Consider the following 67,662-nt stretch of genomic DNA (forward strand, 5'->3'; position numbering starts at 1 on the left):
TGGAGTCCGGCCAGCCTGGCCAGGGGGAGGGGACATGGGAGGTTGGTGGCTGGCCTGCCTGCTGGTTGAACTCCTGGTCGAGGGGGAAATTTGCATATTACCCTTTTATTATATAGAATATACACTGAGCGGCCAGATTGTTATGAGTTCAGAGATCATAATAATCTGGCCACTCAGTGTAGTTCCTTGGTCTCTCTGCTCCACCCATGCACAGTAGTCCAGGCCTTTTTGTAAAGATGTTATTGACTACTGACCCACCGAAACAGGCCCGGGATCACCAATAGTGGGCGAGGTTGGGGGGGCGGGTATGGGGAGGGGGCACCTGGCCTCCTCCCAAGCCACCCACCAGACCACGCTTCGTAGGAGCTCGCTTCCTGCTTCCCTGGAAGGCAGCTGTTCTCTCCGCACACCCCAAGACTGAAAGGATGGTTGGGGGACTAGCGCTGAGCTAGTTCCCTTTGCACCCTGAACCAGGCTACAGAGACCCAAAAGCCAAGAGTCAGAGGTGGGAGGGCACAGAGCCGAAAGGAAGGCTTGCAGTTAGTGGGAATGAGAACAGACCCGTCTTGGCGCCAGACCTCTCCCGCTCCGGAGACAACACGCCCTGCATCTGATTGGTGCGTCCCGCCGTCTGGGCCCGCCCCTCCCGCCAGCCTGGCTCCACCCCCACCCCATTCCCACCCGGTCGCCATCCTCATCCCCATCCCCACCCCTATCCCCATCCCATCCCCCCCCACCTCACCCCCATCCCCGTCCCCATCCCCGTCCCCATCCCATCCCCATCCCATCCCCCCCATCCCCATCTCATCCCCGTCCCCGTCCCCATCCCCGTCCCCATCCCCGTCCCCGTCCCCGTCCCTGTCCCCGTCCCCATCCCCGACCCCGTCCCCGTCCCGCCGGCGCCTCCCCCGCGCCGCGTGGCTTTCCTAAGACCTCGCATAGCCAACCGTCCCTCCTCGCTCTAGCAGCTTTGTTACGTTTTTTAAACCCGGGAGCCTGGGCTGGCCCGGGCTCCACCCCAGAGCCCTAAATAAGGAAGTTGAGGGCCTGGGGTCAAAGAGAAAGGGTGACTGGACCGGGGAATGACCGGGACGGTTGGGCTGCAGGGAAGGGGGCGGGAATATCTGCTCCAATCCCGGGCTCCGGGCCGAGGAAGGATGGAGCCAAAGGTTTTCCCTCTGAAAAGCAAGGGGCGTATCAAACACTCCCCAAGACCCCTTCCAACTCTGAGTGACAGCAGGGCTCCAGGGCGGGGCTGTGTGGTCCTTCGGGGCCCGCGATCCTAGAACTTGGCTGGAGCTGGGATGAAGGGCAGGAGGATGGACTCCGGCTTGGTTCCACCCAGCACCGGATGAACAAGACGGGGAGGCCTCCAGCGGCTGTCTTCCAGGCTAGCACGTCTCAGGGCCCCCATTTCCCGAAATTTCTGTCTCCCTCTTTTTTCAACCACCCCTCCCCCAGCACTTCTCCCTGGCCCCTTCTCTAGGCCATTTTAGTACTTGCCAGCGGGGACTTTGTTAAATCTCCAAGATCCCATCTAGGAAGCAGGACTGAAGGAAAAGAGACCAGCTGTTTGCACAAGGCAAGGACAGAGCACAGGAGAGCCGGGGAGGCCAGCAAAGCCAGTGTCGTCTTTATTGGGGCGTCCGGGTAGAGGGACAGCCAGAAGGAGCAGGCCTGAGGACCGCGGAGCAGGCAGGAACAGGGTTTCCTGGCGCCGCAGGCTGGCCTCTGGGCGAGGACAGAGGCGGTGGGTGGCGCGGGTGCTCACAAGGACTTCAGGAAGTCCCTGTATTTGGCCAGGAAAGGGGCGGACAGAGTGTTCAGCTCCTTCCGGAGCTCCTCCAGGGCCTGGTCCTGCTCGTGCTGCTCTCCGGTCATCTGCTGCCGGTAGTAGTTGACGTAGAAGTTCACCCAGTCGTTCACGATGGTCACCATGGCTTCCTCTGAGACCGGAGGGTCAGTGAAGACCTGGGGGTGGGGTGGGGTGGGGAGAGGGGTCAGCAATGTGAGTCAGAAACAACCCACAAACTCTGACATCCTCTCTTCTCGGATTTGCGTGCCCTGTCTCTGGTGGTTTCCATCAACTCCGCCTCGACCCTCCCAGCTCCAAATCATTCTCCCTTTCCTGCCCTCCCCAACTCCTCGACACACCAGACCTGTCCTTTGAGACAACACTTGGGCTCACTTACCTGCTGATTCAGCAGAGCATTGAATTCCTTCATTCCTGTGGAAATGATATCTTTGTTGGCCGGAAGAAGCGCCATCTGCCTGTTGAGGGAAGGAAATTGTAAGCATGCTTTTCCCTCCTCCCTGGGCATTGCCCCCAAGTCCCTCACTTCTCTTAGAGATCCCCCAAGGTGCCTCCCCTCCGGAACCTTGCAAATCCTGCCCTGCTCTGAAGCCACGTTCTCCCAGGCTGGCTCCCGTGAGGCCCAGGCGTGCTGGTGTGTGCCACCCACACGTTCAGGCTACGTGTGTCCCTCTGCGCCACGCCAGGTGCGGGCCAGCAGCCCGGTGCCCGCCTAAACCGGGAACGCCCTGCATCCAGACCCTGAGGGAGGGTGATAGGTTGGCCGGGAGGGGAAGGAGGGCGAGGCTCCCCTGAGGTTGAGAAGATAGCAAGGCCTCAGACACAGATAAGGGGGACCCAGGGCGCCCAGCCGGGCCTGGGCCTTGCCCTCCGCCCAATCCCAGTGTCCAGGCTCCCGATGCTAACAACATCACATCATTGGCCTGCACCCTGGGTCAGGGTGGGCCTTTCCAGTCATCGCAGCAACGTGATGGCGTTTACTCCTGATGACACGTGAGCAGCAGCTTCCGTTGTATTTCTCCCTGATGCCAGGCACTGTTCCAAGCACGTGTTAAAGGTCTGTCCTCAGGTAGGCAGGTGCCAGTAAGGTCACAATCGGCAGGGGAGCCCCAGGTAAGAGGGGACTGACTCCACCCGGCTGTGCTCTGTAAGAGGGAGACACAGCCGTCCTGTTCTCTGACATGTCACTCAGTACTCAAAGTAGAAATACTCTTTTCGTCTTTTTTAATGTTTTCCATGTTTACTAGCCGTCTTCAAACTTCAAACCACCACCTTCTACTTGTGATTAAGTAGAATGTACCAGAATGTACCAGAATGTACCCTGAAAAGGGGGATTATTTTTGCTCCCTCCCTCTACGCAGTGGCCAGTATTAAAGATGCGGTGTTTCCCGTGACATCTTTCTGCATTCCAACCCGGCATGCATACTTCCTAGGTACCTATTCTCTCATGGACATTTGTCCATTTTCTTTTTTGTTTATAGCATTTTTTTTAAATATTTTTTTTATTGATTTCAGAGAGGAAGGGAGAAGGAGAGAGAGAAATAGAAACATCAATGATGAGAGGAAATCATTGATCGCCTGCCTCCTGCATAACCCCCAGTGGGGATTGAGCCCGAAACCCAGGCATGTGTCCTTGGCCGGAATCAAACCTGGGACCCTTGAGTCGGCAGGCTGACGCTCTACCCACTGAGCCAAGCCAGCTAGGATTAACATTCAGCAAAATTGACCTCTTTTTGGTGTGCAATTTATGAATTTGAATACATAGATTTATGTGACTCCTGCCACAATCAGTACACAGAACATTTCCCTCACCCCCAAACACTCCTTCATGCTGCCTGCCCCTCTGTCGCCACCTCCAGTCCCACCACTACAGCCTGCCAAGCATGGATCTGTTCCCCACCGGGCAGCTAGCTCTGTGTTTTTGAGGATACCGTATAACAGAATTGCGTAGTCTGTAATTTTTAAGACTGGCTTCCTTCTCTCAGAATAATGCCTTTAAGTTGTTGTAAGTAGCAGAGAGTTGTTCCTTTCCACTGCGGAGTGTGTGTCGCCTGGACACACGCAGTTCCTGTCCGCCCACTGACAGCTAGACAGTGTGCAGCTTGGGGCAAGCATGAGTGCCGCTGTGGCTGTGCACCGGTGTTTTTTTTGTTTGTTTGTTTTCTTTTTGTTGTTGTTGTTGTTTTTAAATATATCATTTTTTAAATATATTTTATTGATTTTTCAGAGAGAAAGGGAGAGGGATAGAAAGCTAGAAACATCGATGAGAGAGATACATCGACCAGCTGCCTCCTGCACAGCTCCAACAGGGGATGTGCCCGCAACTAATGTACATGCCCTTGACCGAAATCAAACCTGGGACCTTTCAGTCCACAGACAGTTGCTCTATCCACTGAGCCAAACCGGTTTTGGCTGCACACTGGTTTTTGTGCCAATATGTTTTCATTTATCTAGGGTACAAACCATTGTTTCCACTAGGAGAAACAGCTGCAATACAATCTGACCAAGCTTTTTAGAGGAATAATTTGACAACGCTTGTTCAAATTAAAATATGCATACCTTTCAACTCCATGATTCTGCTTTGGCCTCTATTTTAAAGAAATGTTCATATTCAATTTACAAAAAAGGCCTGTACGAGGAATTTACCAGTAAAGGAATTTGCCATTTGTGATCATCAAGAGACAGATTCAAACTGAAGGTCCTTAACTATGAGGAATCTAAAGAAATTATGGCACATTCATACTAAGGCACGACATACAGCTATTACATGAGGTAGATAAGCATGTACTGATATGAAAAGCTCTCTAAGGCAATGTTAACTGAGCTATAAATAGAGCAGGCTGTCCCAGGCTGAAAGTATGGGAGTGGGAGTGGGATTAAATGTAAATCTCTTTCTCTTTTCCTCCTTCCCTTCCTCTCTCCCCTTCTCTCTCATTCTCTCTCTGCCCCTCCCCCAACCCGCGTGTGTGTGTGTGTGTGTGTGTGTGTGTGTGTGTGTGTGTGTGTAGAATGGTAAACAATATTTACTTCTGGGGAATGATGGGTATTTGTTGGGAAATGTGAAGAGGGATAAATGTCAGGGTGAACTTGACCTTAACCCTTTATATTGTTGTTTGAATTATTTTACAGCATGAATGTATCCTATAATTATTTGTAATTTTTAAGAAGAAAAAAAAATAGTGTGGTTCTAAAATCATTAGCCTCAGATTTAAATCATGCCTCAGTGCCTAAAAGAGTAGCAGCTGCTCATGAAATCTTGGTTCAATGAATAAATGAATGAATGCTTTGCCATTTTCAGTTCTGTAACTTTGAAGTCACTTCATATATGTAAGCCTCAGTTTTGTCTGTAAAGGAGGAATAAAATAAATTACAAAGGCTATTGGGAAAATAAATGTATTCATTCCACAAATAGTATTGGGCACCTGCCTTTGTGCAGGGCACTGGGACAAGGCACTGGGACTATACCACTGCCCAAGACAGTGCCCTTCCCCCTATCAACACACGCCTGCCCCCTGGAGCTTACGTCCTAGTGGGGGAGGGAGGGGATGAGAGGCAAAGTCTGAGAGGAGGGCAGGGCCCATCCACAGAGCTTCATGGGCCACAACAAAAAGTTTGTTTTATTTCCAAGTATGAAGAAAAGCCACTGAAAATAGTGGCTCTGACGGGAAGGGGAAGCAGTTATGGGGAAAATTCCTCTAAATTAATTTATCATCATCATGGCTAATGAGGGCTGTCCCAAGTCTGGGGAGAGTCTTTTTTCATTAGCTAGACATGCCCAAGTCATCTTGGCCCCGATCAATAACATGAGGAACGGAGAGCATTTCTGTGATGCGCAGCTACAAGCTGAGAAGGAAACTTTTCAAGTTCATCAGCTGGTTCTGGCTGACAGATGTCCTTTCCTGCAGCTTTGTTCACGGGAGGAATGAAAGAGTCCTCAAAACATGATGTACATGCTGAAACCGGTTTGGTTCAGTGGTAGAGCGTCGGTCTGCGGACTGAAAGGTCCCGGGTTCAATTCCGGTCAAGAGCATGTACCTTGGTTGCGGGCACATCCCCGGTGTGCAAGAGGCAGCTGGTCGATGTTTCTCTCTCATCGATGTTTCTAGCTCTCTCTCTCCCTTCCTCTCTGTAAAAAAATCAATAAAATATATATTTTTTAAAAATTGCACTTAAAAAAAAGATGATGTACAGATTCTAGGACTTGAAGCTGGAATAGTTTGAATTCTTCTAGATTTCATTTATAGGACCACAGCGTTGGCGTTTACCTCTGATCAGTGGTTCTCACCTTCCTAATGCCACAACCCTTTAGCGCAGCTCCTCATGTTGTGGTGCCTCCAACCATAAAATTATTTCCGTTGCTACTTCATAACTGTAATTTTGCTACTATTAATGAATCATAATGTAAATATCTGTTTTCCGATGGTCTTAGGCGACCCACAGGTTGAGAACCGCTGCTAGAGACTGAGATCATTGGAAAACACAGATATTTACATTATGATTCATAACAGTAGCAACATTACAGTTATGAAGTAGCAAGGAAAATAATTGTATGGTTGGGGGTCACCACAACATGAGGAACTGCATTAAAGGGTCGCGGCATTAGAAAGGTTGAGAACCACTCACTGCTCTAGATGATGGCAAATGGAAGATTCTTATTTTTCCCTTTTTTACTTTTTTTTTTCCCCTTCTCAAAATGTCATACTCAACATGTATCGTTTTAACCAAAACTTCTACGTCTAAAATTTTTTGAAGAGTTTTAATGATATTAGAAAATCCACATAAAAACTATATATAAGATTTTAATCTTACGTTATATAACAAGTATATCTGGGAAATTTTTGAAAGAACTATAATAAAGTGCTAATAGTGTATGTGTATGGAAAATGGGTGATTTTCATGTTCATTTTTATCCTTTTCTACCTAAAGTTTTTTCTGTAGTGAATACCTATTACTCTTATAATCAGGAGAAAAAAAAAAGTTTGAAAACAGTGACTGTTTAGTCTCATGCTGAGAATACAAACACCATGCTCTCTTTAAAGAAGATAACTCTGTGGCCTGATAAAGTGTTGCTTATTTAATGTCTAATATTTACAACTTCAAAATAACAAAGGTAATTTTTCTTTGTATAGTTTCATATTCCTTTTTGGGAAATTTCAGAAAACAACTCTTAATTGGAGGATTGTAAATGACTATTTTATCTACTGAAAATAATTCAGCTCTGCCTGTTGGCTAATAATGTGCCAGTTCACTCTGAGAGGTTCTTGGCCTCACTTTTCTAAATGACTATGTGTTGAACTGCTTCATAAATGTCCCTGCTTCTCATATTTGCAAAATAGAAATGAGCAGATTAATCCAATGGAATTAGTTGAACTACATAAAAACAGAAGAAATGGGGGGGGGGGGGAAGCTATTGAGGCTATTATCAATAAGACAAGAAATAGCAAATGTTGGAGAGGATTAGAGAAAAAGGAACCCTAATACACTGCTGGCGGGGATGTCAGCTGGCACAGCCACTGTGGAGAGCAGTGAGGAGGGTCCCCAAACATGTCATAGAACCACCTTATGACACAGCAATCCCTCTTCTGGGTGTCTACCCCAGATGTCGGAAAACACATATTTGTAAAAATACATGCACCCTGTATTCATCCCAGCCAAGACATGGAAACCACCATGGTCTGCCTTTTCGATGGGTGTCTTTTTACAGCACTGCTTTTCCTCCTGCACCTCATCCTCCCACTTCCCAGGGTCTGTAAGAAAACCTCTCACCTGCAGTGAGTAATGTGAGGAATTATTAAACGCCTGTGGCTCCATGCTTCCCACTGCCCTTCCCCCTCTCAACTCCAGGCATACAACAGGTTCGCCTTCGGCCTAACGCAAGTGCTGTCCATTCTCTCTGTGTGTCTGGCACACCTTTGGGGAAGACTCTTTCATCCCATAATACAGATCCCACCTTGCTTTCTCCCACTTGCATGTTCCTTATGTTCCCTCCTTTTTTCTTTGAGACTATGTTTACTTTTATTTTGTTTTATTTTATTTTATTATTTTATTAATCCTCACCTGAGGATATTTTTTCCATTTCTTTTCAGAGGAGAGAGAGAAAGGTTGGTGTGACACAGACACATTGACTGGTTGCCTTCCGAACACCCAAACACACCCGGAAGGGAAAGGCGGGGAAAGAAACCTAAAACCCAGACCCATGCCCTTGACCAGGAATTGAACCTGAGACCCTTTAATGCTCTAACCACTGAGAAACCTACCAGATCGAGTGTGTGCTATTAAAGGGACGTACTTAGGCCAGAAGAAGCAACAGGAAAGAGACTCGCTGGGCTGCTGTCAGCTCATTGGGGAGTCAGAGAAAAGGGGCCTTGGACACAGGTTGAGGGTTGGCCGGGGAGAAGCTGCTGCTGCCCATTGCTCCCCTAGTTGCAAGTCTTGTGGGTCCCTTCGAGTTTAGAAGAAAGAAAATTCACTTGAAAAGAGGTTCCAGAGGATGTGCTTAAGGAGGGCACTCGCCCTATGTTCACCCCTTAATTCCAAATGTATACAGGAAGCTGCAAACTGGGGAGCATTTGTCTCAGTCTGTTGAGAGCTTGCTTCTAGGAGTGTCCTCTGTTTAGCTAAAATGTTTGGGGGTTTTTTTAGGTTTTTTTTTTTTTTTAGGTTTTGTTTTGTTTTGTTTTTAGTATATGTACTGCTGAAGTGAGCACTGATATAAATTCTTATAAAAATTATGTACAGGTTTGGATGTTCCTACGTTTACACTCATTCAATGCTCATCCCAACCCTATGTGGCCTCAGAGTTCCGTACACTCATAGAAGCCAACTTTTAAAGCATTACAGTTGTGTAACCTTCAATGTTTCACTCCAAGGAGCAACTCAGATTTTTAAAAAGGAAACACGAAGTCCCTGGTCTACCTGGCCTCAGAGAAAGTCTGTTTGGTTCTGAGGTAAGATGAGGGGGTGGCAGGGCTGGCCAGGATGAGGTCCCAGGGGGAGGTGATGGTTTGGGAGAATCAGAAGTTTTAATCAGGGAGACCAACTGGGAGGGGTGGGTGTCCAAGGCCAGCGTGAGGGCGGAACAAACTCTCCTCTACCTTCGAGGTTTCCTGGCTGGTCTAATCATCAAATAGACATGAAACAGGTCAGCAAGGGGAAATGACCACATTTAACACACAGTTAGGAATGGAAACCCCGCATTCATGAGAGGTTCAGAGACGCCCCTCCCCAACATGCAGAGAGGTTCAGACATAGAAAGAGGGACCGAGGCATATAAGACATTCTGAGCTAGGGATGAGGGTAGGTTCCTTGGGGCTTCAAAGGGTCATTGCAGGAGGACAAGAAGAGCAGATGTTTACTAAGTAAAAGTTTTCCCTGCCATATAGTTAGGGCACAAAAGGTTATTGCTAATAACCTCTTATTGTGGACAAGGCCCCCAATTCAAGATCTAGGGAGTTAAGGGAGGGGCAGAAGGTTCTCTTGAGCCTGAAGCTAAAATTGCCTTTAGTTCAAAACAATCCATATCCCACAGAAGCTCATCTTTGGGTGACTCCTGTTGAACCCCCACACCAGGCTAAGGAATCAGGGTACTTTTCTGATAACAAGAGGGTGCTTTTGGCACATTTCTTTGTTGGAGTCAGTACATTGCACTGAATAGGAAGGAGAAAGAAGGGAGAAGGGGAAAAGAGGGGGAAAAAGATGAGTTGGGAGAGAAACACTGTCTTTAGACTCTCCCCCAATAAACACACAAGAATTTTTGCCTATTTCTCTTTTTTTCTGACACTATTCTGCAATCCTTTGGTTTTCTCATTTCTCAGATGTCCCTAGGGACCGCCCAGAAGCAATACTCTTCCATCCTTGGGGAAGCTGAAGGGCCGAGAACTTCTAGTGGAGTGCCAGAGCAGCCCAGAAAAAAAAACAAATAAAAGGGAAGTTTAACAGGACCTCCTCAGGGATCATCTGGTCCAGCTTCTCACCATGCACTTTCATTTATAAGTCTCTTTGAAGCACCTACTCTGTGTTAGTTACTGGGGACCCAATAGGCATAAAATGTAGCCGCCTGTCCTCACAACAAAGACGGCACCTGAGGCCTAGGCACTGAGATGCCTGAAGTGACACACACCGTGGGAAACTCTGCGGCCGCCCTGGCTGGTGCTGCTCAGTTGGTTGGGCATTGTCCCTTGCACCAAAAGGTTGAAGGTGCTATTACCAGTCAGGGCACACGCCCTGGTTGTGGTCTCGATCAGTAGGGGGCGTGCAGGAGGCATTTCCCAATCCCACAGGGATGTTGCTCTTTCTCCCTCACCCTCCTCCCTTTCAATAAAAAGATATTTTTAGCCGAAACCGGTTTGGCTCAATGGATAGAGAGTCGGTCTGCGGACTGAAAGGTCCCAGGTTCGAATCCGTCAAGGGCATGTACATTAGTTGTGAGCACATCTTGGTACGGGGTGTGCAGGAGGCAGCTGGTCGATGTTTCTAACTCTCTATCCCTCTCTCTTCCTCTCTGTGAAAAACCAATAGAATATATTTTTAAAAAATAAAAGAAACACCTTAAAAAAAAAAAAGGTATTTTTAAATAATAAAAACTAAAAATTCTGCCTGGCAGGTGTGACTCAGGTTGAGCATGGACCCATGAACCAGGAGGGCACGGGTGGTTCAAGTCGGGGTACATGCCTGGGTTGCGGGCTCGATATGTTTCTCTCTCTTTCTCCCTCTCCCTTCATCTCTCTGAAAAGCAGTAAAGACATTTTTACTTTAAAAAATATTCTGTGGCCACAGCAGGTCTGGAATGCAACGGCCCCGGGAGCTTTCTCTCCTCCTGGTGACTGAAAGTAGCGGGTCACAGGGATGCGGGTCCGCCCTTGGCTCCTCGGTCCGGTGGAAGAAAGGGCCGCAGGTCCCGCAGGAATTGTCACGTGGCCGGCTCCATCCGGAACCCCGCGGAGGCCCACGGCCCCGCGCGAAGGAAGATTGTCCCTCCGCCGCCGCCGTAGCCGAGCCGGGAGCAGGCTCCGCCCACGTGTCTGTCCCGCGTGGCGGGGGCGTGACCGGGATGGCGGGCCAGACAGGCGCTGGGGCCGCGCTGTGCTCCGAGCGGTTCGGGTCCCAGGCGGCCCGGGGCTGCAGCGCCGCCGCCGACGGGAGCCTGCGGTGGGAGGCCTGGGGGCGGCGCTGCTGGGGGGGCGCCGGGGGAGCGCCCGGGCCCGCCGCACCCCCTCTCCCGCGCCTGCTGACCGTGTTCCTGCCGCAGGGCTTCCCCGACAGCGTCAGCCCCGACTACCTGCCCTACCAGCTGTGGGACTCCGTGCAGGTCGGCGGGCGGCGCTGGCGGGCTGGGAGGCAGCGCCCCGCTCCCCCTCTCCTCCGCGGGCTGCGGGCTGAGCCCCAGGTCACACTCCGCGGAGAGCGCCAGACCCCCCTGCCCCCGAGCCCACTCCTCCCCGCTCCCTCTCTCCTCCAGGCCTTTGCTTCCAGCCTCTCGGGCTCCCTGGCGACCCACGCCGTCCTGCTGGGCATAGGGGTCGGGAATGCAAGCGCCTCCGTGTCAGCCGCCACGGCCACCTGGCTGCTGAAAGGTAAGCCGCCCCGGAGCCTGCCCGCCGCTGCCTCAGCAGGAGGAGGCAGGAGATTCTGGGAAGAAGGAAAGGCATTTAGATGTTCTGGGGTACGAGTTGGTGCTATACATAGTAAATGCCAGTAATCATCTGCTAAGTGTGCACAGCCTTTTGGAAAACCACTAAGAAATGAAAGATACAGTTTGGTACCCTGCCGCCCAGAGAGAGGAGGAGAGAAGGAGACACTGCCCGTGCTCCATCCACATCAGGACCCCTGGCCTCTGCACCACCGTTCTCAGGGAGGATTTATTTTTTAATGTTTTTATTGATTTCAGAGAGGAAGGGAAAGGGAGAGAGAGAATCATTGATCTACTGCCTCTGCACACCCCACACTGGGGATGGAGCCTGCAACCCTGGGCATGTGAGCCACGTTGGCCAGGATTTAAATTAGAGCCGAAGTGAGACTCACTCTGCGCCAGCATCAGCCTGGCAGCATCTGAGGAACCTCCCTGGGCCTTTGGGAAAGTCAGGAGGCTCCTGCTCACATCCTTACCTTTAAGACCCAGCCAACTGGCCGGATGGAGTTTTCTCAGAAAGAAGTCCTCTGATTTGTGTGTCAGTGGAGCGGTGCTGACCTGTGGCTTGTCACACAAACAGTGCTTATTATTATATATGCCAGTCTTTAAATATACTGACTCAGCCCTAGCCAGTTTGGCTCAGTGGATAGAGCATCAGCCTGCGGACTGAAGGGTCCCAGGTTTGATTGCAGCCAAGGATGCATGCCCAGGTTTCGGGCTCGATCCCCAATAGGGGGTGTGCAGGAGGCAGCCAGTCACTGATTCCTCTCATTGATGTTTCTATCTCTCTTCCTCTCCCTTCCTCTCTGAAATCAATATATATATATATATATATATATATATATATATATATATATATATATGTATATATAATTTTTTTTAAAGTTGGCCTTAATTTAAAAAAATAAATCCTGCTGAAACCAATTAGGCTCAGTGGATAGAGTGTCGGTCTGCGGACTGAAAGATCCCAGATTCGATTCCAGTCAGAGGCATGTACATTGGTTGTAGGCACATCCCCAGGGGGGGGTGGGGGGGTGGTAAGAGGCAGCTGGTCAATGTTTCTCATCGATGTTTCTAGCTCTCTCTCCTTCTCCCTTCCTCTCTCTAAAAAATCAATAAAATTTTAAAAATAAATAAATCCTATCTAATAAAGAGGGAATATGCTAATTGACCCTCACATTGTCCCAAAGATGGCGGCACTCACAGCCAATAAGGAGAGGCTATGCTAATTAATTGCCACGCCCTCAAAGATGGCAGCATCTACAACCACATATGGCAGTGCTCAGCCCCATCAAAGTGCCTGCCTCCAGAGTCCCCCAGTCCCTTCAGCGCCCCAGCCACCCAGGGCTGGCCCAAGGCTCAGGCAAGCCTTGGATGTTGGCTGCCCAACCATCTAGGGTTGCCTGAGGCTTAGGTAACCAGGGCCAGCTGAGCTTGCGCTGCCGGCAGTGGCAGCAGCAGAGGTGTGATGGGTGCATTGCCTTTCCCTGATCACTGGGTCATCTTCTGCCCCTGAGATGAGAGGGGGCAGGCCGGGCTGAGTGCATGAATTTTCATGCACCAGGCCTCTAGAAAATAAACAAACAAACAAACTGACTCAACTTCCATGGTGGCTCTGAGGTAGGTATTGTCCTTACCTTCATGTTATAGATGAGGAATCTGAGGCACAGGAAAGTAACTTGCCCATGGTCATAGCCAGTAAGTACGAGGGTATGGATTTGAACCCAGGGAGTGTAGTTCAGAGTCCATTCCATACCACCAAGCTGCTAACTTTGATCTTTTCCTTTACGCTCCTGTTGGCTAACTTTCTGGTGCGCAGTAGGCGACTGTATCAGCAGTTGATGTTTTCAAGTCATTTCTGAGCTCCCTAGAATTATCGCCAGTGTGCTGCCTACATATGTCTTTAGATTAATCTTAAAAATAAGACCACTTTAAGGTGTGAAAGAACCATTTTCTTTACAGTCTGTTGTTGGTATTTTTTTTATTTTATTGATTTTTTACAGAGAGGAAGGGAGAGAGATAGAGAGCTAGAAATGTGGATGAGAGAGAAACATCTACCAGCTGCCTCTTGCACACCCCCTACTGGGGATGTGCCCGCAACCCAGGTACATGCCCTTGACCGGAATCGAACCTGGGACCTTTCGGTCCGCAGACCGAGCTCTGCCACTGAGCCAAACTGGTTTCGGCTGTTGTTGGTATTTTTAAAAGCCCTCTTAACTAGAAAGGATTTTACAGACTCCTCTCCATCAAACATGAGAAAATGTTATGTAGAGATTTATATAAGAAAGTCTTTTGGAATGTTTTGATGTCATTTTCAGTTACAAATCTCTTAATGGAACACGCTATTAATTGTCAAACCTAACAATGGTAATGTTATTAGCAGTTAATATTTTGACAGCCGGGCATGTGCACACTTCCATGGTACGTCACTTACTCTGCAGCAGCCGTGTTACCGTAGGTGGATGCTGCTGTTAATACGCTTTCCGGAGGGGAAAGCTGAGACACAGCAAGGTTGAGTGACCTGCCTGAGATATGGCAGGGTCAGGATTTGGACCCAGACGGACTGACTCCTGTGTCCCACTCTTGGCACCACACTCCTTTGCTAGGAATTTAGAGTGGAGCTAAGTGCAATTTGTGCACAGCTGATCCCTTACTGGGCCTCAAATGTTTCTAGATCTTATAGCTCAACTAATTATAAATGGGGCAGAAACGGGCAAATAGAAATTGCTTCCTAGTCTCTTAGACAGTGCTGACTTTTGGATAATAGGGAGGATATGGGTCATTATTGCATCCTAGTGCCAACCTCCAGATCTGATAAGGACCTTGCAGACTGCCGCTGACAGAAGACAGAGTAGGCCTTGCATGGAGGACACACATCTGAGTGGTTATGAGTCTGCAGTCAAGGGAAGAAAAACAAGAGTCTGGCCCAGCGAGCTCTCTCTCAGCCAGTGGAAGTAATGTTGCTATCTCAGAGCCACTAAGTTGATCCAGTACAAAATCTTAAATGGAATAGTGAAAATTTTGTGTTAAATCAAGTGTGCTTGAAGGGAGGAGGGTAAGGTAGTGACAAAGGGAGGATGCCGCTATAGCCAGCCTGCTGGGTACCACTCGCAGGGACACAGGAGACGGGAAAGGGGAAGCAAAGCAGGCTGGATGGGAACTGGGTCGGACACGTGCCTGAGACAGCCGCTGCTCAGCACAGCTAGTGGTGGCGGTAAGGGAAGGCAGGTCCAGGGCAGCCATGAATTTAGGTTCCTTCAGAAAAACTGGGAATTCAGATCTTCTGTAAACTGCCCCCTTTTTGTTCACCTATATTCTTCAAGCTTCAGTTGCTTCATCTGTGAAAGGAAATGATTCTTCTCAAACTCAGGCCTGCTGTGAAGAATGAAAGGCATGTATATTTCAGGAGTATGCCAGGATGCTCAACTGGGTAAAAGATGTCTAGTGAGGCCGAAACCGGTTTGGCTCAGTGGATAGAACGTCTGCCTACGGACTGAAAAGACCCGGGTTCTATTCCGGTCAAGGGCATGTACCTTGGTTGCGGGCACATCCCCAGTAGGGGGTGTACAAGAGGCAGCTGATGGATGATTCTCTCTCATCGATGTTTCTAACTCTCTGTCCCCCTCTCTTCCTCTCTGTAAAAAATCAATGAAATAAAAAAAATAAAATAAAAATCTAGTGAGAAGGCCTCGGTGCCTAAAGAGCGAGGCTGTGGGAGGAGGAGGACATCTGGTTCCATGGAGAATGGGAAGGCTGATATACATCACCACCCTCCACAACCAGCTTCCTGCCTCTCCACATGGATCCACGTCCTTCAGCTCAGATAAGCAGGGAGCCCTGTCTGCTGTGTCTGTCCCTTCTAGCGCCCTGTATGAGGCCTTTCCCGTTGTGGATTCTCAGGTGGTCCTTGGAACGTGATGAGTGCTAATGTCAGAGTAAGGTGTAGTGTAAACGGTAGGCACACTGTCTGTGAAGGGCCAGATGGCAGACTCTGTACACTTTGTATGCTGTATAGTTTCAGTCACAACCTGATTCTGCCATTGTGTCACAAAAACATCCATAATTGATCTGTTGCTAACCCAAAAGTAAAGGGCCTTTCAAAGATAGAGGCAACCAGCGTTTATTAAGATCAGTAAGAATAGCTATTTGGGATTCCTGCCTCCCTCCCTGACCTTGGTGGATCGAGCCTGCTAGGTGGGGAGCAGCTCATGGCTCCCGCTCGGCCTTGGGCTGGCTGCAGTCAGTCTGAGTGTGGTTGAAGTGCTGGCTCCATTAAGATGAGACATTTGCTACTGCTCCAGGTGGTGGCTTGGCGTTGGTCCAGAGTGATGCCTCAGCCAACCTGGGCGGCATGCCTAGCAAGAGATTAAAGGTGCAGTAGGCCATGGGGCCGCTGCTCAAGTTCCAGATTTGTATTCCTTGAGGCCATAGGCAGGAGTTTGAGGAGTATCTGCTGGTTATTAGCCAGCGGTATCCCCACACATCCGCACTGAAGTCAAGAATTACCTCCCTCGACCAATATATACACACATAGCATCTTTCCTGTCATCTTCAAACTAGTATCAATAGGCTGAATAGTTGTTGGCAAGGATCCTTTGCTTTCTTTGCCATGCAAGCTCCTAGTATTGGCAGTGAGACTAAGAAAATAAGGTCTATGCATGTATGATGGTTTTCTTCTTGAGCAGCATGATTGAGAAAGAGTGCATGTCAACTGTGCATTTGCGATAACTTTGAAAGATGTGCCTGTGTGGTCTAAGCTGGAATCTGGTCACCTTCCATCCATGTAACAGCGTGTTCAAATTCTTGACAACGAAATGAAGCCCAGTGTGCTTATGGATTCAGCCCCACATCATCGATCATAGCCCACCCATCAGCACTGAAAACTCTTACATTAAGGGATTTTTGAAGAGCAGTGTGACTGACATTATGAAGACCTGTCCTGAAGACAGTAAGCTGTTACACAGACCAGAAGCTTTCATAGAGAAATGTCAATTGGCTGCCTCCTGCACTATCAGGGATCGAGCCCACAACCTGGGCATATGCCCTGATGGGGACTCAAACTAGCCGTTCAGTGCACAGAATGGTGCCCAACCAACTGAGCCACACCCGGGCAGACCAGATGGTAGGCTCAGTGTATCTCTTAGAAAACCTCAGTGCAAGACAGATTTTTGATGCTGGCACACTTTGGAATTCTGCACATTTATGGAGTGCAAAATACTGTATAGTTATTCTCTCCCTCCCCCCCATCTCCATCCACTCAGTCAATGTTGTTGTTTTTTAATGGCAGCATTACTACTTGTACCTTTTTTCCTTAGTCATATTTGAAATAGCAAATGAGTTAGAATTTGATTTTTTTCCCAAAGGTATCTGTTGTGATTTTTATATGAATTTTCCTTTTTTATAGCTTAGAATTTATCTTTTGGGAATACAGCTGAAGTTCACAAATACTTTATGAGTTTATCAGGCTTCTCTAATTTGGTCATGTCCAATTTACATAGCTTTCAAAATACTGCAGAACATTATACAAGTTTATGGGGAGAGATCCTTTTAATTGATTTTGGAGGGGAGAGAAAAATCAATCAGCTGCCTCTGGCATGCACCCCAATAGGATTGAACCTACAACTTGGGCAGATGCCCTGACTGGGAATCAAACTGATGACGGCCTGGTGCACATGATCTCGGCCAACTGAGCCACACTGGCCAGGGCCCCGCTGCCTTTTGAGTCCTATTGTAGTTCGAGTGTGTTGCCTTGATCAATCTGTTGAGTTGATTAACTGGGCCTTTATACTTAACTCAGTAAAAAACAAAGCAGATATAAGTTAAATAAACTTAGAATTTATTGTCCAGAATACCTGTTAACAACATATCTAACAGTCATCTGCTTACATTTTTTTTTTGACTTACAGATTTCATAAGGCATATACTTTAGATCCACACACAAATAATAGGTCATTTACCATTTTTAGGATAATTGAAACTGACCTCACCAGAAAATTTAGATGAATTTCTTTACAACTTCAATATTAGATATCAAAGATCACTTGTCTTAATAACTTGCCTAACATATATAAGAATTTTATTATATTTGAGGAACAAAATTGAAACTTTTATTCAGTGAATTTAATAACTTTTCAGCATTCTAAAAAGACTAAGAATAATTTAGCAGAAATATGACCATAATGTATAAAAATAGTCACCTAGCAACAGTCAAAACATACTTTGGCCCCCACATAGGAGTAGATCCAGATTTGCTAGTGGAAGTAATGAGATTTATGGAAAAGTTAGGAGGTCATTCAACATCGGTCCACCAAGCACTTAGCACAGCCGTATACGTACTTCGTGTTGAATGTGTCTGGGAGTGATCACCATTGTGACAGACTCAGGTGGAACATGCTGTAATATCTGGCGGATAGGAAGTTAGTCAGCAGAAAATGGATTAAATGCCTTATCCTTCTTATTAAATCTGCAGAGCTGTTAACCTTCGTTCATTTAGTGCAACAGTCAGTGCAGTTTAAGCTGGGAACTTACTTCCAGGTTATTAGTATTCAGGTGTAATAACATTTTGCGCTCTCGGACTAGGGCTAAAACCTTGTCATTGCTTTGTACCAGCTCAGACTTCCTGTCTTCTGCAAGCTGCACTCTGCCGAGTGTGCCCAGGGTCTTTCTTCCTCTAATGGCAGTTAACCTTTTGGCATTTAGATCTTGAATGTTCCCATGTATCTGACAGGTCGACCCTGCAGAACCTAAGATTTGATTCTAACTTTCCCATGTTTGCCTTAGGTCAGTGGTTGACAAACTGCGGCTCCCGAGTCACATGCGGCTCTGGCGCCTTGAGTGTGGCTCTTCCACACAATTCCACATGTGGGCGCACATACAGTGCTATTGAAGCTTCGTGACCCATGTGCAGAAGTTGGTTTTCGGCTCTCAAAAGAAATTTCAATCGTTGCACTGTTGATATTTGGCTCTGTTGACTAATGAGTTGCCAACCACTGGCTTAGGTGAATAAATTGTCTTTTAAAGAATAGCTTTCAGTAGCTTGGACTGTGATAAAACTCAGCTATTTTGTTGATACTCACCTCTATATTGTTGTTTTATCTTTAGCCATATTTAAATCTAGGATTTAATGAGTTTAGTGAAAAATTAATGGGAAGCATGAATATGAAAAATATTAAAGGAAAGGGGAAAGTTTAAATGAAGCTATTTAGAAGATAGCTTTATTCTTAACATTTCAGAATTTGTTATTTGTTTACAAATTTGTGTGGCTCTAGTTTATAAATGTCTTTGTACTATATGTATACATTTCTAAATATATTTTTATTGATTTCAGAGAGGAAGGGAGAGAGAGAAATAGAAGCATCAATGATGAGAGAGAATCGTTGATCGGCTGCCTCCTGCACACCCCACATGAGGGATCAAGCCCACAACCCAGACATGTGCCCTGACCAGGAATCTAGCCGAGACCTCCTGGTTCATTGGTCAACACTCAACAATTGAGCCATGCTGGCAGGACTTTGTATTATATTAATTAGAAGAACATAGAACATGACACCAGGTTGACAAATGTTATTGAGGTTTTTACCATAGTTGGTGTTGTGGAAGAAATTATTTATCAGATTAATTTTTTTAAATGTTAAAATAAAAGAATAACTTTGTGGAAAGCAAAGTTATTGATGCAGGCAGAAGCCCAAATCCAGTCAGGGGGCAAACGCAATGGATGTGAGAAGGGGAAGGGAACAATTACATCCGCAGAAGGAAGGCATTTCTGTTAGGGCAGATAGCAGTGTAGTGCTGATCCTCGGCAATGTTTAATTTTCAGTCACAGTCATCATATCTGCTTTCTGTTTTCTTTGCAAACAGTTCCCTAGGCACAGGTTGCTTTAGTTCCAGTCTAAAGATTATTTTCCTTTGTTTTGACTTTCTAAAGGTTTGATGCTTAAGACATGCAAGGCAGTTCCTCTGGGATGGCAGCTCCAGGTCCATTTTGTTTTGTTGGATTTTTTTTTTTGTTCGTTTGTTTTTTTGTTGTGGGTTTTGGCGGGGGGGGGGGGGTTTGGGGGGGGCTTGGGGGGGGGCTTGGGGGGGGGTTTACGCTATAAATGAATGGGCACAGCTGTGTTCCGGTAAGATTTTATTTACATAGACAAGGATTGGAAGCCCAACCACCACAGTTAATGATCCTTGGGCTAAATCTGTGTTTTTCATACTGACTACGGATTTTTGCTTTCACACTGGATTTGGAGCCATCATTTTCTGGGTCACTGTGGTATCCCCAGGTCTAGGTGCCTGGCACAGAGTAGGTAGCCAGTAAGCATCTGTTGTGCAAATGAAGGTCTGGCTGATTCCAGAGACTTCTCTGACTTTCTAGCCTGAGGAGGCCTCTCCCTCTGCCCTCACCCCCAGTTCCCTGTCACCAACCTGCAGCTCAAATCCTTTTTATGTATTTGCATCCTGATGACCACCTGTGAGCCTGAGAGCCAGAGCATCACATCACCGCTGACCTTCCCACTCAGCGTTTCCTGCTCTTTGTGGTGGTTTTACCATCTGGATAGAAACCTAAACTCTTTGTTTTAGAGGTTTATGAAAAGTACACTGTGCTGTATACAGTCTTCATGGCTGACTTTCATGGAGTCAGCCATGTTGATGTGAGTAGCTGCAATCCATTGGCTCTTCACAAAAAGCTGTCTAATGTGCCTCTGAGTGACTGTGCAGAATTCACTGTGCATTCCATCAACGAGCATTTGTGTTTCTCAGCTTTGGTTGTTGTGAATAATGCCGCAAAGACTTTCTGGTCCTGATGTACATGGTACAGAGTTCTCTGGGTGTGATTGAGGAACTGCCAAGTGTAGGCGCTTCTGGCCCGTTCTCAGCTATGTCTGTCCAGAACTTTCCGTGCCAGGCTACACTTCCAAGGACAGTGACGCAAGGCGCCGGGGTCTGCCAGGCCCCACGGGCCAAGGCTGTTTCTCATTCCTCACCAATGCCTCTCTCCCCCAGATTCAACCGGCATGCTGGGTCGCATCATCTTTGCCTGGTGGAAGGGGTGAGTTTGTCTTCCGGGTCTGAGACTTCTGGCCCCTCTCCCCGCAGTGGTCTTACCTGTCCCAGCCCTGGCTGTATTTTCAGCTCCTCCTCTCCTACCAGTTTCCAGGGTAGAGGAGGGTTAGCAATTATTTCATTAGAGCTAAGGAGTCTTTATAAAGTGCCCAGAGCAGGTGGCTTGCCCGGGTCCCCTAGCAATGAAGGCACAAAGCCACTGCCGGGATCAGATCTACCTTCAAGAGAACTGATCTGCCACTTGCTGCCCCTCACGGAACAGCACAGAGTCGCGGGCTCTGAGAGTCCTTTGTCTGCTTGCTGGAAGAGGAGCCTGAGTGGGCAGTGCTTAGCCCAAAAGGAGTGACTCTACTCCAGACGCCACCATGAGGTTCGCACGCTTAGTTGGGCCTTGTGAGCTGAGTGAGCAAGTCCTCAGGATCCCTGTCTGCCGTGGGGTCCATGTCACCATTTGTCTAGAACGGATTAAAGGTCTTGTGCTGCCTGCTTCCTCCTCAGGTCGGTACTGGGCAACCTCAGAAGTGAGTGTCTTCTGTTCGTTGTGGTTGAGGGGTACAGTGAGGTAGTTTATGCTAAGTGCTTAGCACATTGCGTGGCACATAATATGTGTCCGTGAGCACTGGCTGCTGTTAACTAACTGTGCCTCCTGTATGTCATCGCTAACCCTCACAACTCTTCAGAGTAGGGTTGAGTGTATACCTCTCACAGATGTGAAGCAAACCTAGAGAGGGAAGTTACCATGTCACACAGCGTGTAACAGTGGGTGGGACGTGAACCTAACGCCTGTTCTCTCTGTGGCAGCAGCAGGCTGCTTCACTGGGCAGAGCCCTCATCCAGGCCCGTGTGCTCCAGTCCTGCCTTCGCCGTGTGTTCCTTCGGGAGTTCCCGAGTGCCATTCCCCGCCGGGATGCTCCCGTTCCCTCGGGGAGATTGAAGTTCAGGGTCAGGGCTAATGCTGCAGGTTCTGAGCTGGGCTGGGGCTGCACCATCTGCACTGGGGAGTGGTCCCGGGTGTGTGCATGGGCCGGCTCACTGCCTGGCGGAAGAGGCGGGCGTTGTGGTGCTGGGTGACAGACACCCTGGCCTGGATGTCAGACCTGCTCTCCCTTGGCCTGTCCCCCACTGTCCATGTGGTCCCAGGGCAGTCATCGCCCTCCTCCGGGCCGACAGGCTGTGAAATGCAGGGGCTGTGCTAAACACGGTGTCACCAGTCCGAAGTGTGTGCACTTCTGGCTGGGCACCCTCAGAGCAGGAGGAACGGGGAGCCGGCGAGGGACTCAGGGGTAGCGTCTCTCAGCGGAGGCCCAGAGGGTGGGGCGCAGCTGTAAGACAGTTTTACACCTTCGCCTGTCCTGGGTTCGTAAGGGGGAGCACTTAGTGACCACCGGAGATCCTCCCAGCTAATGGTGGCATTTCAGCAGCAATGACGGGGTTGGGACAGGTGTCTGCTGGGGTGTGGGTTTTCCTGAGCCCGTCAGACCTTACCATGGCCTGCGGAGGGCCTGCACTGCTCACAGGACGTGTTTTCTTCTTGAATCCAAATCGCAAACCAACCTCTCCCCCCAACAGGAGCAAACTGGACTGCAATGCCAAGCAGTGGAGGTGAGGAGCTGGGACTAAGGGAAGGGGAGTCTTCTATTGTGAAGGTCGCTCACCTCTGACCTCTAACCTCTGATCTTTTCCCCAGGCTTTTTGCTGACATCCTCAACGATATCGCCATGTTCCTCGAGATTATGGCTCCCGTATTACCAATCAGTTTCACCATCACCATCTGCGTCAGCAATCTGGCCAAGGTACTCACCTGGGCATCCTGGTGCCGGTGGGCTCATTTGGAGCCCTGCCTGGACCCTCTGTCTGGGCACTTCTAGAAAAGTGAAAAGGTTCAGATGCTCCTCCCCAGACGCAGCCGCACTCCGATCCTTCTTCAGCCACAGCCTCTGGTGCTCCCAGTCTGCAGTGGGCCTGGAGCCGCAGGCCGGGGAGGGAGCTCTGAGCTGAGAGAGGAAGGCGCTCCTGTGCAGCAGCTTGGGCCCAGCTCCCTGGCTCCCTTTCCCTCTCAGGAGCATATTCACTGATTGCCTGCTACACGTTTGGCACAGAGTGAGGGCCCTCCTGTCTTTGGAAGAAAGCCACGAAATTAAACAAATGTATAGAATTATAGCTCCAGATAGTCCAAATGAGAAGTGGGGGGCAAGAGGGCTCAGCCGTGAACGGGGCCAGTGAGGGATGGAGGAGGTCGCCAGGGCGGGGGCCTGAAGGATGAGTTGAAGGTGCAGTTCTGAGCAGAAGGAAGTGGGGTCAACATCCTCAACGATATCGCCATGTTCCTCGAGATTATGGCTCCCGTATTACCGATCAGTTTCACCATCACCATCTGCACCAGACGGCACAGACTGGTGGAGAGGCGAGGGCCGTGGGGTGAATGGAGCTCTTGGTCCCGCCTGGCTGCTCCCCTCACAGGTCCTTCAGGCCACCTCATCCAGATGAGGAAGCGGAAGCCCAGCCAGGTTCCCAAAGAGCTTGGCCAGTCTTCGCTCAGGCTGAAGCTCCAGGCCCAGACCAGATTCCTAAGAAGACCGAGACCCGTCTCAGAGCCCCTCCCTCATTCAGTCACTCCAGAGCCTGCCAGGTTCAGGCACGCACTTCATGGTGGGGCCTCCGCCTCCCTGGCCGTGCACTAACTGCCTGGAGCACCCCTCAGCCCCAGGGAGACCCCAGAGCCATCTCTGTGCAGGCTGTGGACCATGCTTCAGATTCCTCCCTTACTCCCCCTCTTCCACTCCCTCCCTCCACTCCTCTCAGTGACCAGCACCTCTGTTCCCCGGGGACACTAAGTAGAAGCCTGGCTGTCATCCATGCCCGCTCCCCGCTCCCCCCTCCCCGGCCACCCTCAGCTCAATCTCCATTCACTTCTGTTCTTTTCCCTCCTGAACCTCCCCATCCATTCCCTCCACCTGCATGCCGCCCGGTGGCTCCTCACTGCTGGAAAAGCACAGCTGCTTCCTAGGCAGTCTCCCCATTTCCGTTCTCCCTCTCTTCATCCTCAGAGCCGCCCAGTCATACTCTAAAAGTGGAAATCAAATCAGCTCACTTCCCGCCCTTTGTTCTCAGGATAAAGACTTGTACAAGGTTGCGAGGTTCCAGTCACTCCAGCTCATTTTGCTCCACGATCCTCTTACCTTTGAGCAAGTGATTTCCTCTGCTCACTACCAGCATGTTCGTTTGCCATCCGCTGATGCATAAGCTTCCTGATGGCGGGGTTGAGCCTGAATCATACCATGCCATTCAGTCTTGCCTGACAGCTAAGCATAGTAGAGGAATGAAGGTGATCACTGACCCTCATCAGTCAATTGGCTCTAGATCTCAGAGGGGAGCTCCAGGTCCCCTTTGGAGGTTAGGGCCACCTGTGTGGGTTCTCAACTGGCCTGGAAGCTGGCTAGGCCTTCCCTGGGAGAGTGGAGTCGGTCCTGGCAGGCAGGATGCAGGCATGCAGGTGGGCGGCAGATGGCCTGGGTGCTCGGCCACGGCAGGGTGCAGCCAGGGCAGAAGCCGGAGGGCAGAAGCTCTGGGCTGAGCTGGTTTGGGGGCTCTGCCTTGGAGAGAAATTAGGTTTCCCTGGGTGAGGTCCACAGGGTGGTGTGGCAGGAGAGCGGGAGTGTTCTCCTGGAACAAGACGGGAGGTGGGCCTGGTGGAAGTGCGGAGCAAGAGCCAGTACACCGGCGGCATTCAGGGGTTTGCTCTAGGGTCTGAGCCTGCTTTCTCAGGCCGGTTGGAGCCATTTACGTGGCTCACCCCAGAAGGTCTGTTCTCACAGCTCAGGCCACTCTGACTTCCTCCTTCCGTCCCCAGTGCATCGTGAGCGTGGCTGGCGGGGCCACTCGGGCCGCACTGACCATGCACCAGGCCCGGAGGAACAACATGGCCGACGTGTCAGCCAAGGACGGCAGCCAGGTGAGCGGCTGGGCTGGAGGGACGGCGTGAGGGAGGTGGGTGTCGGGGTGAGGGCAGGCCAGGTCACAGTTTGGAGTGTGAAGAGAAGCATCTGAGCACTCCTGGCAGGAAGAAATGTGGGTGCTCCGTGCTCTGACTCTCAGGGCAGGTGGTCCCGTGTGAGGGCACAGGCTCTGGGGGCAGTAAGTCCAAGCTGATCGCTCCAGCCTCTGCCCATCGCTCATGTGGCAAGAATGAGCTCCGGGCCTGGCCCTCTTTAGGCCGTGGCCCCCACTCTGGGAGGGAGGACCTTCTGATCATGTGAGGCCCACAGGTTAAAGCTCATGGCAAGTCAAAAAGTGCTCAGCATGCAAGGTGGCTGGGGTCACTGACTGGCCGGGGCAGCCACTCAGCAGTTTAGCAGGCCTGGCCCAGCCCCTCCCTGACCAAGGGAGCCTGGAGTGGGGTGTCGCCACCCCCACAGGCTGAACCCTGCCGTCCCCCTTTGTCCTCGTGGTGAGTGCTTAAGTACGTTGCATCATGGGACTCACACACCGACCCTGTGAGGTCGATGTTTCTCCCCCTGAATGCGTCCCAGGTTGCACTCTGTTGTGTTCCTGCCTCTGTGGATGGAGGAGGCCCGGGAGCTGGGGGAGGGGGAGGCTGAGCGGCTAGGAATTGAGTAGATGAGAGAGAAAAGTGAGGTCCAGGGAGCTCAGAAATGTGACGTTTTCTTTAACACTGAAGCAATCTAGAAGCCTCTCCTCTCCAGTTCTACTTTCTGGCCTTCTCTTAGATTGTTTTGTTCTGTTTCTAAAGAGAACTTCTTTTTTGTATTTTTTTTAATACATTTTTATTGATTTCAGAGAGGTAAGGAGAGGGAGAAACATCATTGATCAGCTGCCTCCTGCACGCCCCCTACTGGGGATTGAGCCCATAACCCACCCATGTGCCCTGACCATGAGGTCCATACTCAACCACTGAACCCCACTGGCTGGGAAAATGTGCCCTTTTTAACCACCAAGAAAACTCTTCCCCACACTGTGGACATTTACTTGCCTAAGCACAGAACTCCTCAGCTGCTCCTCAGCTGGTTCCTGCAAAACAAAGAAAATGTTTCAAAGGCATTGTATCTGCCAGAGAAGCAGCTGGCATATTTTTTTAATTGTTAGTTAATCCTCACCTGAGGATATTTTTTCCACAGATTTTTAGAGAGAGTGGAAGTGGGGAGGGGGATTGATGAGAGAGAAAGACATATCCATGGATTGCCTCCCATACGCTGACCAGAGCTGGGGATTGAACCTAGAACCCAGGTACTGCAACCCTCGTACGTGATTGGCCAAGAATCGAACCAGTGACCCAACAGTCTAACCACTGGGCAACACGGCCAGGATGCAGTGGTATCTTTTAAATGACAGTGTACTCACTAAAGATGTTAAAAACTTACCAGGCACCCTCTGTGTGTGGAGCCCTGGGTGGTTCTGGGACGGGGAGGGATGTGGTGAAAGGCACTCAGGGTTACTCATTCTGGCCTGGAGGGGAGCCCTCCAACTCCCAATCCATCTGCCATTTTCCAGGAGACACTGGTAAACCTGGCAGGGCTCCTGGCCAGCCTCTTGATGCTTCCCCTGGTGTCAGATTGCCCTAGGTAAGCGAGGGCAAGCGAGGGTCGGAGGTGCCCGGCTGGGCCTCTGTCCCTACTGACTGACTCACGCTCTCGTTCCAGCTTCAGCCTCGGTTGTTTCTTCCTCCTCACTGCCCTCCATGTCTATGCCAACTACCGGGCCGTCCGAGCCCTTGTCATGGAGACCTTGAATGAAGTCCGGCTGTGGCTGGTCCTGAAGCACTTCCTTCAGAAGGGAGAGGTGCTTGACCCCACCTCAGCCAATCAGATGGAGCCACTGTGGACAGGTGACCTAACCCCTTGGTCTCAAGTTTTATGTCTCTCAGTCTGTCCTCCTGCCTGGGACTGCTGACTCCACCTTCCCGCAGGTTTTTGGCCATCTCTGTCTCTGTCCTTGGGGGTTCCCCTACACCGCTTGGTTTCCAGGTAAGTAGCCCAGTGTCCCACTCACCACTACTGGCCCCCCACTCCCCACACATGCGCCTCATTCCAGTGACACACTGGCCTTCCTTGACCAGACCCACCTCTGCTCCATGGTCCTTAATTCCACTGAACAGACGGGGTCAGCCTGGGTGCTTGAGTGCAGTGAGTGTGTACAGAGAGGAGATATAGAGGGTATATTTGTGCCCTAGCAGGTTGTTCAGGGTTCGAGTGGTCAGAGCATTGACCCTCGGACTGAGGGTCACTGGTTCGATTCCAGTCAAAGGCTAGTACCTCTGTTGCAGGCTAGATCCCTGGCCCCAGTTGGGTATGTGTGGGAGGCAACCAATCAATATCTCTCTCACACACCACATCGATGTTTTTCTCTTTGTCTCCCCCCTCCCTTCCACTCCCTAAAAAGTCAATGAAAAAAAAAAAAATACCCTGGGATAAGGATTAACAACAAAAAAAGGTTATATTTGTTGGATAAAGGAATAGAGGGTGGGTGGGGCAAATGGATGGCCAAACGCAGAGGGAGGTGGCTGTGGGGCGTGAGGAATGGCTAGGGGGGGTGGGAAGTGGTGACGGACATGAAGTAGAGGCAGCGATGGCTCGGGTGGCTGTTCCTTTGACTGGGTGCTACCCTGCCTCTGCTTTCTCCTCCCCGCTGCACTCCTTCCTCAGCGTCACTGAGCTGCAGCAGCTGGCCGAGGGGCACCAAGAACCTTACCTTCTTCGCTGGGACCAGTCTCAGGGTAAGTGTTCTCCGCCTCAGACTCCCCGCCTGGGGTTGGCTGCCATTCCTCCAGCCCCAGCCCCGCAAGCCCTGCACAGTTTGGAGTCCGCCTGCTGCCCCGCAGCGAGCTCTGACTAAGGCTCAACGTGGTCAGATTACAGCTGCGTGCCCCACGGCGTTCCCTTCCCGCTCTGTAAGCGGAGCCAGCTGCCTGCCTTACTTCCCGCAGCGTGTTTGAGGCTCAGACAAGGTGACATGTAGAAGCAGGTTGTGCATTGCAGCACACTCACTCAGATAAGGTCGTTCCCTTCGGGCTCCTCAGGGGAACCACTTCTCTCTCGTCTGGAGTCACCTCTTGAGGAAAAAGTTGTAGCGTTTACTGGTCTGCTAGGTCGTATGTTGAAAGGTGCTTATTCTCACGAGCCATTAAAAGCATGCGAAATAAGCCCAGCGCGGTGAGCCGCAGAGAAGTTGAGTTGGAAAGTGGGATTTCAGTTTGGCCAGAGCAGTGGGGGCAGCAGGAGGGAGCGGGGAGGTGGCCTTCCCTCGTACCATCTGTCCCTGGTCTCCAGGTGAGGTGCAGGTGGTCCTGAGCCAGGGGGCAGGCCCTGAGACCGTCCTGAGGGCCGCCACACACGGGCTGGTGCTCGGAGCCCTGCGGGAAGGCGGGCCCCTCCCCAGGGAGCTGGGCGAGCTGAGGAGCCGGGTGCGGGCAGGTAAGAGCTCACAGCCCGGGCTGGTGATGACTCCAGGTTGGGTGGAGAGAGGCTGTTCAGCCTGGGGACCCATGAATGCCTCTTCTGTACCCCCATCCAGACCCTAACAAAGAGAGCTGGGTCCTCGTCAAGGAGACACACCGGGTGCTGGACAAGCTTTTCCCAGAGTTCCTGAAAGGTAACATCCTGCAGGCTCTCCCCGGAGCCCTGCCTGCCCCCCACCTCCCACCCCTGTCCCCTCCACCTGGGATGTGAAGATGTGGTCTGTCTGTGGGTGTAAGTGTGGGCCTCGGTGTCTGAGGATGGAGATTGGGATGGTCCCTGAGGTGTCCTGTTGTCTCTGGAACCCCAGCTGGCATTGAAGAACCGGGAGGGCCCTGGTCTTTCATTCAGCCCCATTCCATCCCCCGCTTCTCCTGCTAGCTAGCTCAGCGAGTTCCTGCTGCACCAGATGAGGTGTTAGCCCACTTTTTGCCGGAAGTCACCCAGCAGGGCCACGGAAGCCAGCCAGGGCATAAGGCCTGTACCCCACCTGGGCCCCTCCTTACCGCTCTCTCCAGGGTCAGCCCAGCCTCCGCCCCAGCGGGCCCCTAGTTCCAACCCCCCACGGCCTCTCCCCAGGGCTGCAGGATGCGGGCTGGGAGACGGAGAAGCACCAGCTGGAGGTGGACGAGTGGAGGGCCACATGGCTCCCGTCTCCAGAAAAGAAGGTCTTGTGAGCAGCCCGGGTGGAGGCCAGCCCAGGCTCAGAGCCTGAAGAACAGCACTGGCTACAGCAGCATGTGGAAACACAGCTTTATTTTGTACAGGGCGGGGGGAGCGGAGGGGAGAGACTGGTGAGGCGGGGTTGGCCTGGGCCTTAGGAGGTAACTACCTGTCAGAGGCTTGAGCCCCAGGCAGAGACAAGGTAGAGGGAAGGGGGGTCACGGCCTTCCAATGCCCTGTCTGTGGCTCAGGATGCCCAGCAGAGTCTGCCTCAGGCATAAAAGCCCCAGAGGAAGGTGGCCACAGCCATCATGACCAAGGCATTGATGTTGACCACCCAGGCCCAGCGCGGGTCCTCACTGATGTCCTCCAGCCGCCTAGCTGCTGCATCCGCCTCCTCCTGGGTGGGGGGTGGGGCACTGCCCGCCCCGCCCCTACTCATTCCACAGAACCAGAGCAGGCACCTGCGGAGCGTGCCTGGGGCCGGGGATTGGGGTTCTGGGAGAAATTGAAGCCTTACGGTTACTTTGAGGGAACTTGGCCCCCCTCAGCTCCGCGGCCCACCTCCTGGGCTGTGCCTCACCCTCCATCTCCACCGCGTGCTCCGGGCGCCCGTTCTGTACGGGGGCTGCGGCCGGCCCTTCCAGCTCCTCAGCATCCAGGTCCTCCCGCTCCTCCTTGCTGTGCCGGAGACTGAAAACCAGGCGGTGGAGCTGGGGAAAGGGGAGCAGGGACCAAATGGGATTCTGTTCCCACTAAGGCCTGATGCCTCTTGTCCACACTGGCACCGCCTATCCTCCTTGTCCTGCGTGTACACGGCCAGGCTCAGCTCACGTCAGCGGGGTGTTGAAAGCTCGTGGCCTTGCCTCAGCACCCAGAGGCTCCTCTTTGCTCAAAGTTGTAGTGCTTAGACTCCAGCTTAGTCCTGCTAACCGTCCCTTCCTGTGGATATTTGCTTGGATTTCCTCCTGTGGCCTTCCCCCTTCTCCCCCCTTGGAATCCTGTCCATCCTCTGACTCTGCCCTTTTGTCTGGCCCCAAATCAGCCCTGTCCTGGGGCCCTTGCCCTGCAGCCGAACAGGACCAAACCCTTCTGTAGGCTTTGAGGGAAGTGTCCTGTCCCTCAGCCATGAGCCTGTTTTCTATCCCAAAGGCCAGGCCAAGGACTTTGGGAACTTGAATCACTTCCCCCACAATCTTCAAGACATCTCCCCCAAACCACCTCAAATAAATGTCTTTAAATGAAAACGTGATTGCAAATTCGAGTTCAAACTGGTCTCCCAGCCAGCCCTCAATATAGGGAATCCAGTCCTCTCCACTGGGAGCTGCTGGCAAGCAGCGGGGAGGGCCACACTGCCCCGTGGCACATGATGGGGGCCATCCAGAGGCTGACACCTACGTGCTTGCGCGGGATGGGTGCCGTGCACAGTGAGATGACGATGGTGAGGAGGCCGGAGCAGACAAAGAGCACGATGGCGAAGTAGAGGTAGTGCACCCCGCAGAGGAGGGCGGGGCAGGCGGAGGGCCGCACGCAGCTGCCGGAGCCAAAGGAAAACTCGGGAATGAGGCGCGCCAGGCCCATCAGCAGGCCCCCAATCAGCCCCCAGAAGGCGCCCTGCGGAGGAGACAGCGTCAGCTGCACCCCAATCAGCCCCCAGAAGCGCCCTGCGGAGGGGACAGGTCAGCCTCACCCCAATCAGCCCCCAGAAGCTCCCTGCGGAGGAGACAGCTCCTGGGTCAGCCTGCGCCCGGCTGCGGACGCACTCACCTTCTCGTTGACGCGGGGCACGAAGAGCGCCAGCACGAAGACGGCGGACACCGGGGGCGCCAGGTAGCTGGACACGGCCTGGATGTAGTCAAAGAGCTGCCCGCCCTGGGCCGCCTGCACCACCGGGAGCCAGGCCACCGACACCGCCACGATGAACACCACCCACAGCCTGCGGGGCGGTCAGACTTCACCGGCCCCTCCCCCAGCCCCGCGCCCCGGCCCCTTCCCGGGCAGGTTCGGGTGTTCTTTATCCCGGTAATGTGTGCACCCGCCCGCCGCCCAGGTGGAGGGGACCGGGCCGCACCGTCCGACGAGCAGCAGCTCGCGGTCGCCCGCGCGGGGCCGCAGGCGCGTGTAGATGTCCATGGTGAAGAGCGTGCTGCTGCTGTTGAAGATGGAGGCCAGCGAGGACATCAGCGCGGCCAGCATGACCGCCAGCATGAGCCCGCGCAGGCCTGTGGGGACGGGGCAGTGAGTCCGGGACACGGAGGGTGGGGCTGGGCAGCCTGTGTCTCCGGAGCGCCCGCACCCTGGGCGGGGTCCCCTGTGCCGCCTCACCATTGGGCATGAGCTTGACGACAAGGCGCGGGTAGGCGATGTTGGAGCAGCCCACCTCGGTGCCGCACACGCGCTTGCACACCTCCGGCACCACGCACGCCACTTCGTCTGGGGAAAAGGACGACACACCTAGGACAGGACCTGGCCTGGGGCTGGGATTCTAATGGAGCTGAGGTGGGAGGTCTGGTGGGAGGTGGGCTGGATGGCCGGGCTCCCAAACCTGTAGGAGGCTGACACCCGGTCCTTCTGCAGGAAAGGGTCTGGGTGGGCACAGGCCTCCTGCCGCGGGCCGGGCAGGGGGCACACATTACCCGGATAAAGAATGCGGCTGATCATGCCCGGCATGACCATGAGGAACATGGGCATCAGCTTCAAGTAGCCGCACAGGATGCAGCCCGCCTTGATGTGGGTGAGGTTCTTCCCCGCCAGGCAGCGCTGCACGATGACCTGTGACAGGGGCGTCACCACCTGTGCCAGCCCAGCCTCCCCGCCTCCAGACCCCTCTCCCCCCACCTCCTCGGCCCCGCCTGGCTCAGCTGAGCAATTCCGCTCCCTGCAGCTCCTGCGGGCGGGACCGGCTTCCTGGGGTTCAGCTCCACCGGCAGGGCTCCCACCCCTCAGGCCACGCCCTCAACCCAGCCCCACCCACCTCAGCCCCATCCACCTCAGTTCCTGTCCGGCCCCAGCCTTGCTCCCCCCGTCAGCCGGACCGCGCAGCACCCCGCCTCACACCTGGTCGCTGCACCAGTACCAGCCGGAGACGATGGTGAGCCCCAGGAGCAGCGCGGGCCACGGCAGGTCGCCGGTGACCGGGTCCCGCAGCAGGTGGTAGGAGTCGGGCCGCGGTCGGTAGCAGGCGCTGGAGATGTTGCCCACGACCGGATCCTCCGACACCGTCAGCGACGTCATTGCCCCCAGGTATTTGTCGAAAAGCCCAGAATACCCGCCCACCTCGTGGAAGGCTGTGTGGGCAGAACCGTCAGGGGCCGGGCACCCGGCCACGGCCCTCCCTGGAACCCGCACTGGGACTCTGATGTCCCAGCTCCAGGAGGGAACCCTGCCCTCAGCCCCGCGCCCTCCCCCCCCCCCCCCGACATACCGTAGCCCATGAGGATGAAGGCCCCCCCGAGGATGACGAAGGTCTGCACGGTGTCTGTGTACATCAGCGCCGCCAGCCCTCCTGCAAGGGGCCTGGGTCAGCGGGACAGCCTGGACCAGCTGCTCCTGCTGCAGGCCGCGAGAGTGCCCTCCAGGAGAACACATTTCCTTTTTCTTTTTTTTAATTGATTTTTTACAGAGAGGAGGGGAGAGGGATAGAGAGAAACATCGATCAGCTGCCTCCTGCACACCCCCCACCGGGGATGTGCCCGCAACCAAGGCACATGCCCTTGACTGGAATCGAACCTGAGACCCTTCAGTCCGAAGGCGGACACTCTATCCACTGAACCACACCGGTGGGGGCTGGAGAACCCATTTCAAATCGAAGGCGGCTCCCTGGCTCACGCCCTCGGGGCAGGAGGTGGGACTGTGCCAGCCAGGCTGCGTGGCTCCCACCACACCCCCGAGCCCCCCTCCCCCGGCCCCCCACGGCCACCTGTCACCGTGTAGACCATGGTGATGCCCAGGAGCGCGATGACGGAGGCGTAGATGTTCCAGCCCAGGGCCTGCTGGATGAACACCGCCCCCGAGAACATGTCCACCTGGGGGGGAGCGCGGGGAGGTCAGGCCGGAGCACAGCTCCACCTCCTGCCTGGGCCACAGCCTCGGTGGCCACGCCTCAGAGGCTCCCCATTTCCCACGCCCTGACCTTCCAGGCCTCACCCCGTGGCCGTGGTCCCAGAAATCCCTGACTCCCCTCCATCAGGACCTCAGGCTCCTGGGTCCCGCCCCCTCCCAAACTCCCCAAAGCCCTGCAGCCCCAGCCTCGCCCTCCCGGGGCCCGCCGCCTGGCGCGCACCGAGATCTTGGTGAAGATGTACAGGAAGAGCGAGAGCACCGACAGGTAGAGGCGGATGCGGTGGCCGCCGAAGCGCTTGCGCAGGTACTGCGGCATGGTGATGACGCCCGCCGTCAGGTACACGGGCACGAAGAGCCAGCCCAGCAGCAGCACCACAAACAGCGCCTGCGCAAGGGGAGGAGACTGTCCCAGACGTGCCTGCGGCGCCTCGGACCCCCGAAGGGCTTTTAACTACAGCCCTCCTGGCCTCCCAGGCCGCCATCCCCGGCCAGTCCTTCCTGAGGCGGTCCCTGCCCCTACCCCCAAGCACCTGGGTCCAAGCACAGACCCCTCAGCCAGACCCCAGCCTCTGCCGGGAAGGGCTGCGTTCCCTCTCTCCCAACCCCGGGAACCATCAAGGCTCAGCTCAGAGGCCTCCTTCTCCAGGAAGCCCTGAGCCTCAGTCCCAGAGCCTTGTCCCCCTCCCACTTCTGCAGGGGCCTTAACATGGCCCGGGGAGCCTCAGCCACACCTTCAGAGAGCATCCATCCATCGGAACAAGCACGTCACTGTCTCTGAGGCTGTCCACCCACTCCCCAGAGGAGAGAATCAAGGCCACAGAAGGAAGGGGCTGGTCCAGCTCACACAGCAGGACCCCTACCCTGAGAGTGGTCATCTCCTACGTCCCTCTGCTTCCAGGCTGGACCCGCGACCCTCTCCTGAAGCCAACTGCACCCCACGATCAGTCTCACACCCCCTCTGCCAGGGTTCCCACTGAGGGTGGGGGTTCCCACTCCCTAGGGGTGCTCCTTCCAGGGGTTCCCATGGGGTTGGGGGTTATTGGCATAAAGGGGGCTCACATTCCACTCAAATCCAGCCACAGCCAGGCCGCTGGCAGCACCAGTCCCCGCCAGGCCCACAAAGTGGCCGCTGCCGATGTTGCTGGCGAAGAGAGAGGCCCCAACCTGGTGGCCGGGGATGTGGGTGAGCAGGAAGCTTCTCCAGCCCCCTCCCACCCACGGCCCGCCTCGCTCACCGGCCACCACACCATGCTCCGGCCCGCCAGGAAGTAGCCGCCCACGGTGCCTCTGTTGGTCCTGCACATGGACTGGGGGACAGGAGTCGGGGGAGACCTGGGTTCAGGGCACGTCTTTGGACCTCATTAGCCGTCTCAACACATTCCTCAGCCTTGTTTCAGGCTGAAGATTAACCCGCTCTGCTCCCCGATGATTCACACCCCACCCCCACAACCTCTTCCCAGGCCCACAGGGCCACCTAGGCCCTAAGCCAGCGGTCGGCAAACCCATCAGTCCACAGAGCCAAATATCAGCAGTACAATGATTGAAATTTCTTTGGAGAGCCAAATTTTTTTAAACTTAAACATCCTCTAACGCCACTTCTTCAAAATAGACTTGCCCAGGCCGTGGTATTTTGTGGAAGAGCCACACACTCAAGGGGCCAAAGAGCACATGTGGCTCTCGAGCCACCGTTTGCTGACCACGGTCCTAAGCTGTTGTCCAACTTCCCAAGCCTGAGTGTAGCTAACAGAAGCCCATGGCCTGGCTTTCCTGGGCCAGGGGCTTCTGTCGGCCATAACATAGATCACATGTGTCAAACACAAGGCCCACGGGCCAAATCCGTCCAGCCAGGCCTTGCAATGTGGCCCGCACCGTGCTGTCATCACTGCACTCCGCTGTGTTTCCATCACAATGACAGTTTATGACTGTTCAGTAAACCATTCAGCCCGAGATTTAGGCTGGATTTTAGATTTTGGCCCCTTCTCTGATTGAGTTCGACACCCCTAACATAGATGGTGGACAGAGGCCTCATTCAGAATGCTGTCCCTGAGGACAGCCAACCCAAGGACGGGAGACAAAGAATGAGTGTGGATTAGGCCTCCCTATGGCTACCAACAGACTTATTTGGGGGATAAGTCTCCCGCTCCTCCCCCTACACCTGGTTTCTCCCTCAAGGATCCAGGCATCCTGCCCCTACTGCCACCTGCAGTCTCCCTGCGCCAGACCCCGAAACCTGGCCCTAACGGCACCCCCTCAGCTTCTCACCCACAAGCCAACACCAATGACCAGCAGGAAATAAGCAGCGATGACCAGGATGTCAGCAGGGTTGTCAATTAAGACCCTCTGCTCCGCCAGCTCCGGTGCCAAGCTTGCCTCTGTGTGCTCCTCCATTCTGCCGGGATCTGCACCTCCAGGGACCAGGCCCCGGGTTCCCCCGGGGGAGGGGTTAATGGTTACCTCAGGTGCAGTGAGCTGACAAATCGCCCAGGCCGTGGCCCCCCTCCCCGCCTTTGTTTAGCTGAATCAGGCCACACCGAGGCCGGAGGCTGGTCCTGGGAGGTGGACCCTTTCAAGTTTGGGAACGCTGTTTCCTGTGCCTCAGCCCCCACCCCTTCCCTGGGCCTCACGCTCAAAACCACTTCGCCCCTAAAAACCACTTCATCCACTTTTCAGCCTTGACCTGGGGAGTCTGGGGGAGCCAGCTCCCTGGTTCTGATCCATCCAGAAGGATCATCTTCGAAGCCTAACCTGACAGTGCCAGTGCCTCTCAGAAGCACTCAGGAGGGCGCGGGAGCTTCGCACCTGATGTTCAGGGCCTGCCAGCCCCCAACTCTGCCCACCCTTGCCTTTGCCCCCAACCGAACCTAGTTTCCTTCCTGCTTCTTGGCCCTGCCAACGTGTGTACGTTCATACCCCCAAACTTGTGTGAGTTGTGCCTTCTGCTTAGAATGCCTCCCTGCCAAATCCTACTCGGCCCTCGGCACCCAGCCCTGTGACTGCCTTACAAAGACTTCTCGGACTTTTCTGATACGGTTCCCGGCACACAGAGTGGCCCTTATCTGGGCCCATCTCTATCTCCCCAACAGGCTAGAGCCCCCCCAAGAGCTGGACGTGCTCTGGTCCGTCCCCGAGTTGGGGAAGAGCTGTGTCTCGCCTTTCTTCTAGGATTGGCCAGCCTCGGACGTCTGACCATGGCCATTGGGCTCATGCCTGAGTGGGGCATTTTAGGGGAAGTGAATGAATTATGTTTAGAGAATGCCTTAAAAGCAGACCCCAGAGCAGCCAGGCCGGGAGCAGCAGCCAGGCCGGGAGCGGCAGTGGCCAGACCCAGAACAGCTGGTTGTGGAAGGGACCAGAGCAACAGAGGCCAGGCCCGGAACAGCTTGCTCCTCGCCTGCCCACGCCCCAGAGCTGCCTCTCAGACATGGCTGGAAACTTTTGGGGGAACTTGAGGGTCTGCTGAATCAAGTGATGAAGGCTTAGATCTGGATGTGTTGAGTTAGTATAGGGCTGGGGTGTTGATCTGTGAGTGCCTTGTGTGGGGTCTGGATGAGGTTGGTTGATCTATTTGAAAATGTCTTTTGTGTGAAGTGTATCCTTGGGCATGTGGAGGTATTATTGATTTGAGAAAATGCTAAGTAACTGATTTACTATCTGAAAAATTTAAAGTTCTGAAAGTTTAAGGTCTCTTGCCAAAAAGAGGTTTGAAAGCTAACACCTTAATTTTAATGGAGAAAGGGGAGGACAAGCCCTTCCCACCCAGAACAGGTAATCCAATTCCAACCAACAGCTATGTTTAAACAATGTGTTCATTTACATTTGAATGGCTACACCTTTTGATAGCCTAAGGGCAAGTTTACATGTAAACAAGTTTGCTCTCAATTCCCAGGGCAGAAAAAACAAGGTTTAAAATTATTAGATTTTAAAATTTATTCTTAGAAGTGTAAAAGTTTATTAATTAAAAAAAACAAAACAAAAAACAAACAAAAAAAAAGGAGATTGAAAAACTTGATGAACAATATTAGCTGTTGATTGTAGTAGAGTCGGAGGTACGGGAGGGAAGTGGACTGACAGTTCTTGGGGAAAGGGGGAGTGGTGGATGCGGGAAGAGACTGAATATAAACTGTGCACCTATGGATGAGGACAATGGGGGATGAGGAGGGGACGGAGGGTGGGATGGGAACCTGGTGGAGGGGGGAAGAAATGAGGAACCTTTGTAATAATATGAACAATAAAGATTGATTAAAAAAAAAAAAAAAAAAAAGCAAAGCAGACCCCAGACATGAGAAGTGGAGTGCAAGGACTTTACCCACTGGGGAGGTGGGGTGATCCCAATAGGAACCGTGAAGGAGTGAGAAAGAAGACAAAGAAAGGCGAAAAGCCAGAGAAGGGTGTGTCCACAGGCAGGTTACCGCCGTGCACAGCTGGAATCCAGCCCCAATGGGGGTCCTCTGAGACTGGAGAACAACCTCAGAACTGACCCTCAAGCAGCCAGGAAGCTCGGTGTCTCTTCGCCAATTCCTGTCTCTAACTAGTTAGAGGTTACAGAAGTCCCCCCCCCCCCCCACTTCAGCCTTGTGGGGTGCAAGAGCACACTCCTCCCCCAGAGAGCACCCTCAGACAGATACCCGGGAAGCAGCTGGGAGGTGGGCTGAGCAGCTGTGGGCAGGCAGCCACAGCGTCTGCTCCAGGTGGTGAATCTGAAGTGCCTGAGAGAATCGGGCCAGTACAGAGGGTGATGGGGCTGTTGGCCTCACTGTGGCCTCCTCAGCACTTCAGGACGTGGCACCTGTTTTCTCTTTGACCTCATCGCCTGCTGCTCTCCCCTTTGCTCACGCTGGCCTTGCCTTTCTTCCAACCTGCCCAGCTCTCTCTACCGCCTGGCCTTTGCACCTGCTGCTTCCTGCACCCAGAACGCCCCCTCAGGCTCTTCGCCTGGCTGGCTCTTTCTCAACCAAGTTGCTGCTCAGACATGACATTGCCACAGAGGCCTTCTCTGACAGCTGGTTAAAGTAATCCTCCTCACCTTCGCCGAGTTCTCTACCTTTTCCTTCTCGTTTTCCCACCTTCCCTTCTTTCACAAACATCTACTGAGCACTTACCACTTAACCGATACCAGTCCAGACGCTGGAGAGGCCATGTCAGCTGACAGATAAATATGTCATTTGACGGGCTCTCCGGAGCCTGCACTCCAGTTGCAGAAACAGACATAAATGAGCAACAAGTAAACATGTATTTGTGATAGGGATGTGCAGGATGGGGAGGTGCTGTGGTAGGAACAAGGGCGGTGAACCAACTTCAGCTCATCACACTGTCACCCCCACATTCCCCCCCCCCCCCCCAACACACTAGATTTCAGCTCCACGAGGGCAAGGACCATGCTCCTATGGTCCCAGCACCCGGTGTGGGCCTGACACAGCGAGTGCTCAGCAGATGCTGGCAGAGGAGTGAGTGGAGACTGGAGATGGCCGACTTGAGCGTACTCAGCCAGGGGGTGGTTATGTTTAGGGAATTATGTGTAGATGAGGATGGATGCACTGTCCAGGGAGAATATGTGGTAGGGGAAGAGTGGGAGGCTGGGGAAGAGCAGGGAGAGGAATCTGGCATCTGCCCGAGGCCAGGGCAGATAACACCAGTGTCTCTTCCCATATGCTCTCTCTGGCTGCTAGCTCCTCCTTGAGCTGGAAGGGGCTCTGAGGGCCCATCTTTTCCATCCTCAAGTTCCCTGTAATTCAGACCCCGGAGTCCATGCCCCCTCCCTAGGGAACTGCAGAGTCCGAGGTAAAGGTTCTGGGGCTCGGAAAGGCCCCTGGGGCTTGGAGATTCGGATGGAGCCTGATCCTCTCCTCACCTAAAACCTGGCCTTCCTCCGCTGGGCTTAGCTTGGGTGTCACCTCCTCCAGGAAGCCTTCTTTGATGACTCCCAGTTAGAAGCCTCCCTCTGGCTCCTCCAGCCCCAGTGCTCCCCTCAGCCCTGCCCTGACCACACCAAGTGTCACCCTCTGCCCAGGGCTGAGTCAACGCCAGTAAGAGGGAAGCTGTGCCTTAGTGCCCAGGCCCAGAGGGTGGGCACCACTGACACTCTGGAGGGGGAAACATCTGGAAACCAGATAAGACGGCGGGGGCGGGAGAGTTGGGAAGGAACAGCCTAAGTGCTCATTTCAAGAATACAGAGGGCTTAGCGGGTGGTGAGGGCGGCGGAAAGCTCTGCCCGGTGCGCCATCCCGCAGGTCCCTCCAACCGGGCGGCGTGGAACCGCTGCGGGAAGAACCGGCACGAAGCGCGGCTCCCCGCAGACACAGAACCAGGGCGACATGGACCGCGTGTTTATGTAGAAAAGTGCACAGAGCGGTGAGGGCGGGGGGCGGGGCTCCGGCCCGGGTCTCCTGCATCGGGGGTCCCTCGGGTGGGGATCAGTGAAGGCGCAGGAGGGGTGCTGGTCGGTGTGCGGGCCCCTCGGGGGCGCGTGGATGGGGCCGGGCCGGGCCTTTCCTGAGCTGCCCGCGGAGAGCGCAGTCAGGTACCGGGGCGTCTCCAGCGGGCGGTGCTCACGGGTGGGGGTGGGGGTTGGGAAGCCCCCGGCTCCCAGAGCGGCCTGGGGGGGGGGGGGGCAGCACCGTGGAGGAGGGTCTGGGGAGGGGGAGGAGGGTTTGGGGGGTAGGGGGTCAGCCGAAGAGCTTGAGGAAGCAGGGCTGGCAGTAAGGCTTGCCGGCGCGCTCCTGGAAGGAGCCCTTGGTGAGCGCGCGCAGGCAGAAGGTGCAGGTGAAGTGGTCCGGGTGGAAGCGCCGGCCCAGCGCCGACACGCAGCGGCCGGTCACCGGGAGGCCGCACGTGGCGCACAGCGAGCCGCGCCGCGCGTGGAAGTGGTTCTCGCACAGCGGGCGGCCCTCGTGCTCGAAGAAGCTGCCGGCCGAGAAGGGCGCGAAGCACTCCTGCGGAGGGGGGCAGCGGAGCCTCGCGCCGGGACCGCGCTGTCGGAACCCAACCACCCGCCCCGCCCCGCCCCGCCCCGACCCCCGTCTCACCGAGAGGAGGCCCCCCCCCGCCCAGGCCCCGTCCCGCGGCCCCCGCTCCGCCCCCGAGACCCAGGCCCCGCCCCGCCCCGGGTTCAGACCCGCCCCACCCAGGCCCCGCCTCCGAGCCGGCCCGCCCCCCGCGCACCCTGCACACGAAGCAGTCGGGGTGCCAGAGCGCGCTGAGCGCCGAGATGTAGTTGTCCAGGATGGGGCCCTGGCAGCCCTGGCAGCGCGGCGCGAACAGCTGCAGGAAGTCCCGGCGGCAGTAGGGGCGGCCCTCGCGCTCATGAAAACCTGGGGGCGGGAGAGCGGAGGGGATGGGTGGGACCCTCAGCCCAGGACTGAGAGGTCTCGGGGCGGGGCTGGGCCAAAGGCCGCAGGGCGGGGTGTCCGGCAGACCCTGGCGTCCAGTGGGAGCCGCTCACCCTCGTCTCCGAAGGGCTCCCCGCAACTGACGCAGCAGAAATGCTCCGGGTGCCAGTGGGTGCCCAGGGCGGTGACCATCTTCTGTAGGAAACGAGAGTGGACACGCTATGACCCCCCCATCCCTTCTTTCCTCCCCCTCCCACCGGACCTCGGTGAGCGGGTGGAACTGGGAGTTAAGGCGAGGGAGACCTCAGGAGGAACTTGGGAGCCAAAGAGAGAGGGGAAGAGGCCAAGGGACAGGGCTAGGGGTGGGGTGGGGGGGCTGGAGGGAGGGGTCAGGAGTGGATGAGGCCCATCCCCGGCTCCTTGGGGGAGAGGGCCTAGCTGTGGGCCGGCAGGGCTCACGTGGCGAATGGGTTGATTGCAGAGGCCGCATCGCGGGGAGAAGCGCTCGAAGTAGCACTCGGGGCAGAAGGGGTCTCCGTCCTTTTCGAAGAAGCTGCTGCCGCCCAGGGCGGTGGAGCAGCCAGTACAGACGAAGTGCTCCGGGTGCCAGGCTCGCCCCAGCGCAGTCACCACCTGCGGGGTGGGGTTGAGGCCAGGGTCAGAGCCGAGGTTCACGGTGCACTTTTCAAGCCACTCAGTCTGTCAGTGATGGAGAGTCAGCCCGGGTCTTCCAGCACAGAGCCTGCGGCCCTCAGGACTTCTTAGGAGACCACAAAAATGTTGTCATTTCTTTTAAAATCAGAAGGGAAAAAATGAGCTACAAGAACATATTTCATACATAATATTAATATATTCATCTTTGTACTAACACAGTCATAAAATACACATTTTAATATTTTTTTTAATGGAGGAAGGGACCCATGAAGGTGAGAGTGCCTTACGGCCCATGAAAGTCCTAATGCCACCTGCTTTGCTGGGATGGGAATTCTGGGATGGAAGCAGAGCACTTTATCTATCAGAAGGATCTCCGTCAACAACCTGGCACAGTTACGCACCAGGGCTCCAGCACCACACTGTGGTGGAGGAAAACCGTCTGTGGGGTGAGCCCCAGGCTCTCCTGGAGTGAGGTGAGGGGGGTTTGTGAGGGAGCACGTAGGAGGACCACGTGGTACTTGGGTTGGGATCCTCACCCTGCTCCTTACTTACTGTGTGATTCAGAGCTTCCGTTTCCTCGGTCATAAAACATGAATGACAGTAATACCCCCTTTCTGGAGCTGGTTATTAGAAGGGGCAGCATGGGGCCGGAGCTCAGTGAAGGCGGGTCAGTGAAGAGCTCCACTTACCTGCCCAGCGATGGCTTTATTGCAGGAGCCGCAGAGGCCCTTGGCCTGGGTGGGGATGCCGCGGCGGCTGAGGTCGGACTGCAGCAGCCCCAGCATGGTGTCCAGGCTGCCCTTGCTCGCCGGCCCTGGCGGGGACGGGGAGCCCTCGCTCACGGAGCTTGGCGCCGGTGTCTGGGTGGGCCCGGGGGCTGGGAGCTACAACAGGGGGGATGTCAGCTGAGTCAGCCAGGCAACCGACGTGGCAAGGTCTCAGATGGGTTAGGGAGCCGCAAACCACATTGGCCCACCCTGCTGCTGACTCACATGGTTCTGGACTCGGAAGTCAGAGAGCGAGGCCATCAGTCTGTCCAGCTCCAGGGTGGCCGAGGTGGCCGAAGGTTTGGGGAGGACCGGGGAGGGGCTGGGCGGGCTGTGAAGAACAAGCTGTGTCAGCTCGGAGCCTCCCCTGTAACGCTCCCTCTGGGAACTCGGGCATCCGAGACCAGTCACCTTTCCTAGACCTGGCAACTGCCGAACTCACAGGCTGGGCCGTTTCTTGTCCTCAGACTGGTCCTCCTTCTGCTCCCCGGCCGTGTCCTTGCTAGATGGGAACTGGGACATTATTTCATCTGCAGAGACGAGAGAAGGGCACTGGACGCGGGGCCTGCTCTGCACACCCTCCCACCTAAGGCTTTGTGTCCTTGTAGCTGCTGCCCCGGGAAATCTATACCCTTACCCTCTGCCCTGCCCTGCCTGCCCCAGCCCATCAGGATCAGGGCCTGTCTCAGTAACCATGGTACCTGTGATGTTGAACTGAGTAGCATTGAGTTCCTGAAGCAGCCGGTCTAGCTCACAGAGCCCTGTGCCCAGGACGCCGCTGGAGGAGGAGAACGGAGGAGCCGCAGGGGCGGCAGGCTTCGGGGACTGAGGCTTGCACACGGTACTGGGAAACAGGGCGGGAGCTTGGGTTCAGGGCGGGGAATCTAAGACTTCTCACCCACCGGAGTCTCAATTGGCTTCCTCGTCCCCCCCGTCCTCAGACCTCTTACCTGTATAGATGGTCCTTGTCCCCAGAGGCTCCAGAAGACTCCCCAGTCCCCATCTACAGAGAGAGGGGCACAGGTGTGGGGTGGTAGTCGAATACTTTGCCTCACTCAGGCCCAGATTCCCCTCGCCTTGGCCAGACTAGCCCTGCTGGCTGCCCCAGTCCACAGCATCTGATCTCACCTGTGGCTGGTGGCCATGGGGCTGCGGAGAAGTGAGGGAATCTGGGGGCCGCTCTTTTGGAGCCCCTGACCTTGGTATGTGTGACGTGGTGGTCTCCAGGTCCGAGAGCAGGGCATCTGCAGGGAGGCCGTCAAGGTGAGAAGTTGAGAGGTCAAGGTTAGGGCAGAGACAGGGCCTTAAGATACCAACGGATAAGGCTTCCCAGTGGGCAGAATGTGAGGACAGAAGCCGGCCTTCAGAAGGAGACAAGGCCAGAGCCAGGCGGAGAAGTGGAAGGGCAGGAAGGAATACATTCGGCCAGAATATCCCAATTGGCTCTTCCTGGGAGTCGTGCACAAACCCAGCCGTCTGATTTTTTTTTTATTCTTAAAATCTTCCCTAATGCAGTCAAAATTGGCTCTTAACCGAAGCCAACGTTGACTCCACCCCAAATTGCTCAATTGGCTGCATGCCTGGCACCCGGCCTTCTGATTGGGCGCTCTTTGCCCCGCCCACTAATTCCTCCGGACCCGGCCCGGCCCGCTCCGCTCTGGCTCACCTCCAGGCCCCCGGCCCCACCCTACGCACCTCATTGGTGGGTCTGCGGGGACCTGCTTCCTGATTGGCTCATTCCCCGCAGTACCAGTGCCCGCTACTCCTACGGAGCAGCGCCCCCTCTGGCAGGGCGCTGGAACCCCTTCTGTCTCACATTTGGAGGGCACAGCCTCCCAGCCCCAGTTCCAAGAGACGGGGAGCACAGAATGCCGCCTCCTTCTCCCCCGACACGACTACCACCCCACCCCACCCCACCCTCACCCCCTTTCCCTTCCAGAACCCACAAGTCCCTGCCCCCTCACCCTTCACCTAGAGCACCTCGCCGGGACCCTAACCTCTCCCGGCACCCACCAAACTTAGGGACCCTTAACCCTTTCCTCCCCACCCCCCGGGCAGGCCCTTCTTTTCCACAACTTGATATCCAAGCCTCCCTTTCCTGCCTCCTCTCCCATCCCGGACCCAGGACCCCGCCGACCCTCCCATCCTGGAACCGCGGAGCCCGTATCTCCCGGCGGCCGCAGCGGGGGTGCGGGGCCGGGAGGAGGGGGAGGGAGCGGCGGCCGGGAGAGGCAGGAAGGGAGAGGCAGGAAGGGGGACGTGGAGTCGGAAAGAGGCACGGGCTGAGCGCAGGAGCGAGCAGACCGGAGGCAGGATGGGGAGATGCCGGGAGGGCCGGGGGCGCCAGGATGGGGAGCGGGTCCAGAGGGTGATGAGGGGCTGGGCGCAGGGGACCCGGCCCTACTCACCCAGGTCCTCCATGGTGGGGCACAGGCGGACCACGCTGGGCTCGCAGGGCGGGGGCCGTGTCCGGTGGGGGCGGAGGGCGGGGTGGGGGGGAGGACGTCCGGGAGCTGGAGGCCCAGCCGTGACCATGTAAGGAAGCCGGGATCCGTTGGGATGGGGCTGGAGGGAAAGGTGGGGGGCAACGAAGGGGAGAATCCTGGGTGGGGGCGTGTAAGGGAGGGAGGGCTGCGGTCCACGCAGGCCCAGCCCGCCAGCCTGCTTGCGGGGAGGCAGCCACACCCCAGCCTTGGCCTCGGCTGCAAGGAGCCCCAGGCGGCCGCGGCCAGAGCCAGAGAAGTGGCTCTTCCAGACGGTGCCCGGGAGGGACCGTCCGCCCCGTGCCACCCTCAGACTCAGACCGAGGCCCCCAAGCAGACACCTCTCCGAGTTAGCACCCCGAGTCTCAGACAGAGCCCGCTCCCACCCAGCCTTTCCTGAGGCTTACTCTAGGCAGGGTTTGGGGCTGGAGCAGAAATGATGTTCTGAAACTCAGGCAGATCCCACTTCAGAGACTTTTCCTTAGAGACCCAGATAAACAGGACATAAACAGAGACCCCAAAGGCACAATACTAACTGCAAAGACATCTCTGAGACAGACACAGACACAATGGACCCTCCTCAGACCGAAAGGCAGGGCCTTTCCTCCAAGACTGGAAAACAGAGTTCCACTGAAACCCAGGCCGTGCAGGCTGAGGAAACACTCCCAGGCAGCCAGCCCCCGGCCCGCCTGCAAGACAAGGCCCTTCCCCAAGAGGCATCCCAGACCTGTTTCCAAAGATACAATGAACACAGCAAAGAAGGCAAGACATACACACCAGCCAGCCACAAAGGAACAAGAAGCCCTCCTTGGACCAATACTCTGAGAAATCGGGATTGAAACGAGCCTGGCTAGTGTGGCTCAGTGGTTAAGCATCGACCTATGAACCATGAGACCACAGTTCAATTCCTGGTCAGGACATATTCCTGGGTTGTGGGTTTGATCTCCAGTAGGGGGCATGCAGGAGGCAGCTGATCAATGATGCTCTCTCATCATTGATGTTTCTCTCCCTTCCTCTCTAAAATCAATACAAAAATATATATATTTTTTAAAAGATTGAAATGAGACCCTCTATAGTTGGTATGGACAGACACAATGGTGCTGTAGCCACTGGACTGTGGGTCTCGATCCAGACCTGAGCACTGAGTCTTCAAAATTCAGCAGGCCACATGAGCTGATGTGCCCACCACCATGCCACGAAAGAATGGGTTTCCTCTCATTGCATTTACAAAATATAATAATAGCATCATTGCAAATTATTCCATATAAAATGGTGGTTTTGTTAAGTGGAGAGAGTATTTAATATTTCACATAGGCTTTGATTTATATGTGTAATTTTAATTATTTAATTTTTAAAAATTTATTTTTATTGATTTCAGAGAGGAAGGGAGAGGGAGAAACATCAATGATGATAAAAATTACCGATCAGCTGCCCCCTGCACTCGCCCTACTGGGAATCAAGCCTGCAACCTGGTCATATGGCCTGACCGGGAATCGAACTGTGACCTCCTGGTCCATAGGTCGCTTGCTCAACCACTGAGCCACGCTGGCTGTCCTATTGTTTGTTTATTGAGTGAGTGAGTTAACCCTTACCCAAAGATATTTTTTTCCATTGATTTTTTTAGAGAGAGTGGAAGGGAGAGAGGGAGGTAAGGGATAAAAGAAACATTGATGTGAGAGAGACACATTGATTTGTTGCCTCCCCACATGTGCCCCAACCAGGGCCAGGTATCAAACCTGCAACCCTTCAACGTGTGGGCCAATGTTCTAACCACTGATCACACCAGACAGGGCTGTCATTTTTACTTAAAAAGTAACTTCTTTCTGTGCACACCTTTTTGGATGTGGAATTGAGGTATACAATGCTGTTGTAGATGGAGTAAATGCTAAAAACAAGACTTACAAAGGTACAATAGGGTACAATCCTTGTTTTAAACTATAATTCAGAAAAAAATCCTATATAATAAAAGGCTAATATGCAAATAGATCAAGTGGTGGAATAACTGATTGCTATTATGTGCACTGACCACCAGGGGGCAGATGTTCATCACAGAAGCTTCCCCCTGGTGGTCAGTGCACTCTCACAGGGGAGCTCTGTTCAGCCAGAAGCTGGGCTCATGGCTGGTGAGTGCAGTGGCAGCAGCGCTAAGGATGTCGGACTGACAGTGGGCCTAAGCTGTCAGTCAGACATCCCCCGAGGGCTTCTGACTGTGATGGAGCACAGGCCAGGCTGAGGGAGGGCCCCTGCCCCCCGATGAGTGCACAGATTTTGTGCACTGAGCCTCTATAATAAGAATCATAGTGTCATAGATAGTTCTCAATGGTATAGTTACATCTGGTAATACTATCTCTTATAAAATAACTCCGATATTGAGCTGAGATCTGTACAAGAACTGATCTTCAATTCATGTTTTTTCTGCAAGGCAATAGGCCATGTCAATTAAACTGAAGGAGAAAAAAACAAAACAAAAAGAGCAGCAAATCAGAACAATCTGGTGTCCAGGTACCCTCCCCTCAGCCCAATTCAATCAGAAGGGGCTCAGGCATCAATATGTGTAAATATCTTTAACAAGCTCCCTGGTGGTCCTAATGCACAGCCTGATCAGACACCTGGACAGACAGGCACTCATGGAGACAGCAGTGCCAGCCTCCTCTGAGGCCAATGACAGACTCAGTCCAGGCATTCTACTAGGCTGCCACCTGCGTGCTCAGTGACCTGGGAGCCAGGTGACGGAGGCTCTGCATTGGAGACCAAAATAACACAAGCTCCTCCCTCACCTCAATGCCAGGCTCTCTCTGGGCATGACTAAGGCAAGAACACAGCAGGAGGACACTTGGCCCAAGAGGTGAAAACAGACCCAGAGATGGAAGGCCAAGGTGGGTGATGGCAGGGCTATCAGAAAACAGCAATGCTAGGGCCATGGCCATACCTCACCAAACTCACAGCATTCCCTCAGCACAGCCTGCTCAGCCTGAGCAAAGTCTGGTCAGCTGAGTGGCTGTCTGAGTAATGAAGTCACGGGAGCAGGAAGCAGGCTTCCCTTAGGCCCATAACCTCATCGAGACAAGCCTGGAGCTCTACCCTATCCCAGGGCTCCGGGAACCACGGCCTATCACTACTCAACTCCGACATGGCAGGGCGGCCTATATTGAGGCACAGAGACCTAGACAAGACCCTCCTGATGGGTGAAGGGTGAGGAGATGCCCACAGGAAAGTAAGCAGAGACACACACAACAGGAATATCCAACTCCAAAGTTTTAATCCCACTCCCGAAGGCTGGGCTCGTCTCCATCTCGCGGGCCCCACGCCCAGACCTTGGCCTCGGCTTCTCACTCCTGAGTCTTCAGCCCATCGTCCTGGGGCCCAGTTCCAACCTCGTCGGTCCTCAGTGGTGACTGCTGCTTATCCCCCCTCAGCCAGTCTGAGGGAGGCCTTCTTGTAATTCATTCTCAGGTCCCCTCCGAGGGGATATCAAGAGTCTAGGCTGGGCCCCTTGCTCCCCACTTCAGCTCCCATCACCACAGCCAGGAAAGCCTCAGTCAGGGGACCTGCTTCCTCGCCTGCTGCCTCCACAAGCCCCACTAAAGCCAGAGCCCGCTTCCGTGGGCACTGCCCTGGCCCCAGGGTCCAGCGTGCACAGTGGGCAGCCAGCCGGGGCCGGCCCAGGCGGAATACCTCACCCACTGACTCTGGGCCACCTTGGGATCCCAGGTGGATCCGGCCCACAGCCTCTTCCAGTTCCTCCTCCAACCCAGGCAGCAGGAAGCGGCCAGCGGCCTCCAGTGCCTCCTCGGCCTCAGAGCCCAGCAGGGGCTGGCCTGGCGGGGGGATGGGCCGCAGCGCTGCCCCACAGCCCCGGCAGCCGTGCAGGTGATGCAGGATCGGCCAGGCCGCGCTGGGTGACAGGCCTCGAAGAGGTACCAGGTCCATCTGGGCTTCAGCAAAGCTGCCGGCCAGCAGGGCCCGGAAGAAAGGGGAGGCGGTGGATGAGGCAGCTCGCTGTGCAGGGAGCCGGAGGCCCGAGTCCAGCAGGAAGTGCAGATCCGGGGCTGGGACGGGAGCTGGGCCCAGCAGAGGTTCATAGAGGCAATGGGAGGGCGGGTCTGGGTCCAAGGGGGTTGCAGGTGGGAGGGCTGGGCTCGCAGTGGGCGACACCAGGCCTTGGAGGCAGGAGAGGGAGTCTGCAGCGAAGAAGAGGAAGAGTGGGTGCGGAGCTGGCCGCGTCAGGGCCGAGAGGAGGAGCCGGAGGCCGCCCTGGTCCAGAAGGAGCCGGCGCCACAGAGAGGGCTTCCTACGGGGAGAGAGAATCTTTCAGAAGGTGGAAAAGGTGCGACCAGGCAATAGCAACCTCGCTCCCTGCCCCCTGCAAGCACCCCCATCCCCCTCACCGACAAATGAAGGGCAAGGTCAGTGCACAGGCCACACGGTCCTCAGGGCTCCCGGAGAGCAGCAGGTGAGTGAGGGCACCCACTCCGAAGGGCGACTCGGCCTGCACCGTCAAGTTCTGCAGCAGCATCTCACCTGCAGAGGTGGGCAGAGTGGGTCAGCTCGGGAGCTGGTGTCCGAGACTGGGGAGGGATGGGATACACAGGCTTCCCGACCGGAAAGGAAGGTGGGTAAAACCTCAGGGCAAGAACCCAGAGCCCAGGAATTGGAAGTGGAGGGCAGGAAAAGGAAGTGGGATGTCAGGGCTGAGCAGGGGCCCAGGAGACAGCAGACCCTGGTAGTGTTGGGGGTGGGGGTGGGGCCTGAAAGGACATGGCGCCTGAGCCTGGCTTCACAAGTCAGTGACCCGCAGAACCCAGAGTAGATTAGGGAAGGAAACGCCAACAGGTGCAATTCTAAATTGTTGGGGCCCCAAAGCATGGGCCCGGGATGGAGCTGCACTCTGAGGCTGGGATGGTGGAGCAGGAGGGGCGGGATGGAACCCTCCACCCCGGTGCTGGGTGGTATGGATGTGGGACGAGGGCAGTGAGAGACGGAGGAGTGTAAGGCGAAGTTCTGGGCTCCTACGGGTGAGTGGCAGACAGCGGGAAGGGCAGGGACTCACCCAGCTCCCGGTGCTGGCTGCGCAGGCTGGGGGGCCGGGCCCGCAGCGTGGGCCAGTCGTCCGGGGCGACCCCCAGCACCAGCCAGGCGCGCAGCAGCGCGGCGCCGTAGCTGCGCACGAAGGCCTCCAGGCAGGCGGGGTTGCAGGTGAGGCGCGCCAGGATGCGCAGCGCGCGCGGGCTGGGCGGGCCGGGCGCCCCGGTCACGTAGGCCAGCAGGCCGCACAGGGCCGGGCCTGTCACCAGCGCCCCGCTGGGGTCCGGAGCCTGGGAGAAGCGCGAGAGCAGCAGCAGCGCCGGCCCCTCGCGGCCCCACGGCTCCTCGGTGGCAGGGCTGCGGCCTCGAGGTGTCCGCACCACGGTGGGGCTGCGGGCCCGGCTGGCTGCCTGGGCCTGCTCCGGGGGCGCGGGCGGCGGAGGCGGCAGCGGGCAGCGTTCTGGAGACCGGTCGGGGGAGATGTCTGAGGGGCCTGCGGCGTAGCCCTCCGATATCAGCCAGGACCTGCGGAGGAGAGGAAGAGGATGCTGAGCTCAGAGCAGGGAGCAGGTCCAAAAGGAGGCACAGGAGCCGGAAGAGGAGGTGGCCAGAGAGGAGATAGGGGAGAAAGGGAGGGGGAACCCCAATCATTCAGCAATGACCGATGCCTGTTTGTGCCAAGCTCCATTTTAGATGTGGAGTTTGAGAAGTGTGGAAAGGAATAGAAAAGAGCCGAGGGAGGGAAAGTTGACATTAAAAACCAGTGGGGTTGGTGAGTTCTGATTAGGAGTCCAGGAGGAAGAGGAATCTCGGGGACAGAATCGCAGCCAGAGGCCCAGAGGACTGCCTGCCACTGGAGAACTAGCCAGGGGGCCAGTGTCAAGAGCAGAGGGGGCAGCAGGGGGAGCCTTAAGTGATGAAGTCAGGGAGCTCACAAGACAGTGACAGGTGCCAAGTTCCTTCATTTACACTTTACAACTGTATGCGAAGGGACACGTGACTATCCTCCATGTTTCATGCAAAGAATTAGAAGCTCAAAGAAGTTAACTTTCCCGTGATAACCGGTGGCACCAAAGTAAGAACGTGGGCTCCAGAGCACACCATCACAGCCAGAGCACATTCTACTTCCAGGGACCTCTCTGGACCCCAACGTTCAGAGGTCCCGGGGTGGAGCCAAGGTCAAGGGTGGACGCAGGGGAGAGAAGGTGCATTTAATGGGGACTAGAAAGTGGCCATGTGTGGGCAAACAAGGGGTCAGGAGTCAGTAAGAGTCTTCCTGAGACAGGGGTGAGGGGAGTGGAGAGGGCCAGAGCAGACACTAACCCCGTCCCAGAGCTCAGGGAGGGACCCACCTGAGGCTTTGGAAGCTTCCGGCTTCCACCCGCTCGGGGGTCCGCTCCTCAGGAAAGTCCCAGGAAGCAGCTTCTTTTCCCTCTTCTTCCTCTTCACCAAGCTCACCACACAGCTGCCCGGCCAGCAGAGGCACCAGCCCCAGAGCCTGCAGCCGGCCCAGGGCCCCTGTGTCATACAGGAAGCCCACCAGGGCAGCCACCACACGAGGGTGCCAGGCGCTGGCGTGAGGGTCCCGCAGCAGGCCCATCAGCAGCTCCAAGCCCCCGGCGTCCCGCAGCCGGGCTCGGTTGATGGCCTCCCGGCAAAGTAGGCACACAGCCCGCACCAGGGGCTGCTGGGAGGCTGGGCCAGCTCCACTGGGGCCTCGGCGTTGCTGGAGCTCACCCAGGAGCACCTCCACGCCACCAGCATTGCCCAGTGCAGGCCGTACCAGGCCCTGGGCACACAGATTGGCAAGGATCAGGATCGCTGACTCGCACACCTTCTTTTTGGGATGGGCGGCTAGACTGACCAGTGGGCCTAGTCCTCCACCCAGACTCAGCTGCTCCGCACAGGCACGGGAGCAGCCTCGACTCAGCTCCTGGAGGGCACGGACGAGGGCCACGGTCAGCGCGGGGTCTGGGGCAGCAGCCAGAAGCTCAGCCAGTGGGCGCACTGCCCCCTGCTGTGCCAGGGCCAGGCGGTGCTGGGGGGAGTCCGCCAGGTTGCGGAGGGCACGGACCACACTCTGCAGGCAGTGCGAGTCCTGGCAGGTCGTCAGGCTCTCAATGAGGAGGGGAACAGCACCTGCCGAGGGAGGGGGAGGACACAGTGAGCAGAGATAGAAACCCAGGCCCCTGTCCCACCCCAAGCTAGCTCCACCCTCACAGCCTCTCACCAGCAGAATGGATGTCCCCACAGCTCTCAGGGTCCATGGCTAGGTTGCCCAGAGCACGGGCTGCTCGGTTCTGGATGCTGTCTGTCTTCACACACTGAAGAATAGTCACTGCAAGAGAGTTTGGCCTCCTGAGGGTTCTATCCCTTCTTGTCTCTCTCATTAACCACCTCAGGAGTGTGGCCTCAGAGGTTCAGGAAAGGCCTCCAGTAGAAACTAACATTGGGTCTAGAAGGTTAAATAGGTACGGGCTTAGCAGGAGGATGATTGGTGGGGCTGTAACAGGGTATTTCAGGTTTGGAATCAGCCTTTGCAAGGGTCCAGAGGGGAGACCCAGTGTTGGCTATGACCTCATGAAGGGCTAGAACGCCAGGCCAAAGAATCAGGGCTTGAATGTGAGGGCCCTCGGAGCCACATCAGGCTTTAAGCATAGGAATGTGTGCTAGAATCTGGCAGCCAGGAGAGAGAATGGATCACAGCGGGGAGAATAGGGCAGGGGACGCATGGAGGAAGTTGGTGCAATAGTCCAGGTGAGAAAGAACAGCTGCTTGAACCAAGTCTGTTACCAGCACAGCCCAGGACATGGGGACAGGGCTCTGGGCACACAATGGAAGAGGAAGAGAAACGGATGGATTCCGGAGATATTCAAAAGGCAGAATAGTGACTGAATGATGGGGGTTGTACACTAATAATAAAATATTTAATTTATTGAAGACTAATTAATGTGCCAGACCTCCTGTCAAACACCTTTTGGTCCAGATGCATTTTATGCACATTTAAAATATGTTGATGTTTCATTACCCCAAATTTTAAGATTTTGTCAAAATTGGTATATCACCTGGCTGGTGTTAATCAGTGGTTGTTCAATTTCCTGTGGCATGTGCCTGGGTTGAGGGCTCAAACCCCAGTAGGGGGCATTTAGGAGGCAACTGATCAATGATTCTCTCTCATCACTGATGTTTCTATCTCTCTGAAATCAATAAAACACTTTTTAACCCATATATTGTAATTTCATACAGGCTGTAAGTAAACTGTATTCACAACGTTGCCACTAGGGCGCGCCAACTTAGCTGGGAAACAGAAAAGCTTGCTGTCTTGTTAGGATTTGTTAACCGCTTGTTTTTAGCTGAAGTGCCCAGTTCATGTTTAGAGTATCTGTTTTCTGTATCTGCATTTCATTTCCCTCGTCTCCAGGTATGCGAGGAGGCTATTATTATCCCATCTGCAACAAGGAATCCTAGACTCTAGGGGTCTAGCTGACTGCAGAGCCCACTTTTTTGACCACTGCACAGGGCCGGACATTCAGGAGACACTGTCTGCCATGACCCTCATAAAGGGAGGGTAAAAATCATCGAAAAGTCACCAAATAATCCCTGTAGCCTCACCAGCCCAGAGGCGAGGGAGAAATGGCTGTAATTATTGATCTGAGAGAGCTCGAGTATAATGTGTAACAGAGCTGTAACCTAACGGGGCGTGAAAGCTTGAGAAGGGTGGGCACCGCGCTGTCATCACGCATGTGCTTCCGGGATACAACACAAAGAACGCAAGTCGCCGCCAAAGCCCAGGCCGGGATGGGGAGTGCGTGGAGTCCTTCTAGGACACGGGGGCGGAGCACTTACCCAAAGACAGAATGCCTCCGAGTCTGCGCACTTCAGTCCGGCACGCCCCTTCCGTGCAGCAGTTGGCTAGGATGCTGAGCGCCAAGTCCAGGGTCTTGCGCAGGCGCGCAGGCGGCGAGGGCGTCGACGAGGACGCAGAGGGGGCGGGGCCAGCCGAAGGGGCGGGGCCAGCCGAAGCCGCAGACTCGATCGACGAAGGGGTGGAGCCGGGGCCGGCCAGACACGGGGCGGGATCCGCCGCCGACGCTCGCCGTAGCAGCGCCAGAAGGGGGAGGAGCCCGCCGCGTGCCCGGAAGCGCTCGATTCCCCCCGTTGCCTTGACGTGGCGCGTGCGGAGAGCTAAGAGCGCACGGCCCAAGGGTGTCTCGTTGGTAGTTGTATCCTTTGCTCCACCTAGACCCTCCCCGGCCGCCGCCGAGAGCTGCGCGAGGCAGAAAGAGAGCGAGTCCGTAGGGGTTGGCTTCGCAGCCGCCATCTTGGCTCGGGCCTAAGGCTCCGCCCCCCTCCAGCCTCCGATCTGAGGGAGCGGAACTGGAAGAGAGGGGCGTAGCCAGGCACCTCCTCTCTGACGCTTTTTAGATGGCGCCGCCGCAGTCAGTAGGCAAGTCGGAAGTTGTAGTTCCCGATCCCGGCACTCTGACGCTTGCACAGTCGCAGAAAGCACTTCGAGGGCGGCAGTACTCTAGTCGCTGCGCGAGCCCAGGCGGTGCGTGCGGTGCATGCTGGGATATGTAGTTCCCGCCAAGCACACGCCCGCTCTAGTAGGGATGAGAAAGTCTCCCAGGGGACCCGCAGTGTGCGGTGCACCTGGAGATCCCAGGCATGCGACCATGGAGTCTCCGTACCGTGCTGCACTAGGTGACGTGTAGTCCGCCCCCAGGGTGCCCTCGGCAACGACCACCCTTTCCTTCTGGCTCGTTTCGCCGCCCCCCAGCGAAGTTGGTACTAAAGTCCGCTCTGAGGCATTGAGAATCCCGAGCCAGGACCAAAGTATCAAATGCTTGACAGCGGCCGCAGACAGGGAGCTCCTGATCCGTCAGTTGAATGAGAGAGTTAAACTTACAGAAACCACTCGCCGCCACTTGCTAGAGCATCTCGGGCTAGTAGATATTTGCATGTTGGTCCACACTCGCCTCTGGATTTGGGAGAAAGAAGCCCTTGCCAAAACCAACTGTCCCGCAATCTCCAAAGCCTGTGAGTGCCAGGACTGTGGACTGACCGAAGCGTAGGTCCCTAGCATTCACCAAAGCAGCTACGTGGGTGGCAAACCTACTGCCGTCTGGAGTGTGGCAAGAGCTTCCGACGAGGCTTCAGATCTGATTAAACATCACTGAGGGCGGAGCTAATTAATATAAGAGGAACAACTACGTCATCCCGGGTAAATGGGGGGAGGAAAGCGGGGTGAATCATAGCTTCCAGAAAGGGTGCCATGAAGAAGGCTGTGTTTTGCAGCCCTAACCTCCAGAAAGTGTGGCCTAATGAAGGCTGTGTTTTGCAGTCCTAACCTCCAGAAGGTTCCACAGAGAAGGTTGTGATCCCGGAGGTTCCATAGAGAAGGCTGTGTTCTGGAGTACTAACTGAGTGAACGACCGCTGGAGTCCAGACCAAATTAAAATTTAGGGAGTCTTTAATTGCCGGCCGACAACTGTTCTCTCTCCACGCAAGGAAGTCAGAGAGCAGCCCCTGCCCTTTGTGCAAGACCACTTTTAAGCAGGTTAACCACATCCTGTTTTTGCAGAGTAAGCAACCCAAGACAAAGCCTGTTTTTCCCAAATAATGTCCGGGCCATGCTATTGATGACCATTTATTTACAGGGTCATCCTGTATTTTAGAAAGCTGACAGTGTTCTATCCTTAAAAAAAAAATAAAATAAATATTGCTCAGATTATTACAATTATTTCTCCTTTTTCCCCTCATAGCTCCCTTCCACCCAGTTCCAGCCCCACCCTCTGCCCTCACCTCCCCCCACCATTGTCCTCATCCACAGGTGTACGATTTTAATCCAGTCTCTTTCTACACCCACACGGCCCTTTCCCCCTGATAATTATCAATCCACTCCCTTTCTTTGCCCCTGATTCTATTATATTCACCAGTTTATTCTGTTCCTCAGATTTTTAATTCACTTAATCTTCTTCCTCTTCTTAAATAATACCTTTCAGCATTTCATATAATACTGGTTTGGTGGTGAAGAACTCCTTTAACTTTTTTTTTTTTATCTGTGAAGCTCTTTATCTGCCCTTCAATTCGGAATAACTTTCCTGGATACAGTAATCTTGGTTGTAGGTTCTCGCTATTCATCACTTTGAATATTTCTTGCCACTCCCGTCTGGCCTGCATAGTTTCTGTTGAGAAATCAGCTGATATTCATATGGGTGCTCCCTTATAGGTAACCAACTGCTTTTCTCTTCCTGCTTGTAAGATCCTCTTTTTGTCTTTTGCCCTTGTCATTTTAATTATGATGTGTCTTGGTGTGTTCCTCTTTGGATTCCTCTTGTTTGGGTTTCTGTACACTTCTTGTACTTATAAATCTATTTCTTTTACCAGGTGGGGGGAGTTTTCTGAAATTATTTCTTCAAATATGTTTTTAGTATCTTGTATTCTCTCTTCTTCTGGCAGCCCCATAATTCTGATGTTGGTAAGCTTGGAGTTGTCCCAGAGGCTCCTTACACTATCTTCATCTTTCTGGATTCTCTTTTCTTCTTGCTTCTCCAAAGGAGTATCCTTTGGCTCTTTGTGTTCCAAATCTTTGACTTGATTTATGTGATCCTCCAGTCTGCTGTTGGATCTCTGTATAATATTTTTATTTTAGTCAGTTTATGTTTAATTTCTAGTTGGGTCTCAATAAATTTATTGGCCTTTTCTAGGAAATTCTTGAAAAACATTATAACCGTGGTTTTGAACTCTATATCCAGTCTTTTGTTCTCCATCTCTTTCGCTTGAGATCTATTTCCTTGTCTCGGCATTTTCGTTGCTTCCCAGAGTTGGTAGAATGGCTTTGTGTGTTTGGTGTCCTATATGGCCCAGTGGGTCAGCCTCCCCAGTTACCTGAGGTAGACACTCTTGGTGCTCTCCTTTGTGGACTGCGTGTACAGCCTTGTTGTAGCTAAGTCTTTATTGTTGTTGGTATCCCTAGGAGGAATTGACCTCCAGGCCCATTGGATGTGGGTATCAGCTGTGTCTACTCTGGGATACCTTCTGTATTGGAGACAGTTTTATAGGATCAGACTTGCAAAATTGCAGAAGCCTCTGTGCTCAGCTGGGATGGGGCAGTGTCTCAGGGCTGAGCTGATAGTCTTGGCTTCCCGTCAGCCCTGCCCTTGTGCACTCTCCTGAGTTTCCGCCTGACCTCTGCCTTCCGCAGCTCCCCTGAGTTTCCACCTGACCAGCCCAGATTCCCCGTGCAAGAGTGTGAGTGCCCCAGAGGCTTGCCCGGAATTGGGTTGGGTCTCTGTAGTCTGGAGCTTCTGACTCCTTCTGCTATGGAGAGGCAGTGGCAACCTCCGCGGTCAGACCTCTGCGCATACTCAGTCGCGCACGACTGTAGACCTTGCAGTCTCTGGGTGCCTTTCTCTACAGTCCAGACTCCACCCGTTTGAGCCTGGGTCCACTGGGTTTCAGCCAGGGTTGGGGTTCAGTACAGTCGGAAAGGGTTCAGTGCAATAGGGAATTCCTTTCCCCTCCCGCCAGCCAGGCATTCAGCTGCCCTTCCTCTCTGCACGAGAGTGTCTCCCAACTGTAAGGTTTGAGGTGCAGGAAACTGACCACCAAGGAGTTTCAAAGTAAAGTTTATTCCCCAGTAATGAATGGGACTCATTATGGAGGTAGAGAAATCAGAATTGAAGGAGTTGGGAGGGGGGATGGACCCAGCCGGGCTGCCACCTGGACATGAAGGATCAGCAGCATGTTCTGGGTTTTTTTTTTTTTTTTTAAGGGGATGCTGGAAACCAAATCAGTTTCAGCTGGGAAGGAGATGTTGACAGGAAGCCAGGAAGGCTGGTCAACAACCTCAATTGCTTTAACCTTTAGTTGAGATTATGTTAAGTTGAAGCAGCTGTTAAGCCTCAATAAAAGGGGATGGCAGGGCCAGAGCAGTCGTAGTTCTCCCACTAGAGTTGGACTACCGCCTGGCCCCCCAAATCGCCAAATTAAATTTCTTCAAGTCTCTTTTCATTTGTGTGCGGCCCTTCTCCAGAAGCTGAACCCTGAATTGGAACTCATTCTACGCGGGCGTGAAAGAGAGTCCTATATCTGGCACCCAACGCGGGCGTGAAAGAGACTCCTATATCTGGCGCCTTCAACGCGGGACTTCTGGAGGAGAAGGTATTTTTCGCCTAGAGCGAAGGAGGAAAAGTACACCGAGAAAAGGTGTGGAAAATTCACCAGAAAAAAGGTGAGGGAAAATTCACCAGAAAAAGGTGAAGGAAAATTCACCAGAAAAAGGTGAGGGAAAATTCACCAGAAAAAGGTGAGGGAAAATTCACCAGAAAAAGGTGAGGGAAAATTCACCAGAAAAAGGTGTGGAAAATTCACCAGAAAAAGGTGAGGGAAATTCACCGCACTCAAAGCCCACGGCCAGGGCCAGCTACAGAGTCGCGAACTGTAAGCAGGGTGGGAACGTCTTTTTTCAGCCAGGCTAATGGGGAAGAATTAGGTTATAAATATAAAGTAAACTTTATTATAGATTTTTGGTTTGTAAACTTAAAGAATGTGGTTTCTTGTTCAAATTAAAATCTTAGTCTGTATTTGGAATTTAAAATCTGTAATAAGAAATGAGACTCCACTGCTGAAACCGCCTCTGGTGTGGAGAAATTCAAAGGTGACAGGAGAGGGCAGAGCCATCTGCTCTCCGAAAATGAGATTACTTAATGCTTTGTTTAAAAGTTATAAAAGAACCTGCAAACTAGGTGTTATCTTGGCCAAATTGGGTGATAGTTATTACTTCAGAAAGCAAAAGAGAAAGAAAAAAAATTTTTGAGATCTGTCTTTATCTATTAAGCATGAAAAAATGTGTGGCCAGATCTGTTGAAACTTCTCCCAAAGTAAGCTTGATGTGGGGGAAGGAAAGACACAAGGCAATCCTATAAGGAAGACCACTTTCTCAGTAAGCTAAGGAATGTGGTAACTTGCATTTGAATGGCTACAAATTTCCTCCAAATTCCTGTGGCAAAATTTTTGTGGAAGTTTGCTTAATTATAAAAATAAAAAAGTTTAAATTTGCCTCATAAAAAATCTAGAGGACAGAATTGAAGCTCTTAATTGTCTTGTATTTTTCTCAGAAATATAAAGCAAAATATATTTGACTTGCCAGCTTTAAAAGTTCAAAGTGCAAATTAAATTGGGAGAAATTATATAGTTGTGGTAATTAAAATATCTAAAGTATAACTTGTTTTTGAGAAAATAAAAAGTGTGTTTTCTCTAATAATTAGGAATTAAAAATAAGTTGCTTATTATTGGTCTAATTAAAAAAAGAGGATTAATTCTGTGATCTCAACCAAATATTTTCTATGCAAAAACTAGTCTAAATTTAATTGATATCTTAAGATAATAATAAAAGGTATTATAATATTTAAATCATATATGGATATAGATATTTGTTTGATGGTTTTTTCCATGTTAAAATTTCAAGGCCTTAACAGAGATGATTCTTGGAAAGCTCCAAGGGCCCGGAGAAGTACAAGAAATTTATTCTCTTCTTAAATGATTTAAAACAGATTTAATAAACTTGAAATTGCATGGAAAGCCTTAGCAAATAAAAATTAATAAATATAAATATTTTAGAAGGTTTATAGGCATGTATTGTTAATGGCAAAGGAAAGCAGTTAACTTTCCTGGCGCATGGTAAAGAAGACGGTACAGACGCCTGACACCTGAGAATGTCTTTCTTGCCATGTTAGCAGTATTCATCTGTACGGTAATATTACCTGGGACAAATGTGGAAGTGTTTAGGACTTATGTTCCTGGCCCTTCATGGGTAAAAGCCCTTATGTGGGCTGATCCCTTGCCTAATGTAGTCACCAATAATACTAAACACCTTGGTCATCCAGGAGGAAAATGGGTGGGGCAAGGAAGTATAATTACACAGGTGTTGCCACCCAGCTTCCCTTTTTGTATAACACAAAATCAAACCAATGCTCCTTTGTGTAAAAAACTAAAGAGAGGTTTCTGGCTTGCACCAAAGTAGAGGAATATCACTACTTGCTCCTGGGAGAGGTGCAGAGAATGTAACTAAGACCTTGTCTATACAAAAAGAAATTGATAACCAGTTTGAATTTGAATTGCCATTTGCTTAGAACAAAGAATATCCTTGCATGGTATTATTCTACAATGTCATTTATAATTTTTGATATTTTACAACAGCATATTGTACAATTATTCCAAACAAAATTAAAAATCTAGTTTTTGAATGTTTGGCAGCAATTTAAAAGGACATGAAAGGATTTAATCCCTTTCGCTGTGTGGAAAGCCTCACTGGGAAGGCACTTGAGCGTTCTATATTGGCCTTTCTTGCCTTATTTGCGAAGAGGGACCCTCTCGTCACAATAATTGCCCACAGCTGTTGCTTGAGTTTTCAGTTCATGCTGAGGTTAAAACCTCATGGTGGCTGGTACCATGGATCCGTCTCTCACACAATGGCATGAGCTGGGATCTCCCTGGAGAAGAAACCTGGGTTCCCCAAGATATGTGATCAATTCCGGGGCCCCGCCAGCAGGCGAGGGGATCCCAAGGCAGGTGCTGGGCATGGAGGCCATAGGGGCATAGGCTACAAGGAGACAGAACTGAACCTCACATCACCCTGCTTGGCTCTGGAGGATGGCTGGTTAGCCAATGACGGGTAAGATTCCTCACGGGAGGGACAACCTAAGACAGGCACAGCCGCAGAGGGCCATCAGGAGAGGACCTGGGGGCCAACAGAGGTGGGGCACAGATCCTCACCCCCCCAACACTGCAGAGGCTTGAACACTCGCCCTTTTGAGGGATGCCTCCTGCCCCATGGCTGCTTCACACTTCCCATACCCAGCTCAGGTTGGGACCCAGGCAACAAACAGATTTGGTCCAGCTCAGATTGAGACCCAGCTACAAACGAGAGACTTGGCACGGCTCTTATTGAGACCTAAGCAACAGAAAAGTGGCGGATGGCGACTGTCCTAAATCTAGATCCAGCCTAAATCTATGAGTGCTCAGGGCTTTCTCAAGGATGCATATAATCTTTTCCATTAATATTTACAGAGTAAACTAAAAATGTTGTTAAATATTAAATTTGACAGTAAAATAGTCAAGTTTTCAAATTAATTTAAATTGGCTAAATGAAATGAGTAAATATTCAAGAAAATTTAATTGTACAACAGGCTGTTCCTAAAGTATTAACCAAAATTTCTATTGGTAGTCCATTTCATGGTAAAATTGCTTAACATACAATAAACCCTAAAGCAGTCATAGTTTTTGTACAAAAAATTAAAAGTTAAAAGTTATCAAAACAGCATTATAAAATTTTTCCAGAAGCCTCCTAATAATTAAATAGAAAAAGGGGGATAGTGGAAAATACCATATAAAAAAAAATTTCCTGTAAGTAAATTACATTTAGAAAAATTTTTCTTCTTTTGAAAACAAATTTTTCAAAATCATTTGTAATGATAACAGTAAGACAGCCATGAAAAACACACATAGTACCAAAATAAGTCAAAGAAAAATTGGGCAAAAAATTAAAAGTATCCCAAGTAAAATTTATAGAAAAGATTCCTTTATTAATTTTGGTCGAGATATGTTTGTATATTTTCAGAAAACAACTCTAAGACCATGTGGATTCCTGCAACAGAGAAGAATTGACAGGAATACTCCAGCCATAAAGACAGGAGGAAAAACAGACCAGAGATGGAAGATGCTGACGACACCTTGCCATACTAGCAGTCAGCAGATGTGCGTCGCTGCAGGTTGTCCAGGACCAAACCAGAGGTCGGACCTGCGTTGACACCATTTTTCCACCATCCGGATACCATTGCTGTCATGGACTCAGAACTGTTGGACATTAAAATTTGGACTCAAAAAACTGTGTGACACTGAATCTGGGATTCAAAAACTGTTGGCCCAGAAAGAAACTTACTGCAGACTGATTTCATTTGACTCTCAGCATTGCTTGTTTCATTTTTTGTTTATTTCTAGTCTGCATATGTAAAATTTTTTAGGGAAAGAAAACGGGGGAGATGCTGGAAACCAAATCAGTTTCAGCTGGGAAAGAGATGTTGACAGGAAGCCAGGAAGGCTGGTCAACAACCTCAATTGCTTTAACCTTTAGTTGAGATTATGTTAAGTTGAAGCAGCTGTTAAGCCTCAATAAAGGGATGGCAGGGCCAGAGCAGTCGTAGTTCTCCCACTAGAGTTGGACTACCGCCTGGCCCCCCAAATCGCCAAATTAAATTTCTTCAAGTCTCTTTTCATTTGTGTGCGGCCCTTCTCCAGAACCTGAACCCTGAATTGGAACTCTTTCTACGCGGGCGTGAAAGAGAGTCCTATAAGGGGAGAAATAGGAGAGGGTTGGACCCAGGGCAGAACAGGAAGGGGTGGGCTCCAGGACACTTTGGCAGGCGCTGATTGATGGCTCAATGTCTTGGAGATGTCTCTGTGACAGATGCCAGTAATGTCATAACTCCACCCACCAGTTGGGAGGAGGGAGAACCTTATACCAACCTCAGCGCTTTGCAGCTTCCAATCCAATCTGTGAGCCTTTCTCCTTTCTAGTTGTAGATTTCCCACTCTGCCAGCTTTCCTGTGTTTTTGGATGAAGTCCATTCTGATTTTAATTGTTGTTTTTGAAATTGTTGTGCGAGGCAGCAGCTTAGGTGCTTACCTAGGCCGTCATCTTGGTTCTCCTCCTCAGTGTTCTATCTTGCAAGGCTATTTTGTGAGGTGCATCTGGGAAGGGGCCATGAGACCATATCTCAAGGCCTTGCCTGGTGTCAGCACTGACAACTCTATCTGGGGCATAGTCCACGGCCTCTCCGGAGAGATCAAATATTCCCATTCTCTAACACTAACCTCCAGAAGGTTCCATAGAGAAGGCTATGTACTGGAGTCCTAAACTCCAGAATTTCCATAGAGAAGGCTGTGTTCTGGAGTCCTAACCTCCAGAGGGTGCCATAAACAAGGCTGTTTTCTGCCAGAATTTGAACTTAGGACCACTATGTGAGTTCTGGGGTGTATGACCCTTTTGAAGAAGAATTGTCTTTATAGGGTAAACTAGAACTGATGGGGCCCGAGGAGGCCAAAGTGAAGGACCAGAAGACTTGTCTGTTGAGTTCAGGGGATGCTTTGTGGCATTTCTAGGTGGGGTCAAAAGGTCCACCGTTCGTCTTCAGCCCCCCTTCCTTTAGTTCCTTCTCTCGCAGGTTCCCCAGGCTTTTTCTCTGCTCCCTCAATGAAGGAAAACATGGTGAAGGAAAACATGGTGAAGATTCACTTGTGCCCAGATGCCAAAACCTAAACCTAACATTCTCGCTGGTAATAAAATGTAAAAAGAGCTGGCCAACCTTGATGGTTCTGAATGGTCAGAACGATTAACTCATTGACTCTAAGTTGAGTCACTGGTGGTAAAATGTAGAAAGAGCTGGCTAACGGAAACCAAACATTTGTTCCCTGGTAGTAAAATGTAGAAAGAGCTAGCCAACCTTGATGGCTCTGAATGGTAGGAGCTATTAACTAATCATCTAGTTGAGATAGTAGTGGGTTGAGGCATCTTTAATTTGTTAATCATATGTAAATGTAAATTCTTGTTGAGTTTCTGTTGTTGGAACTTCCCGCCTAAGAGATGTCTTTGTCTCAGAATCTCAATAAAAGGAATGGTAAAAGGCCAGAGCATTGGGTTAGTCTTCCCACTAGAGGTGGACTCCCTGCCTGGCCCCCATTTCCCCAAATTAACTCTTTTCCAGTCTCTTCATTTTAGTGTGTGGCCTTCAGAAACCAGACCCTGAGTGGGCCCTGAACCATGCAGGTCGTGTTAAGGGATCCCACACCCAGACACTGGGCCTGAACATGGCCCTTGGCCTGGGCACTGGGGAGGGCTGCCCACATAAACATTTCTGTTGGTAAAAGTTAGGGCACATGGCAGCTAGATGGAGGTCTTCCCTAAGCACTACCTGATCTGTGCTCTGAGCAGAGTCTGCACCGAGAGGCCCTTCTCTTTCTTCCTCACAGCTGCCTGTGCTCCCGAGGCTGACCAGACCCCATGTCCAGCTCTGCTGGACTGTCCTTCCACTGTTAGCCCCATGCATCTGGTGCTCTGTCTCCAGATTTTGCCTTTTATTATTATTATTATTTTTAATCCTCCAGGTTATTTTTCCATGCACCCAAGCTCATGCTCTCCGCTCCCAGGAAAGGCCTCACTCAGAACCAGGACCTCTCAGTGTTCAGTAATAAAACAATAAAAACAATGGCAACAACAAACTTTATATCGTGAAGGAGTAAAGGAGTGAAGAAGTGAATCTAGCTTCTAAGCCAATGGCTTGCTAAAAAGAGCTAATTAGAAGAAGGAAAGAATGTTGTTAGAATTATGCAAACTAAAGGGACAAGCAAGGAGGAAAAGAAAGAAAAAAAAATACTTCAAAAGAGATCTGCTCTTCCCTGCCCCTCATCCCTTCCCTTACTGAATTATCAAGTCTTCAAGTCTTTAGGGTCAGACAGAGCAAAATAGAGATGCAGTGGCAGAGCAAGGTGAGAAGGGCTTCATGGAAGGAAAGAAGATGGCAGGGAGATAGGAGACTCATGACACCAGGTATTGTTCAAATTATTACATGTACTAAGGATAGTGAGAGAGAGGTTTCTTGGTGTCAGAGAGGCACAAATAGGGAAAGAGAGAAGACTCCAGCGACTAATGGTGCTGAGATGGAATTGGAGGTATATTGAAGTGGATGTATGATTTTCAATAAATGTATAGATAGATATAGAAATATGTACGTGCACACGTGTGTGTATAGTTCCTTCCCTCAGAGGAACTATAAGAAAAAGTTTAAGATAGTGTTGAGAAAAGGCTGAGGCACTGTTCTATAATATTGTAGTATAATGGAGACTAAAGAGACATAACAGCTGAATGAAATGTGCCACTCTGAAATGGACCCATTTGCTGTAAAGGACATTTTGTGTTAACCAGCAAAGCTTGAACAGTGTTTGAGGTTTCCATGGCAATTCCCTGATTTTGATGGCTGTACTGTAGTTCTATAGGAGAATGGTCTTAATAGATAGGAAGTACTGGTTAGGAGGGAACACTTGGGAATGGAAGGCCCAGATATAGTGCAATAGTTACCACGATGCAAGCTGAGAGCTGGACTTGGGAACCTAAGACCCACTCTTCCATAGCTATTGCTGCTTATTGGGTCTTCAGAGCTCCTCTCAGAGACACCCCTCAATGAAGGGCCAGAGGCAAGGGTCTTAGTCACCTCAGAAAGATAAAGGCGGAGGTCTAGGGGCTGGGCAGGTATTATGAGAAAGACCAGGAGGTGCATGGGAAAGGCTAGCCTCACATGAATGGTTTGAAAATCTCAGTCTAGCCCAACTCCAGAGAGCCAGCCTTCTTTCCAGCTTCAGCTGCTGAGGCCTCAACATGGAAAGAAAAATATGGTTCAGCCGAAACCGGTTTGGCTCAGTGGATAGAGCGTCAGCCTGCGGACTAAAAGGTCCCGGGTTCGATTCTGGTCGAGGGCATGTACCTTGGTTGTGGGCACATCCCCAGTAGGGGGTGTGCAGGAGGCAACTGATCGTCGATTCTCTCTCATCGATGTTTCTAGCTCTCTATCCCTCTCTCTTCGTCTCTGTAAAAAATCAATAAAATATATTTAAAAAAAGAAAAGAAAAGAAAAATATGGTTCAATTGCATATAATAGATGAATAGATTCTGTTCTACCTTTATTAGTTACCGATCACTGCCACGTTGCCATAGGAAACCCCATGTCTTTTTATCTTACTGGCCGTCAGAAAGAGCCAGCAGTAAGGAACTGGCCCCTGTCTCACTTCATCAAGAGATTTGCAACAACAAACAGTTTCTGTGGGCCAGGACTTTTGGCTCAGCTTAACTGGATTCCTCTGGTGTAATCATTGTCACCAGGGATGTTGTCATATCAAGGCTCGAGTGGGGAAGGATCCACTCTTAAGGCCACTGTCATCCCTGTTGGCAGGCTTCAGGTCCTCCCTGGCTGTTGATCAGAGACATTAATTCTTTGACATTTGGGTCAAACCTAAGGGCATCTTTCAACTTGGCAGTTGGCATCAACAGGCCAAGCAACCAAGAGAGTGAAAGAGAATACCCATGTGGAAGCTGTAGTCTTTTTGTAGAGTTATTTTGGAAGTAGCATTTCTGCCACATTCTATTGCTCAAGGGAGTGCACACTAAGAGGCGGGGATTGCACAAAGGCATGACTCTCGGGAGGTAGGAATCATTGGGGCCATTTTGGAGGTTGGTTCCCACACTTCCAGAAAACTGTCATTGAGCATGCACATGCCTTGTGAACTGTCTCGGTCTGTCACCTGTAACCTTCCCTAATTTCCACCCTATTTTCAGGGTGTGGGTACCTAAGGTGATGGTAGTATTTTTCTGGACTAATAACCCCAAAGAGTGGTGAGGAAAGGCTTGGCAAGGGTGAGGAGGTGGGGACATGAAAAAAGTCAGAGGCAGACAAGAGCAGAGCACGGATAATGGCTTCCAAAGGCTTCGTCCTCACACTTACTGGTCACTCTTTACCAGTAGCTGCTCAACATTTTCCAAGAAGCTAGGTACAAGTAACTAGATTCTCAGAAATAAGCAGATGTGAAAGTGTTTGTAGCCTGGAAACGGTGAGCTTTTTCAGCACCTTGGACAGTATACATTTTAAAAGTAAGAATATCACTGTATTTATTTTCCTACAGGTGTTTTTTTTTCTTCCCTATTTCTTCAGCATTTCCTCCTCAAAACTAAAAGAACAAAAAAGTCCTGAAGCTTAGAATGAGATCACTGGCTCTTTCTGTTTATCCTCTCCCACATCGAAAGACATCTCTTTCATGGCCACTGTCCTCTTGGATCTGAGTCAGGCACAACACATTCAAGCCTCAGCACAAATCTTGTAAAGCCAAAAACTCTTTGGATACCAAGAAGTCCCTTGCAGATTTTTCTTGCATCCCACCCATGCCAACCTCTTTATGCCACTCTTTACCCCTTCCCCAATCACTTCTCCTCTCTGGGCTTCAGTTTCTTCATCTGTAAAATGAGCAGATAGGATAGAATGGTCTTCAGGGCCCCTTCCAGAGCAACCCCTCAATGAGTATATGACTCTCCTATGTCTTTTTGTAACACTTATGAGCATGGGTTCACGCCTGCATTAAAACTTGCCTTTCCTGCAGCTTGGATGTCATTTGACTCTATTGTCTCATTCACCTACTGAGCCTCTGTAGGCTGTAGATGTTGGAAAAGTAAACACCACATTTCCTGCTTTCCCTTGCATATTAGGTTCTCCCATTTAGCCTTGAGAGCGGAGACCACCTCTGTCTTGTTCACTGCTGTATTAGCACAAAATCTGGCACTTGGAAGGTGTTCAGTGAGTCATTTTGGATGAATGAAGTTACTCAGTATATCACAAGGAAGCGGAGGAATGTCACAGCCAACAGACCCTGGAAGAGGCGAGGAAGGATTCTCACCCAGGGCCTCCAGAGGGAGCGCAGCCCTGCCCACACCTGATGTCAGACTTCTGGTCTGTAGAACTGTTGTTTTAAGTCACCCAATTTAGGGGAATTTATTACGACAGCCCTAGGAAACCAACGTTAACTCCCAAAGCCCTACACTCCCTGCTCAGCTGGGAATTCTTGGCTCTCCTGCCATCCCTGACACTCCCAGCTGTATGCTGGAGGGTGACGAGGTAGAGAAGGAGCAGGACACAAGCACCCTTTCTTTTCAGGGAGGGGGGATTGTGGAGGGAGTTACTGTCAACATTTCAAAAAGCCAAACAGAAGTCATACTTTTTCTTACACACACACCCAGCTTTATTGGGACATACCTCGCATACCATACCCTCCACCATTTCAAAGGCACAATTCAATGGCTTTTGGTATTTACACAGAATTGTACAGCCACTACCACATCCTTTAGTTGTAACCCCACAATCGTCTTGGATACCAACCCTCACACATCTCTGGTATGCTTATTACGAGGCAGGAGTGGGTAAAGGGGGATAAATGGTGATGGAAAGAGACATGAGTTGGGTGGTGAACACACAACACAATATCCAGATGATGCATTAAAGAATGTACACCTTAATCCTATATAATTTTATTAACCATGTAACCCAAATAAATTCAATAAAAAAGGAATGAAATACTGACACATACTACATCATGTATGAACCTTGAAAACATCATGCTGAATGAAAGAAGCCAGACACAGAGGACCACAGGCTATATGATTCCATTTACACAAAATGTCCGGAATAGGTTATCTAGAGAAATGGGCAGTATATTAGTGGTTGCCTAGGGCTAGGAGGATAGGGAGTTTACTGGGTAAACTTTCAAAAGGATTTGCATTTTGCAAAAGTTAAGTGAAATTTAAATTCTTCAGGGAGGAGACTGAGTATTTTTTTAAAATACATACATATATATATATATTGATTTCAGAGAGTAAGGGAGAAGAGAGATAGATAGAAACTCAATGATGAGAAAAAAAATCATTGATCAGCTGCTTCCTGCATGCCCCTCACTAGTGATTGAGCCCACACCCGGGGTATGTGGCCTTGACCAAAATCAAACCTGGGACCTTTCAGTCCACAGGCTGACACTCTATCCACTGAATCAAGCCAGCTAGGGTAGGAAGGGCCTGATTCTTGAGCTTCCCCAGGACATGAGAGGCAGTCAGGAGACATTCTGAACAG

The 67,662-nt window shown here is 52.4% G+C and overlaps 5 protein-coding genes across 9 annotated transcripts; 1 reads left to right on the forward strand and 4 right to left on the reverse strand.

Annotated features, from left to right (window-relative positions):
* Window positions 1–1,621: 1,621 nt before the first annotated feature.
* Window positions 1,622–2,502, reverse strand: LOC118731634 (alpha hemoglobin stabilizing protein). The gene is made up of 3 exons (XM_036460339.2): window positions 2,379–2,502; window positions 2,193–2,271; window positions 1,622–1,971 (listed from the first exon to the last, which is right to left on the reverse strand). Exons 2-3 carry the CDS (start codon window positions 2,265–2,267, stop codon window positions 1,768–1,770), a joined length of 279 nt encoding a protein of 92 aa, XP_036316232.1. The 5' UTR covers window positions 2,268–2,271; window positions 2,379–2,502; the 3' UTR covers window positions 1,622–1,767.
* Window positions 2,503–10,834: 8,332 nt separating this feature from the next.
* Window positions 10,835–29,874, forward strand: RUSF1 (RUS family member 1). The gene is made up of 13 exons (XM_036460309.2): window positions 10,835–11,120; window positions 11,271–11,385; window positions 20,436–20,481; window positions 22,065–22,097; window positions 22,183–22,288; window positions 24,346–24,447; window positions 26,004–26,074; window positions 26,153–26,337; window positions 26,419–26,476; window positions 27,155–27,225; window positions 27,779–27,922; window positions 28,023–28,100; window positions 28,544–29,874. The coding sequence occupies exons 1-13, from the start codon at window positions 10,863–10,865 to the stop codon at window positions 28,639–28,641; spliced, it is 1,365 nt and encodes a 454-aa protein (XP_036316202.1). The 5' UTR covers window positions 10,835–10,862; the 3' UTR covers window positions 28,642–29,874.
* On the reverse strand, window positions 28,820–35,108 carry SLC5A2 (solute carrier family 5 member 2). 5 transcript variants are annotated; one of them, XM_045570284.1, is made up of 14 exons: window positions 34,952–35,108; window positions 33,925–33,996; window positions 33,749–33,853; window positions 32,910–33,074; window positions 32,547–32,652; window positions 32,052–32,132; window positions 31,685–31,914; window positions 31,264–31,399; window positions 30,953–31,060; window positions 30,699–30,849; window positions 30,395–30,461; window positions 30,026–30,241; window positions 29,211–29,340; window positions 28,820–29,125 (listed from the first exon to the last, which is right to left on the reverse strand). In XM_045570284.1, the coding sequence occupies exons 1-14, from the start codon at window positions 35,075–35,077 to the stop codon at window positions 28,899–28,901; spliced, it is 1,920 nt and encodes a 639-aa protein (XP_045426240.1). In that variant the 5' UTR covers window positions 35,078–35,108; the 3' UTR covers window positions 28,820–28,898. The 5 variants fall into 5 exon arrangements, with proteins under 5 accessions (XP_045426240.1, XP_045426239.1, XP_045426243.1 ...); XM_045570283.1 differs by having other exon boundaries at window positions 30,395–30,563; XM_045570287.1 differs by lacking the exon at window positions 30,026–30,241.
* A 3,889-nt stretch (window positions 35,109–38,997) lies between these two features.
* Window positions 38,998–43,998, reverse strand: TGFB1I1 (transforming growth factor beta 1 induced transcript 1). Its single transcript, XM_036460304.2, has 11 exons — window positions 43,844–43,998; window positions 42,564–42,679; window positions 42,386–42,438; window positions 42,137–42,279; window positions 41,878–41,965; window positions 41,661–41,766; window positions 41,358–41,552; window positions 40,474–40,647; window positions 40,128–40,209; window positions 39,848–39,996; window positions 38,998–39,618 (listed from the first exon to the last, which is right to left on the reverse strand). Exons 1-11 carry the CDS (start codon window positions 43,968–43,970, stop codon window positions 39,352–39,354), a joined length of 1,500 nt encoding a protein of 499 aa, XP_036316197.1. The 5' UTR covers window positions 43,971–43,998; the 3' UTR covers window positions 38,998–39,351.
* A 3,163-nt stretch (window positions 43,999–47,161) lies between these two features.
* On the reverse strand, window positions 47,162–54,115 carry ARMC5 (armadillo repeat containing 5). Its single transcript, XM_036460281.2, has 6 exons — window positions 52,790–54,115; window positions 51,174–51,281; window positions 50,296–51,082; window positions 48,969–49,468; window positions 48,307–48,439; window positions 47,162–48,209 (listed from the first exon to the last, which is right to left on the reverse strand). Exons 1-6 carry the CDS (start codon window positions 53,262–53,264, stop codon window positions 47,390–47,392), a joined length of 2,823 nt encoding a protein of 940 aa, XP_036316174.1. The 5' UTR covers window positions 53,265–54,115; the 3' UTR covers window positions 47,162–47,389.
* Between the last annotated feature and the right edge of the window lie 13,547 nt (window positions 54,116–67,662).

The sequence above is a fragment of the Pipistrellus kuhlii genome, unplaced genomic scaffold (genome assembly GCF_014108245.1).
Source record: "Pipistrellus kuhlii isolate mPipKuh1 unplaced genomic scaffold, mPipKuh1.p scaffold_m20_p_31, whole genome shotgun sequence".
Classification (NCBI taxonomy): Eukaryota; Metazoa; Chordata; class Mammalia; order Chiroptera; family Vespertilionidae; genus Pipistrellus; species Pipistrellus kuhlii.

Excerpts from the sequence above, each read along its gene's own strand:
- SLC5A2 (XM_045570283.1), bottom strand. The coding sequence starts at position 35,077 with ATGGAGGAGCACACAGAGGCAAGCTTGGCACCGGAGCTGGCGGAGCAG. Across the intron at positions 30,564-30,698 it reads GAGCTGCTGCTCGTCGGACG|GCTGTGGGTGGTGTTCATCG; the intron begins GTGCGGCCCGGT and ends ACCGCCCCGCAG. Across the intron at positions 29,341-30,025 it reads CACCCATCCCGCGCAAGCAC|CTCCACCGCCTGGTTTTCAG; the intron begins GTAGGTGTCAGC and ends CCCTTTCCCCAG.
- TGFB1I1 (XM_036460304.2), bottom strand. The coding sequence starts at position 43,970 with ATGGTCACGGCTGGGCCTCCAGCTCCCGGACGTCCTCCCCCCCACCCC. Across the intron at positions 42,439-42,563 it reads CCCATGGCCACCAGCCACAG|ATGGGGACTGGGGAGTCTTC; the intron begins GTGAGATCAGAT and ends CTCTCTCTGTAG. Across the intron at positions 40,210-40,473 it reads GCAATCAACCCATTCGCCAC|AAGATGGTCACCGCCCTGGG; the intron begins GTGAGCCCTGCC and ends CGTTTCCTACAG.
- RUSF1 (XM_036460309.2), top strand. The coding sequence starts at position 10,863 with ATGGCGGGCCAGACAGGCGCTGGGGCCGCGCTGTGCTCCGAGCGGTTC. Across the intron at positions 26,338-26,418 it reads GATGGAGCCACTGTGGACAG|GTTTTTGGCCATCTCTGTCT; the intron begins GTGACCTAACCC and ends ACCTTCCCGCAG. Across the intron at positions 26,477-27,154 it reads CTACACCGCTTGGTTTCCAG|CGTCACTGAGCTGCAGCAGC; the intron begins GTAAGTAGCCCA and ends CTCCTTCCTCAG.
- LOC118731634 (XM_036460339.2), bottom strand. The coding sequence starts at position 2,267 with ATGGCGCTTCTTCCGGCCAACAAAGATATCATTTCCACAGGAATGAAG. Across the intron at positions 1,972-2,192 it reads ATGCTCTGCTGAATCAGCAG|GTCTTCACTGACCCTCCGGT; the intron begins GTAAGTGAGCCC and ends CCCCACCCCCAG.
- ARMC5 (XM_036460281.2), bottom strand. The coding sequence starts at position 53,264 with ATGGCGGCTGCGAAGCCAACCCCTACGGACTCGCTCTCTTTCTGCCTC. Across the intron at positions 51,282-52,789 it reads CGGAGGCATTCTGTCTTTGG|TGACTATTCTTCAGTGTGTG; the intron begins GTAAGTGCTCCG and ends ACTCTCTTGCAG. Across the intron at positions 48,210-48,306 it reads ACCTTGCCCTTCATTTGTCG|GAAGCCCTCTCTGTGGCGCC; the intron begins GTGAGGGGGATG and ends CTCTCCCCGTAG.